We start from the raw sequence: 52,054 nt of genomic DNA on the forward strand, positions 1-52,054 counted from the left end.
AGAAAAGGAGACAGATAGAGGTACAAGGAGACACATAAGAAAAGGAGACAGATAGAGGTAAAAGGAGACACATAAGAAAAGGAGACAGATAGAGGTACAAGGAGACACATAAGAAAAGGAGACAGATAGAGGTACAAGGAGACACATAAGAAAAGGAGACAGATAAAGGTAAAAGGAGACACATAAGAAAAGGAGACAGATAGAGGTACAAGGAGACACATAAGAAAAGGAGACATATAAGAAAAGGGGACAGATAGAGGTAAAAAGAGACACATAAGAAAAGGAGACACATAAGAAAAGGAGACAGATAGAGGTACAAGGAGACACATAAGAAAAGGAGACAGATAAAGGTAAAAGGAGACACATAAGAAAAGGAGACAGATAGAGGTACAAGGAGACACATAAGAAAAGGCGACACATAAAAAAAGGAGACAGATAGAGGTACAAGGAGACACATAAGAAAAGGAGACACATAGAAGGGGACACATAAAAGGAGACACATAATAAAAGGAGACACATAAGAAAAGGAGACAGATAGAGGGAAAAGGAGACAGATAGAGGAAAAAGGAGACAGATAAAAGAAGACACATAAGAAAAGGAGACACATAAAAGGAGACACATAAAAGGAGACACATAAGAAAAGGAGACAGAGGTAAAAGGAGACACATAAATAATAAAAGGAGACAGATGGATTATAAACGGAGACAAGAGGGAAAAGGAGACAGGCAAGGCATTAACAGGAGACAAACAGACAGGAGACAGACAAAAGGAGACAGGAAATAAAAGGGGACACATAATTAATAAAAAGGAGACAGTAAAAATAAAAAGGAGACAGTAAATAAATAAAAAGGAGACAGTAAATAAATAAAAAGGAGACAGTAAATAAATAAAAGGGAGACACAGTAAATAAATAAAAAGGAGACAGTAAATAAATAGAAAAAAGACAGTAAATAAATAAAAAAAAAGACAGTAAATAAATAAAAAGGAGACACAGTAAATAAGAGGAGAGAGGGGAGAGGAAGGAGTACCTTAGTATAAGCTCCTTCTGTCTCCTCAATAGTTTTATCATACTCTTGTCTTGCATGTATCTTCCTTGTTAGACTCTCTATACACAAATACATATACAATTCTTGCTGCTGCTGCTGCTGCTGCTGTTGCTGCTGCTGCTGTTGTTGCTGCTGCTGCTGCTAATGTTGCTGTTTCTGCTTATTGGGCTTTTCCTAGTGTCTCTTTTCTCGGATGTGCTGTTCCTGCTTGCTGTTGCTGCTTTTGCTGCTCGTGCTGCTCATGCTGCTCGTGCTGCTGCTGCTGCTGTTGCTGCTGCTGCTGCTGTGTGTGTCATTTACCTTTAAGTCTCTGCAGTCTTTCTTGTAGAAGTGCGATTTCTCTTTGTATTTTTTCTTTATCTCTTTCTTCCTGCAGGTGTACAGACAGCACAAGAAGGAAGGCACTAAGCCCTTGCTGCTGCTGCGCATCAGGATTAATTAGGGTTTAGGGTTTGGGGTTTAGGGTTCAGTGTTTAACGGCTTAGGGTTTGAGGATTAGGGTTTAGGCTTCGGGGCTTAAGATTTAGGATACAGGATATATTAGGGTTTAGGGTTTGCGGATCAGGGTTTAGGGTTTGCGGATTAGGGTTTAGGGTTTAGGGTTTAGGGTTTGCCTCTTCTATTTGTCTATTAACTTCGTCTCTTTTTCTTTTTAGGTCTTCTATACACTGCACAAGTTCGCTGTTGTAGTTTTGCAGGTTAGTGTTAGCGACAGCCATTGCATAAGAAATAAATAAATAAATATAAATTAAATAAATAAATAAATAAATAAATATAAACTAAATTAAATTTATTTATTTTATTTTATATTCTTTCATGACTTAAACAAAAAGGGGAAAAAAAAAGAGAAGAAAAAAGATTCCTGCTGCTGCACTGGTCGCTCTAAACCGCTGGTCTTGCTGCTGCTGGTCTTGCTGCTGCTGCTGCTGTTGCTGCTGCTGCTGCTGCTGAGGCAGCTAGGGACCCTTTTTAAAACAAAAAAAAACAATTTAATTAAAATGAGGAAATTTCTTATTTAATTAGCTGCCTGTACACCGCAGCAGCAAGGGGGGCCGCCGACACACTACTGGCAAGGAGAGGGTGGGGTTGTTGTTGTACTTCTTTCTTAGGCGATTAAAATATAAAAAATAAATAAAAAAAGAATTAAAATATAAAAATAAATTGTTTTTATTTTAAATATTCATAATTGTCATATACGGAAGGAACGCAGCAAAAAGGAACGAAGGAACGAACGGACAGAAGCAGCAGCAGCAGCAGTAAGTAGCAGCAGTAGTGGTAGCGGCAGCAGCGGCGGCTGCGGCAGCAACAGCAGCAACAGCAGCAGCAGCAATTCCTGCACATCCTTTTATTGCTTTGAAGAAATCACAATCTGCTGCGAAGACACGTCATTCACCTCAAACCCTAAACCCTAAACCCTGAACTCAAAACCCTAAACACTAATTCTTATAAACCCTCACATAGACCGCTGCCTAATCCTTAAGTAATACAGTCTAGGGTTTAGAGGGCTTAGAGGGTTTAGAGGGTTTAGGGTTTAGCGAAGGCTTAGTGCTTTATTACATCCAAGTCGAAACCTTTGCCAAGCCCTAGACCCCCTAAACCCTCAACCCTCATGGCAATACAAGAGAGAGAGCGGCTTAGGGTTTAGGGTTTAGAGTACTTGTAGTAACATAAAACCCTAAACCTCCGAAACCCTCAAGGAGGCCCCTTAGCAGCAACCTTCAGACACCACAGGTACATTTGGCCTCCTTAAACCCTAAACCCTAAACCCTCAAAGCCTGAGTCTAGATCTGATAAAGTCCAGCTGCTGCTGCTGCCAGCAGCTGCTGCTGCTGCACTTGCTCAAACCCTAAACCCTAAACCCTCAAGGCCTAAGTTTTGCTCTTATAGAGTCAAGGAGGTGCTGCAGCTGCTTCTTAACAGAAGGGCAATGGGAGATTAACTTCTGACAGCCTGCAAGGGCAGGCAGCAGCTGCTGCTGCTGCAGCTGCAGCAGCGCCTGCCGCAGCAGCAGCTGCAGCTGTCTAGGGTGCTGATTTAGGGCCTGCAACACACAAACACACAGCATTCCAGTACTTCTGCTGCTGTTCTTGCTGCTGCTGCTGCTGCAGTAAGAAGTCCCCTTGCTGCTGCAACTGAATCTGCTGCTTGTTTGGCAGCTCAAACCCTTGCAGGTGTTGGGAGGTTACAAACCAGCTAAACCCTAAACCCTCGTGTTTAGGGTTACCTAAACCCTCGGGGTTTATAGTATCTCTATAAACCCTCCTTTTTATAGTTGATTGTTTATTTATTGTGTTCTTTTGTAGTCCTGCTCTATTTGCACGAGTTTCGGGTTTACGGTTTAGTGTTTAGGGTTTAGGGTTTAGGGTTTAGGGTTTAGGGTTTCTCGTTAAACAAACATCTTTATAATGAGATGCTGCTTTGTCATATTGTTTTTGTTTCTCTGCGACCTTTGCGAGGATTTCCGATGTTTTATAATTGGGGCCAATTGCTGCTGCTGCTGCTGTTGCTGCTGCTGCTGCTGCCTCTTGCTGCCGATCCCCTAGCAGCAGCTCGGCAAGCAGCAGCTGAACTCTAGCTGTTGCCTCAGCGAGCTGCACGGGGTCTAACTCTGGGCGGGGTGCTGCTGCTGCTGTTGCTGCTGCTGCAGCTGCTGCTGCTGCTGCCTGCTCTGCCTGTGCTGCTGCTGCTGCTGCCTGCTGCAACAAGGAGCGGGCTTTTGCAGGTTGTCCGAGGACGACATAGGCTTCTGCGGCAACAAAGAGCGCATGCACATGGGGTAACAGCAGCGGCGGCTGCAGCGGCAGGGGCTCCTGTTGCTGTTGCTGCTGCTGAAACCCCTGCAGCAGCTGCTTCATTTGCTGCAGCGCAGCTTCTGCTGCAGCTCTTTTCCCCGACAGCACTGCTATCTCCTGTCTGTACGCCTGAAGCAAATAATTGTTTGCTGTGTCTGCTGCTGCTCCTTGTGTCTTCTCCCATCGAGACAGAAGCGCCTCAGCAGCTTCCAATACAGAAGCATTGCTGCTGCTGCTGCTGCTGCTGTTGCTGCTGCTACTGTTGCTGCTGCTGTTGCTGCTGCTGCTATTGCTTCTCTCTGGTGGTGCGTACTCTCCTGGGGCGGAGGATGCCGCTGCTGGCAGCAACAAAATCTGCTGCAGTTTCTCAATCCCCAGTTGCTCCCAGGGCTGGGGTAACAGCTGCGGTGCAGCAGCAGAAGCTGCAGCTGTTGCTGCTGCTTCGATTCCTGCTGCTGCTGCTGCACAGGATAAAACAGTTGTCAGACGCTTGCGTGTTGAACTCTGCTGCAGCCATTCTGATTCAGCAGCACCAAAGGGGCGCAGCAGCAACTCCAACTGCTGCTGCAGAGACAACTGCTGCAGCAGCGGCAGCTCTTGAGCAGCAACAAACCGCTGCAGCGCAATCTCTGGCCTACAGCACCATCTGCAGCACCAGTTAAACAGAAGCAGCAGCAAGGGGACCTAGGCTGCTGCTGCTGCTGCTGACTGAAGGCGTAAATCAGAGACTGAGAGTTTAGGGTGTAGGGTTTAGGGTTTGTTGCAGACGCGCACTTATGGACGAGAGCTTCGCAGTAGGCAAGCGTCCGGATCCTGGTGGTGTCAGGTTCCTGCTGCTGTTGCTGTTGTTGGTGGTGCTGCTGCTGCTGCAGCAGGGAGCAGACCTCGTCGTAACCCTCCTGCAGGCCCCGCCGCCGCAGCAGCAGCAGCGCTGCTTCTAAAGCAGCAAAAGACACCTTCTGCTGCCTAATGAGTTGCAGCGCATGCGGCAGCAGCTCTTCAAGAGACTGCGGTCCCCGCTGCAGCGCAGCAGCAACCAGGTGTACCTGCAGCTCGCACACTGCAGCAGCAGCATTAGCAGCGCATACCCACGACAAACCTTCACAGCAGCAGCGCTTCCACATTTACCCCAACCTGCAGCAGCAACAGCAACAGCAACAGCCAGAAGCAGAAACAGCAACGGCCAGCACCAGCAACCAGCAGCAGCAACCAGCAGCTCCAGCCAACAAGCAGCAGTCTGCTGCATCCGGAAGTCATCTGCAACAGCGACAGCAGCAGCACGTAACGTGCTGCAGCAGCATGACAGCAGCAGCAGCAGCAGCAGGGCGTACATGTGGGGTTGTTGCTATCTAGTTCGCGGAGACATTTAAGAGATTCTTCTGCTGTGTGCATGCAGCCTAGCTGCAGAGACACCCGGCAACGCAGCGCATGCAACTCGGTGTCTGCGCTGCTGTGCTGGATTGCTCTGCTGCAGACATCTAAAGCAGCAGCAGCATCTCTCTTTAGCTGCCACAGCAACGCAGCTAGCTGCTTAGATGCCTCGCATAACAGCTGCTTCTTCTCGCTCATTACTACCCTCTTGCTGCTGCTGCCGCTGTTGCTGCTGCTGTTGCTGCTGTTGCTGCTGTTGTTGCTGCTGCTGTTACTGCTGTTGCTGCTGCTGCTGCTGGGCGTGAGGGAGAGGCGTGGGGTCCTGGTGGGGTCAGATAGCATCGACAGCAGCTTCTGCTGCACCCGCCGCAGCAACACCAAGGCCCTACATGCAGCCGCACATTCACACCTGCTCTATTGCTGCTGCTGCTGCTGTTGATGATGATGATGCAGCAGCAGCAGCACCAAACGCACCCAGAATCACCACCGCGACCGTCATCAGCACCAGCAGCAACACTACTATCAAAAGCATCAGTATCAGTAGCAGAAAAAGCAACATTAAAAGCAGCAGCACGAGCAGCAGCATACCTGTCGATATAGTCTCTCGCTCTTGCAGCAGTGTCTTCAGCAGCATTCGTCTGTGGCTGTGCTGCTGCTGCTGCTGTTGCTAAGCAAGAGGCTCTAACACAAAGAATTCTTATCTTTAGCAGCAGCTCATTAGGGTCACCTTCAAGGAATAGAGGACTGTCAGTGTATGCTGCTGCTGCGATTGCTGCACCTGGCCGCCCCATCTGCTGCAGCAGCTGCAGCAGCTGCAGCAGCAGCTGCCAATCCTCAGGTGCTCTTGCCAGCTCCATCGACGCTCTATCAACAGCCTTCTGATATTCCTGTGTTGCACGCAAACTCTCAACTACCAGAGCAGCAGCAACAACAACAGCAGCACCAACAACAGCAACCACAGCCGATTGTTCGCATTTCTTCTCTTACAGCTCCACCGACTCTTGGTTCTGCTGCCGCTGCTGTTTCTGCTGCTGCTCTTTCTACAAGTACATCTGTTGCTGTTGGTCGTGTCCCCATAAGGATTAAACCCTACGCCCTAAGCTGTGATACTTCGGCTGTTAGCCCTGCTGCTGCTGCTGTTACGTCTGCTCTCCCCTCTATTTATCGTCCAGCCCTTCGTCTAAAGCAGCAGCAGCAGCAGCAGCAGGACTACCAGCAGCAGCAGGAGGCTGTCGTCTTTTGCTGCCGCTTCTCTGTGTCTCACTGAGTTGATGGAGGAGGCGCCGGTCTTGGGGACAAAGTTCGTTTGCTTGGCAAAATGCTGTTACTGCATCTCTTGGTCGGTGCAGCGTCAGCAGCAGCTCCCCTGCTGCTGCTGCAGTGCTGCTGCTGAGATGTCGCTGCTGTAGCGAGCGGCGCAGGCAGCGAACAGCAGCAGCAGAGTCCTGCAGATGCTGCCGGTACACCTCAGCAGATGACACCAACGCTGCTGCACTGCAGCAAGACCCCGGAGGGACACGCCGCAGCAGCTGCAGCGCAGCATGCGGCTCTTTTGTTTCTGCTGCATGCGCGGCAGCAGCAAGGATTATTTTGCCTTGAACCCACTCCTCGAAGCCCTTGCTCCCCTTGCTGCTGCTGCCGCTGCAGCTGCCGCTGCTGCTGCTGCTGTAGAGGCCGCTGATGGAGATGCATGCACCGCATTCGAATGCTTCAGCTGCAGCTAGCAGTAACTCTTTTGCTTTATCTGTTTGCTGCTGCCGACTGAGCAGCAGCACCAGCAGCAGGAGCAACTCGAGGCGGTCTGCTGCTGTACACTGCAGCGGCAGTGGAGAGACACCCCGCAGCCTCCTAGCCCACCGCAGATTCCTTGCAGCAATCTCCCCGCACATGCACTTGTTGCCGTTGCTGGTGTTGCTGCTGTTGCTGTTGCCGTTGCTGTTGTTGCTGCTGCTAGCACGAGACAATGCCCGGCACCAGCTGTCAGCCGTTGCTGGCTCAAGTGTCTGTACAGCTTCTTCTATGCAGTTTAGCTGCACCTGCAGCGAAGCTGCATGCAGCAGCAGCAGCAGCACAACAGGAAGGCAGCAGCAATCTCTTTGAGATTAGAAGGCCCTCCCCAGCAGCAGCTACTGCTGCTACTGCTGCTCTTCCCCGCTTGCCCAGTGTTCCGACAGCTCACCCTGCAACAGTATGCATGCGGAGGTCTGCTGCAGATGGGGCTGCTGCTGAAAGGCCAGCAGCAAATAGTCAAGGCCTTGCTGAGGCTTCTCCGCCAAGCAACAGCAGCGCGCATGCAGCAGCAGCAGCAGAGCAGCAGCTGTCTCCCCCTGGTGCTGCTTCTCTAACGAGCTCAGCAGGTCTGAGCAGCGCTGCAGGTCCCCAGAAAGCAGCAGCGCCCTCACCAGAAGCAGCTGAAAACAGCATCAACGGCAGTAGCAAATCCAGCAGCAACAACAAATGCAACACCAGCAGCAGCCAATACAACAGCAGCACCAAGAGTAGCAGGAGCACCCACGTTGTTCCTTCCACATGTAGAGCCCCTTGAGCTGCGCTAGGGCCCATATAACCCGTGTGTTGCTGTGCTGAGGTTGCATGCATGCAGCCGCAGCAGCACCTCACCTGAGCATGAAGGTGAGTAGGTATGTGCTGCAGCAGCGTCGTTGCGATCTCAACAACCTGGTTCAGCAACTCCCGCAGCAGCTTCTGCTCTGCGGCTGTTGCGGCAGCTATGGGTGCAGTGGCCCTCCAAAACCCTAGTGGCTCAATGGGGCTGCATTCAGACGCATGCACAGGAAGTGTCTCCTTGGTGCCTTCTTCGCGATTATGTATTTGCTGTTGCATACATACGCTGCTGTTGGCTGCCTCTCCGCAACAGAACAACAGGGGTAGAAGCAGCAGCTGCTGCGGCACAGCAGCAGCAGCAGCCTACTTGTCTATGTTTGGGGCTTGGTTGCATGCAGCAAGAGACACTGCATGCAGCAGCCGCGAGCACACAATTGTCCATCGAGGGGCATCTAAAGCCCCATATAACTTAAAACCGCATGCACGCTGCAGCTGCCATCTCCATGTTGCTGCAGCAGCACGCAATCCATCAGCCAGCTCGGCAAGGCTGCTGCTGCTGCTGGTGTTGCTGTCGTCGTTGTTTTTGTTGCCGTTGTTGCCGTTGATGATGTTGTTGCCGCTTGTGTTATTTGTGTTGCTGCCGTTGCTTTTCCCGTCGTTGCTGCTGCTGCTGCTGCTGCTGCTGCAGTCTGCTGCTGAGTTGCTGCAGTTGCCTCCTAACTCCCACCGCAGCAAAATTTGAGTTGCAGTGGGTCTGCAGTTTGCCGCCTGCAGCAATAACAGCAACAAAAAGATGCATGCAGCAGCAAAGCGAGCATCGTTCTGCTGCAGAAGCCTCCCAAGTTATGTTGCGCGACAGCAAGACTGGCTGTGTATGCAGCAGCAGGAGCAGTGAGACAGCAGGCCTAACATTGACGCCTTGAGCCAGTCTTAGTTGCTGCGCTGCTTCGGCGGTTTTTCCCTGGAGGAGGCAGCTCAGTGCTGCTCCTTCAAAAGCCGCTTGCTGCTGCTGCGGTGTGGCTGCTGCTGCTGTTGCTGCTGCAAAGTCGCGCTCCGCCTCTACAAGCCTGCCGCATAACAGCAGCTGCTGCGCTGTCTCTCGAGTGTATTCGAGCAGCAGCGGCGCAGCAGCAGCCTCATTGGAGGCCTGCAGCTGCGCCCTCCCCTGCTGCAGCAGAGACAGTGTCGCCTCCAGAACATCTCCTAGTCTGCTACCGGTGCTGCTGCTGTCACTGCTGCAGTCATTGTATAGACAGCCCCAGCAGCAGCAAAGGGCTCGAGACACGTCCAAACAAAACGAAAAGCCAGGTGGCTCCTGCACCAGCCAGAAGCACAGATGCATGCGGCGCTAAAAGGACTCCAGAGCAGCAACAGAAGCAACCACAGCAGTAACAGCAGCACTGGCAGCAACATTAACAGCAACATTCGCAGTAGTAGTAGTAGTAGTAGTAGTAGTAGTAGTAGTAGTAGTAGTAGTAGTAGTAGTAGTAGTAGTACTAGTACTAGTACTAGTAATAGTAATAGTAATAGTAATAGTAATAGTAATAGTAATAGTAATAGTAATAGTAATAGTAATAGTAATAGTGGTAGTAGAGTTTAGTTGTTTAGACGGCAAAAGAAGGAAAAGAACAACAGCAAAAGGGAGACAGGAGACAGCAGTGTCTCCTTTTACATACTTCTGTCTTAAGAGAAGCAGACAATGCGCAAAGTATCTCCTTGGGGCTGCTGCAGCTAGCTGCTGGTGAGTGTGTGTTGCTGCAGAGCTGCAGAAGCAACAGCAGCAGCGCAGCAGGCTGCTGCAACTCGCCGTTGCCGCTGGAAGATGGGGGTGCAGCTGCGGCACATGTTGCTGCTGCTGCTGCTGCTTCATCCCAACGAGATACCGACAGCAGCAGCAGCGCACGGTGAAAAGCAGCAGCAGCAAACCACGGTTCTCGAGACTGCAGCGACCCCACCAGCCCCAAAGCCTGCAGGAGAAGCAGCAGCAGCAGTAGCAGCAGCAGCAGCAGTAGCAGCAGTAGCAGCAGCAGTAGCAGCAGTAGCAGCAGCAGCAGCAACCTCCATAGGTTGTATAGGCAGATGAGCAGCTGAAGGGGCGGCAACTAAATAGGGGAAGGCATTTGCTGTTGCTGCTGCAAGCGGCAGGAAAAGTGTTGCATGTCATCATCGTACACTTTTGCATATTTGGCTAATTAATTAAATAAATAATTAAATAATTAATTAACTAGTTAATTAATTAACTAAATAATTAACTGATTAAATAATTAATTGATTAATCAGTTAATAATACTTGCCTGTTCCCACTGACTCTTTCTGCGGTGTACCTCTGCAACACCAAGAAGCGACAAGGGAGAGGGGGTACCTCTCTTCCCTAACAGACTCAGCTGATGCGCCCTCTGGAAGTAGCGTTCTGCTGCTGCAAGCTCCTGCTGCTGCTGCTCCTGCTGCTGCTGTTGCTGCTGTTGATTGTGCGACGGCGGCAGTTGCTGCTGCTGCTGTTCTTGCTGTCTGTGTAGTGCTGCATGCACTTCTAAGTGCAGCCACCCCGCTATGCAGCAGCTTTCTTCTGTCTCCGTCTTCATAGCCTGCATAATGCATGCATAAAAAACAGCAGAAGAAGCAGCAGATGCAGCAGCAGCAGCAGTAGCGGTAGCATATACGAGGAGAACTGACCTGCAAGGCAGCAAAAGCCCCCACAAAGTCACCGAGGTACGAGAGAGCTGAGGCTACGAGCAGCAGGCTGCTGTCGTTCTCCTGTCCCTTTGCTGCTGCTGCAGCAGCAGCAGCAGCATTGGTCTTCAGTGAGGCAGCAGGGGACACCAAAGAGTCGACCCTGAGAAGATTAACATTTTCCTCTCCTTTTATTTTATTCTTTGCATACAAAGACATGCATGCCAAGGGAAAAAAAAACGGCAGCAGCAGAAGCAGCGAGTTTATCTGGCAGCAGCAGAAGCAGCAGCAGCAGCACCAGTTGAAGTGTGAAGCAGCAAAATGCTACTTCTGTTTACAGGATTCTTTAGAGGAAAGGGTAGGAACGCACTTGTATTGATTGTCTCCTTTCTGCAGCAGCAAAATAGCCTGCTGCACTTGCTGCAGACACCACAATGAAACTGTCCCCTCTTTTATTTCTCCCCCATTACTTGCTGCCTGCTGTCTCTCCAAGCTGCGCAGCAGCAGCAGCGCTTGCTGCGGCCTGTGGTCAAGGGCTGTAGCTACAGCACGCCACAAAACAAACACATTCCCGCTGCCGCTGCTACTCCTGCTGCCGCTGTCCTTGCTGCTGTCGGCGTAGAAGCAGCCCCTGTTGCAGACCCCCAACGCGGAACTCAGCAGACGCTGCTGCAGCGCGTAGTGCAGCATGCACTGCAAACGGTCGCATACCTCCGAGTCCATCGCAGCAGCAGCAACAGCAGCAAGTTTATCTGGCAGCAGCAGCAGCAACAGCAGCAGCAGCAGCACCAGTGGAGTCGCGAAGTGGGAAAATGCTACTTATGCTCCAGTAAGCAGCGCAGAAAATCCCTGAGGTGGTACACAGCAGCTGAGGGAGAAGCAGCAACAGCGGCACCAGCAGTAGCAGTAGCTGTTGCTGCTGCTGCTGCACATGGTGGTTTAGGGGAGCTGCTGTTTGCTTCTACCGCTGGGCAGCAGTAAGGGATGTGTCTCGTGTCTCCTTGAAGAAGAGAAAAAGTATAATGATGGGGAATAAGACAAGCAGAGGAATTAAAAAAAATAAAAGTATCTTCTTTCCTTGCTGTCTCTTGTGGAGACAAAGTTAAGAAAGGAGGGGACAAAAGGAGACAGCTACAGAGACACAGCAGCAAAGAGACAGCAACGCCCACAGTGAGAGGAAGGCAGTTCGTAAGCAAAATCCCTCGTATGACACTGCATCTGCTGCTGTTTTTGTTATTGATGCTGCTGCTGCTGCTGCTGTTGCTGCTGCCTCTGCTGCTGCTGCTGCTGCTGCTGCTTTACTACAAGGCTCCTTGAGGCTTTCTGTGCTGCTGACGGCAGCAGATATCTTTTTACTTTCTTTTAGAGCAAAAATAAAAACTAATGTTTTTATTATTTTATTAAAATATAAAACGGAGTTCGTGATAAATAAGATGTCAATTTCAGGTGTATATGCAGCTTCTGCTGTCTCGTGAGGTGACCTTGTGTTGCTGCTACGAGCAACAGCAGCAGCAGTAACGGCAGCACAGCAGCAACAGCAGTATGAAGAGCAGCAACAGCAGCAGCAGCAAATAACTGTATTGAGTCGTTGTGTTAAATGAGTTTGTATTCATTACTTGTGTTTCCTGTTGCTGCTAAGTGACTTGTTTTGCTGCTGCACGGTTGGTAGGGGACTGCAGCAAGGAGACAGCAGCAGCAGGAGACAGCAGCCCCGAGTGTCTCCCCCTCTATGAAGTTATATGTAGAGTTAAAGTAAGTTTTTAAAGGAGTTATTGGCTCGTTGTAATAGCACAACAATGAGAGGAGACAGCAGCAACAGAGACAGGGACAAACAAGCTGCTGCTGCTCCCCCTCTACGCACTACAACTAGTTGCTGTTGCTGTTGCCGCAAGCAGCAGCACACAGCAGCCCCACGAGGAGACACCGCAAGCTGTTTATACATTTATCTATGTTGTTTGACTTGTTATTTATTTTATTTTGTTTGTTATTTATTATTTAACTGTCTTGTAAGGGGGAAAGGAGACGAAAAGGGACGAACAGCAGTAACAAACTGTATCCTTTTATATTGACTAGCTGTTTACATTTTCTCACCATTTTATTTGTTTTCTTCGTTTTGTTCGTTTTGCTTCTTTTCTTTGTTCTATTTATATTCATTTGTTTTCTTGGGGCAGCAGGGAGGGCAGCATCACCTCCTGCAGCAGCAGCAGCAGCAGCACGGACAGCTAGCGGTTGCTCCACACCCCCCATGATGCTGCGACTCATCCCCCCGCTGCTGCTGCTCTGCTGCTGCTGTCTTTGGATTCTCGTCCTCCCACCAACAGCAGCAGAGGACGCAACAACAGCAGCAGCTGCTGAAACTGCTGCTGTTGCTGCTGCTGCTGCAGCAGAAGGAGGAAGTCGGCGGGGGGAGGGTCACCCGGACGATCCTGGGGAACGCCCGCAGGAGCGTCTCTCGCTCACTCCCTCCCCAGATCTACCCTACGGGCCAAAGCGCCTGGGTTGGCAGCAAGCTGCTGCTGCTTTTGCCGATGCACAAGCTGCTGCTGCTGCTGCTGCCGTCCCCGTGCAGCATACAACAGACACGCAAGAAGATGTAAAGGTGCAGAAAGCAGCAGCTGCCGCTCCCTTGGGGGACGACAACCCTGAAGAGGGCAAACGACTTGCTGCTGCTGTCGATGGTGATGTTGCTGCTGCTGCTGATGAGGATAGGCCTTTGCAGGCTCTACCTATAGACAAATTGGTTTTCTTTTTTGAGGAGTTACCTAGTGTAGTGCATGCAGGGGAGCCGTTGCATGCGCTGCTGCATGTAACAGGAAAAGATGGGGCTTTGCTGCCTTCCTTCGATGGTTTGCTGCACTTTAGTTTCTTTTCTATTACACATAAAAAAGGAGACACCCCACAAATAAAAGGAGACACTGTAGCTTTTCAAGAAGCAGACAGATCTTTCCTCACGGGAAGCTCTGTCGTCAGGGCACGCAAAGGTAAGCCCCACACAATGCGCATACAGGCGTGCATGCATGCATGCATGCATGCATACATAAATACCTGCGCAAAGAGACACGTTGAGCCATGCACGTCAATGCATGCATGAAGCTGCATGCATGCAAGTGTAGATACATTGAGGGCTACATGCAAGGACGCTTTGACTGCTAACAGTGAGCAGCAGAGAGAGAATGGTAAAGACACAAAAATAGAATTAAAATTAGAAGAAAGCAGCAAACTGCAGGTCTTGGAGACAGACAACTCCTGCACCTGCAGCCAATCAACAACAGCCATGCATGCCTTTTTTAGCTCATAACAATCGCAGCTGTCGCTGCTGCTGCTGGAACTTTGCTACATGTCGCCCCCTCTCTCTCACTTGGTTTTGTGGTTCTCTAGTGCTCAAAAAAGCAGAAGAGGATGCTGTGCCACGACATCTGCTGCTGCTGCTGCTGCTGCTAGTCTGCTTAACAAGTTTGCTGAGGAGCGGCTGCTGCTGCGTACCTGCTGCAGGCGTTGCTTCTGTGGAGGAATGGCGCTTTTTAAAGACGGGGGTTTACCAGATAAAAGCTGCATGCGATGGTTGCCTCTCGGCAATATCTCGAGAGGTGCATGTGACCAGTGGTCCATTGTTCGCGCTGCAGCTGGTGCAGCAGCCTGCTGAAAGCGCTACTGCAGGAATGCCACTGAATCCCGCTCCAGTGCTACAGGCAGTCGATGCATTTAATAACAAAATATTAGACATACGAGGGGAAGTCATTGTGCAGCTGCTGCCAGGCAAATCAAGCCCCCAAACGCATGCAGGTGTGGTTGTATGAGCCTCACTACAGCAGCAAAGACACAATAAACAAACATTTGAAATCTACGTAGACATCCTAGATGAACATGGGCACAAGAAGGAGATTAAAATGCAAAAGGACGAGTTACGTATGTTCTTACAGGGCAAGGGGACATTGCAAGAGTAATGGGGGTTATACAGAGACCCTTTAAAGAAGGAAGTGTCTCCTTTCCAAGGCTATCAGTGGGGACAGCAGGGGAGGGATACCGTCTCCGTTTCTCTCTGTTGTCTCCTTCAGTTGGCCGTCCTCTTGAGGCCCTTAGTCAGCCCTTTAACGTGCTTGCAGCAGCTCCTGCTGCGCTGCACTTCCTGCTGCAGCCCCCCCCAGAAATCGCAGCAGGCAACCGGTTTCAGGTGTCTGTACAGCTCGTTGATGCACACGGCAACGCCGTGCCTGACACCCATACAATCCACCTTAGCGCTAGAAAGGAGACAGAAGGAGAGACAGAAGGAGAGGATGCAGCAGCAGCAAGCGTTGATTTCCTCGCATCAGCAGCAGCAACTGCAGCAAAAACGCAAAGAGACACTGGCATAGCCGTCTTTAGCGAACTCGCCTTTCCCCCCTCCAAAGATCTGATGTACCTCAAGGTGCTGCAGCTCTCTAGCGCTGGCTAGCGCTGCTGATGTAGTTGCTGCTGTGTCGGCTGCAGGAGGAGCTGCTGCTTCTAGGGCTGCTCTTTGCATGCAGGGCCTAAGACCAGTGATTATCTCTCTGTTTCCTCGTCATTGAGGTGTCTGTGTCTGCAGGCTGCATGCACGAGCTGCGAAGGGACAGTGAAGGGCCACTCTCTAAGCACCCGCGTCCGTGTCTCCTCATTAATAACAATCGGCGCTTGTGACTTGCTGCTGGAGGGCAGCAGCGACGGCAGCGATTCCTGCACTGTCTCCGTGTCCCTTGAGGCCCTGCTATCTAGCAGGGGACCCAGGGCTCCCATTACCATTCATGTGTCTCATATGGAACCTATCTCCCTGTCAGGTGCTGCTGCTGTCGATAGCTTGCCTCTCCCTCTTAGTGTTGAACCCACAGTGATAACCTTCAACCCCAAGGAAACAGGTGTCTCCCGATCCCTGCAGATCAAAGTACGACACAGCACAGAGCAGAGCAAGACGCAAAGCCCCAAATGCATGCATGCATGCATGCGCACTGAGCTCCAAGGGGCCTGGGGAAAGAGCGACAGCTACAGAACACAGGCCTACTGTCTCCATACCACGTAGACTGAGGGTCCACTGAGATTCCAACGAAAATATAAGACGAATCGTCTCGTCATGTTTGTCTTGTTGCTTGCTGCTACCTGCTACTGCTTGTGCTGCTGCTGCTGCTGTCTGTTTAGGCGTTGGACGACCCGCACGTGCGGTACAGCACCGACGTCTCCGATCCAGGCTCGGGTTTGCTACTGCAGCACTACCGCGTGCACTTGCGTGTGGAATCAGAAGACCCCATGTGGGGCCCCGAGGCAGTCGAGTGGCTGGATGAGCCGTTTATTGATGTTAGAGTTCTCGATGACGATAAAATTTCCCTCCGCTTCTCCCAACTTCCCCAACAACCACTGCTACTCAGACGGGGCGACTCGGTGGGCGCAAAACCCCGGGGTACCCCGTGAATCTGTCTATCCATGCTTGCATGCGCATGCATGCACGCACATCTTTTCATGCATACATGCATGCAAATGCATGCATGTATGCATGCACGCAAGGATGCATGCAAGGATATATGCAAGCATGGGGAATAACTGCATGTGTGCGCTGGGCCCACTGCAGTTATCTTATGAAGTGGCGCTGGGATTCAGCCCCTTGGGTGGCCCCATTAACGTGGCAATGGAAGCCCCTGTAGGTGTTGTGATAGAGCCGCCGCTCCTTACCTTTAACGAAGAGAACTGGGAAAAAGCTCAGCGTCTTCAACTCCGCGTTACTTCTTTGTTTCCGGCAGCCCCCATGGTCAGCTCCCTTCGCAAGTGTTCTGCTGATGCATGCACACCCCTTGGAAGCTGCAGAACGGAGCACGCAACAAGCAGCAGCTGCTGCTGCAGCACAAGCAATGCAGTAGCACCCGCAATTTCATAATACACAGGGAACGGTAGAAAGTCTGGCGCGCCTCCCTGCAGGTTGCTGCAAAGACCATGGCCTCGGGCCACGCTGCAAGCAAAGTTGCTGTCTCCCATCATTTTCAAGGAAAATTAGGGGACCTTCAGATCCAAGAAAAAGAAGAACTTTTCTTCTGGGTTGCCGAAGAAGGGGCAGGAAAGGTAAGTCAACTGGGCCAGCATGGGTTTTAACTACAAGGGTTATCCATATATAGATTATGGATTAGGGTAGCGTTTACGGCTTACGGATTAGGGTTTACGTCCTACGAACTAGGGATTGGGATGTACGGATTAGGGTTTGCGATTTACCGATAAGGGTTTGCGGTTCACAATGTGGGCCTTCCGATTTAAGGTTTAGGGTTAGGAGTTCGAGTGAAACAAACACTTCGAGTGCCATAGGGTCTTAGGGTCTACTTTTAAGGGTTTACGGTATGGATTTGTTGTAAATAGCGTATTGCTTCGTGCGTGCGGTTGAGGGTTTATGGTTTACGCCTGTGTGTATATGTTCAGGTTGTGTGGACGGAGGTGCCTGGAGCCGTCTTAGCGGGGGCTTCCGTAGGGTTGTCCTTCCGTCTGTCTCTGCAGCCCCTCGAAGTTGTAATAATTACTTTAAACTGCGGGCCGCTGCTGCAGCATCTTGGCAGCACCAGCTTAATCTTGACTCCGCTGCAGTGGCAACGAGGGGCCACGTTTCGCATGAAGGCCACGGATGATGGCGGTGAGACCAAAGCTGCTGCTGGTGCTGCTGCTGCTGTGGGATCTGCTATGGCTGCTGTTGTGGGTTCTGTACTGCGGCCGTTGTGATTTCAGCTGCTATTGTGCTATTGTAGGTCTGTTGCATTTGCTGCTGGTAGTGGTTCTGCTGCGGTTGTTGGTTCTACTGGTGCTTTTGCTTCTGCTGCCCGGGATATGGGTTCTGCTGCTGTTGTGGTTTTGGTGCTCTTCTTCTGACGGGATGTATTTACGTCAGAGTCCTTACTGATGCTGCACTTTTTTTGACGAGTTCTGCGGTTCTGCGTGCTGCTCAGATATGACGCAGCCAAGCGGTCTAGAGTCGTGTTTGGTGTCTATGGAATCGGGAGACCGCCGCTTTGTCTCGTCTTCAGAGGAAACAGGGGAATCTTCTGTACAGCTTCTTGTGTACAAGCAGCACTGCGCTGATGGCACCTACAGGGCCCACTGCCCCTGCCTCCCCGGACAGCATTGCAGCACAGCTCGCTTCTCTCACTGTCCAGCAGGCACCTACAGGCAAGTGTCTCCTGTGTCTCTGCACAGTGACTACCTCACATACGTGCACCCTTTATCTCCTCTCCACCCCCAGCAAACCATTCCGAAGTGCTCGGCTAAACCCTAAAGCCCAAAACCAAATGCCAGACACTCTGCACTCTGCGGCAGCCTTCTGAGTGCTCTGCACTCCTTTTGAAATGAAGTCGCATCTAATACAACTACAGTTAGGTTTTCATCTCATTCCCTTAAAGTACTCAGGATCCTTCGTCCCAGCATCAACTGTTAATTAACACCCCAGGACCCCAGTTATTTGCACGCAATTAATCACAATATATGAGGGCCGCCACCAGCCCAACATCTACGAATAGCAACAGCAAGAAACACAGCCGGTCAACACCTCGAGCACCAGCACATTCGACTCTGTCAGAGACGCTCTGCTGCTGGGCGGTGGTTCCTGCAGGCTGCCAGGAACCTCCGGCTGCTTGCAGTGTATAGAAAATCACTTCTGTCCTGAAGGAGCTACTCGCCCGGAACCGTGCCCTGAAGGAGCCACAGCCAATGCGGGGGCGGCAACTTGTCGACTGTGCACCAATGGCAAGCCATCTCCTCTTGCTGCTTACTCCTTTGTGTTCAAGTGTTCTGTTTAGGGTTTAGGCTTCAGAGCTTAGACGTTGAGGCTAGAAGAGTATAATATCTATATATAGTTATTTATATTTTGGAGGAATATGATTTTTGGCGCTGGTGCGTGCAGGCAGCGAATGCGTGACGATGCGCGAGGCTGTTGCATGCCCACCGGGGCGCTACAGCCGCGAGGGGGTATGCGTCGAGTGTCCTGAGGGTCACTTCTGTCCTCTGAAGGGGGTCGAGGAGCCCCAACCCTGTCTCCCCGGGACCTACAGCTTCCCGGGATCTGCAACGTGCACGCAGTGTCCCGCAGGCAGCTTCTGCCCCACAGCCAAGTTCGCTGACATGAAGGTGCGTCTGTGTAAGGGAGATCCGCGCAGTGCACTCGGCTGGCCCTTAAACCCCTGCGAACACACAATAACCCTTAACTTTGCACCGGAAACGCCCGATGTCCGCTAACACCGCAGGCCTGCCCTTCTGGGACGTACAGTGAAGCTGGATCAACTGCATGCAGCCCATGTCCAGCGGGATTTAAATGCTTTTCTTTTCCTGGGACAACCCCGCTTGTTCCTTGCAACCCCGGCGAATATTCTATGGAGGTCTGTACGATCACGCGAAATGCACACATGAAGCAAACGCCCCCTCACGTATATGCACACATGACTAGCTCACCATATACATAAGTATGTATATGTAACGTATCTTTTACGTATGTTTGGCATACACTTGCACCTTCGTAGTATGTTTCATGCACTCAGTCGAGGGCTGTACGTGATACAGTGCGTGCATATATGTATATATGTATGCATGCGGAATTTATATATATTTACTAGATCATCTGTAGAATATGATATTCAGAGAGGTAAGGCTTGCAGCTACCAGCAACGCTTTGATCTGATAAGTTTCTAAACAAGAAACGGGGCCACCAGCCACAGCTTGGCTTATCTTTGTGGACTATGGTTTTAGTTTAGGGTTTAGATTTGTATTTCCTTTTTTTGGCGCAGGGAATGCCTTCTTGCCTACCTTGTCCTAAGAACCACGCCTGCCCAACACCCCTTGAAAAGGTCCCCTGTGAACGGCCGACGCAGTTCGCCCCCATGGGGCAGCAATTGTGCAAGCCTTGCCCCAGAGGTACGTTAGCTGGCTTACTGACTAGCTAGCTGCCCAGCTAGCTAACCACAGTTGCTGTACTATGCGTTTTTGAATAGTCTTGAACCCTGCGTTTTGGATTGTCTTCATCTCAAAAAGCTAGATAGGTTTAGGGTGAGAAGGATGAATACGCTTTAGATTTCGGCTCTAGTGGGGCATTCTTTGGTAGCTCAGCTCTCCCTCTTGTTACGAATTCTACAGGTTAGGATCAACTGGCTCTAGGCCGTTGAAATACCGCTCGAAGCTGTTTCCCCCAATAGATGTATCTAATTGAGCAGATTCAGCAGATAATTTTGTTGCGTTTCTATCGACAATATGCTTCTGGATAGCTGAGTTGTGCATTCGCTGTCGCTCTTTTGTGCCTTTTACGCTTCTCAATCCTTGTTTCTCCATCTGTTGAGAGCCGCCTCCTTGTACTCTGTCTCTGGCTTAATGCACTGCTACGAGGGAAATACACCAAAATTTAACCTGTAATTTTGTGCCTCGGGGGTGTTGGATGCTTGCTTTTTCAGAATTTCACTGTAAAGAAGAAGACCCCAAGGCATGCAAGCCCGGCTATACTTCTCTGGAAGGCGCAGGAGTCTGCTCAAAAGCGGAGCCGCTGGCCGAGAGCTTGTTGGACTTGCAGATTCGCGAAAAGTGCGCTGTCTTCGGATACTCCAGCTTCGACTGCTTGAGCCTGTTTTGTTTAGGGTTTACGTCTTCGAGCTACGCATTTAGGGTCTAGCGTACAGAGTTCTGCAACGTTCAATGGGGTTTTATGTTCTTTTGGTTAGCAACTTTCGCGTGTCGCGTCTCTCCGCTAGCAGGAACTGTATCTTTGTGACGGCACGTTTCGCATGTGCATTTGGTCCTGCATTTCTAGATGTGCTTCTGATTATGTGCATGGTTATGCTCGCTGTCACAAACCGCGTAGCGTTTAGAGTCGATGGTCGGGGGGATGTGGTTCCTTCTTGTGCAGCATCGGTCCGCGTGCAGACCCGATGTGCCCCGAAGGAACCTACAACCAAGGAACTGGCTGCTCTGGATATGGCCCCTTAGGGTACTGTGCAAAAGGCAGATGCTTCCAGTGCGACAAAGGGACCCTCTGTCCTCCTGGGGCGTCAGCCCCAATACCGCTACCGGAGGGTGAGCAATCACAGAATGCTTAGGTTCACTGCATATTACTTATCGCCAACGCATATTGAACATATATAATATGTATTCTCCATATACATATGTATGGTACATGGGCGCGTTTATATAGTTATAAGGGCGTAGGGTCTTCACCACCCATGCCGCCGCCATTCCACTAGCAAGTTCAGCGACGTGTGAGCAGAGTTCGACCCTTCTTAAACCATAAACACCCAGTGGTTGACAGCGGTTGCCATGGCCCTCCATGTTCTGTTCTAGGTTACTTCAGCGTCTCGGCAAATATAATGTCTCTTCATCAAGCCTATGAGTGCCCCCCAGGCACATACTGCCCAGAGGGGTCGACTACTGTACAGATCTGCCCAACTGAAGATATATGCATGGGGCGGGGGACACCTAAGCAAAGATGTCCCCTCGGAACCATAAGAGGCAGCCCAGCGGATCAAGGCAAGTCCGGTGGCTTGAACTGCTTTTGGTTGCCTCGATTGCCTTGCTTCGGAAGCTAAGCTTTTGAGAGGGATCCGTTCCTCAGAAGCCGTGCAACCCCCACTGCATTACACTTTTGAAGTCATTATTAACGAAGCGCCAAGGAAAATGCGTGCGCTTTCTGTGCAGCTGCATACGATATGTCCGCTTGCATTACCTGCCCCATGGGTTACTACTGTCCCAATTCATCACAGGCAATACCTTGTCCCTTGGGAACCTTCAGCAAGACAGATGCAGCCATCTCGGTTGATTCGTGCATCATCTTCCCTCCAGGCTTCATGCCGGTACAAACAGCTGAGACCCTAGTGCTACGAAGAAGGTTCGCTACGATTTCATGTTTACGTTCACATTGGCCCCGGTGTTGATATATGTCTCTGCAGCTGTTCTCACCAACTTGCCCACCAGTTCTGGTGAATGTACTAGCAATAGCGTAGATGAAAAGTGGTTGATCGGAAGGCGTTGCGCTGCTGCTACGATTGCGGTTGCCCTCTTTGTGCTTCTTAGAAACACTTCACACAAGCCCTACACCTGGAAAGGAAAGGAGCTGTCGTGCCCCCCCGGCCACATCAGTCGGTTTCAGACCGGCACTTCCACACTACATTGCGAGATATGCCATCCACGCATAGTGAGTTGCGCCTGAGCTGCATTGCATGTTCCGCCTACAACAGCTAGCCTTCAGCACTTTGAAGTTCTTATCAGCATCTAACCAGCTGGCTCTTGCACGCACCTAGAGCACTTGCTGCCAGGCTTAGTTTCGGCCGAAATGTTCCGGCTACGAATCACCGGGAAAGTAATCATATTATTAATATATATCCGTTGCATACTATCATGCAATGCATTTTCTGCATACTATTATGTTTGTGGGGATGCTGAGGGTTCCTCAAATAGACACACATCTGCCAATGTGCAACAAAACATCTGCACCTGCGATTCTCGCAGTCATTATCCACCTGTTGCATTCACAGTGTGCTGCAATTCGGCCGACCACTACAGGAGCTGCGCTAATGAAAGCAGCACAGTTCTGAATTTTGCCGGCACCCTGTGTCCCGGGAACCACTCAGTAGAACTGCTGTGCCGTTGCTTTCCCATTCAGAGTTGTGATAGCGAGACAAACCAATACAAGAAGTGCCCTGCAGGATACTACTGTCCCACCGGTGGGGTTTGCTCAAACAAATGCCGGAGGAATGCTAACAGTGTTAATTAAAGCTAGTATCGCTGTAGCCTGCGTGTTTCACGTTGGCTATGTTGAATTAACTATGAAATGCGTTCCCCAGGTACAATAGTAGGCAAGGAAAGGCCCTGTCCACCTGGGACTTACTCCAATGTTCCAGCGCTGGCGGATGCTGGCGAGTGCATTTCTTGCCTGCCGGGCTACTACTGTCCGCAAGCCTCAAAAGAACAGATACCATGCCCCAGGGGGTCGTACTGTCCCAAGCGGACAGAGTCCCCTGACCACCACCCGTGTCCAGGAGGCACCTACAACGCCAACACCTCGGCTATCGTAAGCAGATGCTGCTTAAGGGGGCGATGTCTTGTAGAAGTGTCCGACGTTGTATATATCCACCCCGCTTTGCACTGTTCAAATGCCTGCAGGACGTTATGCAATGCCTGCCCTGTCCAGCAGGGAAATATTGCCCCCAAGGTTCCTCTGCGCCTCAAGACTGCCCTGCGGGTGACTCCACTCTGAAGAGGCAATTCTGAAGAAGCACACAGTAATGAATGTGCAGTGGCGTTTAGAGGCGAAGAGTGCACAACCGCATTTCTTTGCTTCCTTTCACTCTCCCGCACGGTCCTTTTGAGCCTTGTGCACGTAGGCACTTACAGCGATGGCTACGGCACCAAGTATCCCGGTCCAGGAGACCATCCCTCAATGTGCAAGAGGTGCCCGTCGGGTTACAGCTGCTCCGGCGGGGTGCGAACACCCTGTGGGCCGGGGTATACATCTAAGGAAGGAGACGCAATATGTATCAAGTGTCCCAAGGCAAGCCGTACAACAGTTTAGCAAGCCAATAGTTAATGAATTATTGTTGGAATTAAGACGAATATTCTTCTGAATCCACCGTGATAACAGACCCTAAGGGCACTACCCTACTGCCCCCTTGTGTCTTAGGGCTCATACTGTCCACTAGATGTCACGACATACGATATGCTGTCGAATTATCGATGCAGCGCCGGAATGCTGTGCGACCAAGAAGGGTGGGGTAAGTGGAAACTCCGGCAGTCTCGCCCCAGAGGGTCTTATCCCTTTGTCTGTCACTGATATGGCATTTCCGAGTAGTTCTATTTTGCTGCAGCTGACCTGTCAAAGAGTACGAAGTGTCCCCAAGGCCACTACTGTCCGCACGGAACGGCAAAAGCAATCCCCTGTCCAGGCGGGACGTACAATCCTTTGGTGGGACGTACGGGAGTATCGGACTGCATGATATCCAAGGCGGGGACTTACGCCGAACCAGGCTCGGTATCTGCCAATGGCACTGGCCCCTGCAAAGAGGTTAGTTGCAGGAGAAAGATGAGTTACCCTGGTACATACGTGCGCTTCCGTCTCTGCACAGATCCTTTTTGTGTGGGAACCGTATAAATTCACAGGGTTATTTCTGTCCACCGGGGTCATCCAAGCCTGATCAGGTCGCCTGCCCGGCTCAGTAAGGAGCGATTTTTCTGCCGTACACGATACTAGCATGGCGCTGATGTCTAACTCCGGTTGATGATAGACTGGTATAGCACAAGTGACTTTACATAGGGGCTGCACAAATTAGAGCTTATGAGCAGTTACTTCTTGGGAGTGTTTTTGGGACTCCCCCTGTGTATTTTACGAGCAGAACATACAATCCGAACCCCGGGGGAAGATCGGCGAACGACTGCATACCGTGTCCCGCTGGAAAGTACTGTGGCACTGCGGTGGTTCAACCAAAAGAATGCCCAGCAGGGAACTATTGCCCCGTGGGGTCTTCTGAGCCGAGAGTCTGCCCAAAAGGGACTGTCCGGTGAGAAAGCGTCCCCTGCGCATTAGCGGCTTTGGAGGAAACCAAGGAGGTTGTTCAGAAAAGCCCTCAACATTCGAACGTGTATGCAGGGATTCGCCGGGAGCCCAATCCGAACAAGACTGCAAGCCTTGCCCTGCAGGGCACTACTGTGAAACGCCCGGGCTTTCCGCACCGACAGGGCCATGCGCTGCTGGCACACTCTGTCTGGAAAGAGCCACCAACCCTGCTCCTCGAGACGGCCTGACAGGTGAGTGTAGAGAAGAAAAAAGCCACTTGGCTGCAAAACACCTATGAGATTCCCCAATACACGAATGGGAATTTTCCTAGTTCGCGCATATGTCACCAAACTTCTGGTAATTTTGAGCAGAGCTTCGCATGCCACATGCCTTGTTTTAATCTCTAATCGCGTGGAGGGTTCCTGGTACAGCAAAACATGCCCAGCCTACATATGAGTCACTTGCACCTCAAACTGCATATCGAAGCATTGCATCAGATCTTAACAGCACGGCATTGGTATAAAGGGAGAACGCTGTCGCAGTGATGGCAACTGAAAGCTTTTAAGCGCTGGTTGCATCCATTGCTCAACCCAAACCTGCCTGAGCGGCCGCACCCACAACGCTCTCTTGAGACTGCAGATCTTGCATTGGCATCTCGAGAGAGAGAGGGAGCATGACACATCACCATGTTCAGAGGATAGCAAGCTGCAGCGTGAACCCCCGTAAAATTGCTCGCAACTCCCAGCGCTTCGCCACCCTGGGGTTGCTAATGATAGGCTACGAATGAACCTTCATTCAGTCGGAAAATATAAATGCCTGGGTTTCCCTCAGCAAATTCTTGTAGTTGGCAATTTGAGTGGCAAGCTCTTAGAAATCCATTTCTCCACGCTCTCTCTTATCCAGTGTACGAGGAAATTTCCACGGCGAGGGGACCGTGCGGGTCACAATTTTCATTACAATAAATGAGGTGCTTTGCCTGACAATGATTTTTACGATGATTGTGTACTTCGATTCTGGGGCCACGTGTTCTGGAGTGTCAACCAGCACCCTGGCTGCATGCACCTTCACATGTGCTCATGTTGCTCTGCTTCCCTTTCAGGTGTCGTCTGCCCCTCGTTCGGCTACTGCGGAGAAGGAGCGACGCAACTTCAAGCATGCGTAGATGGCCAGTTCAATCCGTACGAAGGTGGTACATCAGCCACTGACTGCAGGAAATGTTTTCCCGGTTCTTACTGCACTGTTGTCGACGGGCATCCTGTTGTGGGGCCATGCAAGGCTGGGTACTTCTGTCAAGAAGGCTCGAGCAACCCCCAAGGTACAATCGCCCCACTTGGAACGTATGCCCCTGAGGGGAGCGCCATCGCGCTTCATTGCAAGCCTGGAACGCATGCTGATCAGCAAGGAATGACAGCTTGCCGCCCCTGCCCAGCTGGATATTATTGTGACGAAGCGGTGCGCTGAGCCCGTAGATGCCGAGGTGCTACAACGTTCTTTGCCTCCATTTACAAGCATTAAAATCTCTAAAAGCTAGAGATATTACACGGCCATATACGGGTTGAGGAGCCTTGCTGTGTGATTAGGGCATGGGCACGCTAACGCAGAACCAAAAGGATTGTAGAGTGGGTACGTACTGTGAAGAGGGCTCAATAATGCACAAGAATTGCCCTACGGGTACTTACAACCCCAAGACAAAGGCGACGAGCATCGATGACTGCCTGCCGTGCCCCGCGGGAAAATATTGCCAAACGGAAGGGCTGGAAAACCCCACAGGAGATTGCGCTGCCGGCTACTACTGTGCTGCGAGAAGTACAAGCATCGCACCCCTTGTAGGAGGTTCCCCTGTCTTCTGTGCTACTAACAAGAGTCGATAGTAGTTATGGCAGCAACGGCAGCTTGACAGCTCATTGTCATGGATGCCTTAGCTCGTTCTCCCTCCAACACCAAAATACATGTTCTCGTACTCTCCATTTTTGTGCAGGAAACTGATTCCTTCGGGAATGGGCCATGTCCATCTGGTTCATATTGCCCTGAGGGAACACCAAACCCTGTTCATTGCCCTGCCGGCACATATCAGCCGTCAACGCGTGCCTCCAACCAGAATGATTGCATCCAATGCAAAGCAGGCTGGTAGGTTTGCTCGTCGCATCAAGCATTCACCGCTGCAATTCGAAATCAAGTATTGAGTGGATAACGTTTCACAGTGGCTGCTCAAGCATACGCCAACTCATTTCCGTTCCCCATCCACGTCACAAATCTCCTGGCTGAGCAACATGATTATCCCTTTCTGCAGGTACTGTGAGAACGAAGGCCTTGCTCAGCCAAATGCCCAGTGTTCACCGGGGTATTTCTGCGAGGAAGGTAAGGTGCATGCGGGATACGTTTCAGGTTGTTGGGATCTAACGTCTGTGCACTTCATGCGCTCTTCACAGCCAAGGGATACTCAGGCGCAGCATACCAGGATCAAATGCCAGTGTGGCCATCCTTGTGTGCTGTGTGCAAGGATCGAGTCAAGCGGAACCACCGGCAAACAAATGTCGTGTAGGGCATATGTGTCCAATGGGTTCAAGCTTTGAAATCCCGTGCCGCCCCGTGAGTATAAAAGACTGCCCTTGTTGCGCTTAGTTTAGGAGATCCACTTACAGAGGCTACGAATAGAAATAGCTGTTCCAGCATGCTGGTGTCTCTCTGAATCAAAGGGAACCTACCAAGATATGCCAGGCAGCACGTTCTGCAACCCATGTGCTGGGGGGTACTACTGCCCCATGGGTGCTGAAGTGAGTTTCGACAAAAAATATATTTGTCCAAAGGGATCTTTCTGCCCTAGAGGATCAAATCATGCCAAGGAATACCTGTGTCCTCCAGGTGGGCAGAAGTTCGACGGGAGCTAACATGCTGGTCGCGGTAAGTACACCATACAAGTAAGCTACAAGCTGTTTCTTCGCGCTTTTACGCTTGTACGTTTAGGCTTCTACAATCCAAAGGAGGGAATTGCGTCAGTACTGAGCTGCTTGCCCTGTCCTCCTGGTAAATACTGCGGCAGTGCAGGCCTCGCTGAACCATCTGGAAAGTGCGCAGCGGGCTTCTACTGCTCCAGTGGAGCACGTTATGCTAACGAAGTGCTTAGCGGTAAGCCTAAATAGGTGCCACCTCCCGTGTTAATTCAGGGAGATTTACATCACGATATGCACACTTGACTTAGACGAGGTGACCAACCTGCAAGCATGATGTGGTGCAGCATGTGTGTACGAGTCGGGAGTTTTGGGCAAGGGAACGGGAACCTGCAGTTCAAGCAACGATCCCCTTTCTACAAAGAAGGAAGCAGAAGATCTGTGTCAGAGAATAGAAGGATGTGTTGGGATTGAGGAGAAGGAGTCTTCTTTCTACATCAGGTCCGTGCTCTTTTCCTACCCTACAGAGCTGCCACTATTGATTGCTCAGCGCCTACGGAGCTCTCACGCTAGAAGCTTTGAAGTACTCGTGGTAGGCGGCTATGCCTAGCCTGCGGTACACAACATTGTCTACTAGCAAGCATTCTATATGTATTTGCAGGTGCGGGAATGTGGAAGCTCCAGATGAAGGTATTGAAAGCATATTCTATCCAAAACTCTGTGTCGAGGCAGGTCTCTGTCCAGTCGGACACATCTGCCCCGCAGGAACTGGTACTCCGCAAAAATGTCCCGTTGGAAAATACTGCGCCTCCATGGGGCTTTCAGTTCACTCAGGAGAATGCCAAGCAGGGTTCTTCTGCGATGAAGGTTAGGGGAGCTCTCCAATTGGCAATTTGGTTACTTTGAGGATCCCTCAGCGAGAGATTGTTTGGCATGTCCTCCACTGTGGCGTTCCGTCAAGCCTAGGTAAGGGCCGTATGGGCTTGATGCCGCGCATGCAGGTTCACAGGAGCCCTCCAACTCGGCGAATGCATGCCCCCCGGGGCATTATTGTCCAGCAGGTACCAACTCAAAAGTCCAGTGCCCCGCGGGAACATACCTCCCTGCATCGTAAGCTGCTTGGCCTAACTAAACACAGCGCTAAGTGTTATCTTGCCGTCAAATATTCATCCTCCCACTGATTGGAGCCTAACGCACCACACCCCTTGCCTGTTTCAAAAGTAAATGACCCTGCGAACGGTCGTGTGGAAATAAAATCATACCAAATCTGCTTAGGTGTAGTGCACCGTGTGCCCAGGGGTGCATGGGAAGAGCCACAGTGTCAAAAGTGTCCTCCTGGCCAATTCTGCTCCCTGCCTGGGCTTTCAGCTCCTTCAGGGTACTGTAGCGCCGGTGAGAAGTGCAAACAGCTTGTCAACAGCAACGAAAGGCCCAAGCGTCTGATATCGCGAGGTGTTCGCTCTCTCAAGCAATCATCCAATAGTCAATCACAACTTCGACTGTTGTGTTTGGTGCGCTGGCAGGCTTCTTCTGCGGCGAAGGGAGTTCAACTCCCGTCGATCATGGCAAAGTTTGTACTGCAGGGCACTACTGCCCCGAGGGATCTGCAGAGCCTATTCCTTGCAGCGGAGGCACATACCAGCCGCAGAGCGGTGCAACATCGTGCATCACATGTCCACAAGGTGCGCCGGCGGCCGCTGCAGCAGTTCAGCGTTTCTTACGAATACAAGCTCAGCGTTGTACCTGTCAGTGTGTTTGCCATTGTTTGAAACAGGTTCGTACTGCACAGTTGGCTCAATAGACCCTAAACCCTGTCCAATCGGGTTCTATTGTCCCCCTGGCACTCAACATCAGTATCAGTACCCTTGTCCACAAGGGACCTTTGGTAAAATCGAGGGTGCAACGTCCATAGAGGACTGCCAGCTTTGCGAAGGAGGCCAAATGTGCAACACCCCAGGAACAGGAACATCAGGAAGCAACGCTATGGCGAACTGCCCTGCAGGTCAGCAATGTGCTGCTGAGATTCATAGCTGTCTCGAAACAGTCGAGAAAACGTTCAGCATAGTTGTGACATACCCCTTCCCTTGGCGCTGTATCCTATGGAGCAGATAACGTTCTCCTGGATACCGTTGTCGGTTTGGCCGATTCATTTTTGACGGAATTGACTCGCCTTTGGTCCATTGTTCCTGTTCTCTCCTGTAGGATTCTACTGCCCTGAAGGCGCAGGCGCTGCCATCCCCACGACTTGCAGCTATGGCGAGTACTGTCCTGAGAAATCCACAGCACCCACGCCTTGCCCAACAGGCTTTTACTGTGCAAGCGAGGCTCTTGAGTGGCCGACTGGCAGGTGTCGTGGAGGCTACGTCTGCAAGAGCAGGGCAGCAACACATAGTCCCGAGAATGCAACTTCTGGGACCATCTGCATCGAGAATTCTGAAGGATATCCGTGCCCACCTGGATATTACTGCCAAAGTGGTATGCAACAGCCTAGTTGGATGCTTGAGCTCTTCAAGCAGGCCTGCTTCTCTCCGCCAAAACTGAGTTGATGCACTTCAGTGCAAGCAAAGCTTCTGCCGGCTTCGTACTGATGCAAGACGTTTCATCTATTCAACAGTGAGACCTTGCCTTCTACATTGCGCGTCAGGCCCCCTAGTTGACACATTTGCGGGGTCTGGCAGTGGAGGGGCCAGTGGTGATGGACGTCCAGCAAAAGAGGCAACTTTCAACAGTCTAAAGGCAATTGCAGTGAACCGCTTAAGAGGCGAAGTGGTTATAGCAGACGATGATGTGGGGCGCATCAGCTCAGTCAATCTAAGCACAGGTAATCATCATCTGACCATCACCCTTACCCTCGAATGAGCTTGCGATTGGCCATGAAAGCCAGCGAGGACCGGCAGTGCGCAAGACTTCACCTATAACGGCATGGCGTAAGAAGCTCTGCTACGTCATATTTTACAGGCATCCTTACCGATATAGTAACACTATCAAACAAAGCGGAAGGACTAGCAGTATCTAATGATGGGAGTATACTTTATATATCCCTTTCGGGTGCGTCTATCCACATGCGCCAGGGCGGTTTTAATGTTACAGCCTTAGGACAGCCTTTTGTCTACAGAAGCAGCACAATCACTGTACGCCGCATTATCCGTGGTGGGCAGTATATGTGCATGTGGGTACCCATTTGTCGACTCATTTACCAAACGTTATGTGCAACAGATGCTGGGAAGGTTGTTGCATTAAAGTTGAGCGACAAGAGTCAGACTGATGTCGCCACTGGCTTGTCCAAACCGTCGGGAATGTGTCTCTCGCTCGACGGCGAGACCCTTTACGTTGCAGAAGCAGATGGCGGCAAAATAACTGCTATTGACCTGGGTACAAAGAGCAAAAATACTGCGGTAGGAGACGGCGCTCCAGGTATGTCCTTCGCTCGCACCCGGAGAGACTAAATTAGCAAGCAGAGTATATGGGTGTGGGCGAGTTGCGTTTTACTGTATTTTGTTGACATCAACACGCCATGCATTCCAGAGCTTTATTAGGTGCTCCCAAACGAACACAAACGCCCTATCAATGTTCTTTATGGGTGGTAGTTTACACAACTACCTAATTGTGTCGCGTTTCGATGCTCCTTGGGCCCTCACTAGTGGCTGCTTCCGCAGTTAACCAAAATCAACTCGATGCTATTTAGGTTCTATGTAAGAACTGGTTCATGTCTGCAGCAAATATACTGCTGAACAAACCACGAGCTGTCGCACTTTCCCCAGATGGAGATATTTACATCGCAGACAGCAACGGGAAATCCAGAGTGCGTTTGATCGGACCTCCTTGAGCCAGATACTGGGTAACCTGCGTACGCCTTAGGCAGGGAAAAGTGTAAATGACTGTCTTTGCCCAGCTGTTTGCATTTTGTAGATCATCTGGGCCCAAGGATCTAACGTGGACCAAGTGCAAATTCTCCCACCACTCTTACGAACCATAAAAGACTTGGAACTAGACTATGAGCTCGGGGAGGTCACTTCTTTGGCCTACGGGAAGCTAGCTAATGTAGGAAAATATCCCTGCGACAAGCAATTCTCCCTTCCCCGAAACATCTGCGTGTCCCTCTGCTTGAGCGCAACTCAAAGCTGTTGCGCCTCTGTTAATTTCTGAGTGTGCAGCCAACATTGTTTCTAACCGACTCCACGAAGCATGTGTAAGCGCTGACAATCGAGCACGTCTCGGTTTCCACTAGCCTTAGAGCATGACTTCTACTGTTCGTTCAAGAATGGCATTGTATGTACAGGTAGTCTTCTGCCTTGTGCGTGGGAAGAGCAGAAAACAGTTTCTGGGGCGGGGTATGCCGATATTTGCGGGGCTTCTTTAGGGTTTGGAGGCTGGACCTGCAAACAAAGCGTTTAGAACAAATATTGGGAACAGGAAGTCGAGGCTTCAGTGGCGACGGACGAATTATTCCAGCCCCTGAGTCGGAAATCGATACTCCTACAGGAGTTGCAATCCCTGATCAGGTACTAACTTTTCCCTGATAGAGGAGGTCGTTGCACTAACGGTTAGATGCCCACTAAATAGGTCCCAAAAGGCGAGGGACCAAGACACAGTTAGCTAGTTCTGTAGACTACCACGGACAGAAAACATTGCGGCAAGGCCGTCGTCGCCACTCTCATTTTCTGTCTGTACCTCAGTTTGGAGGCTCAGCTACCGCATTGTACGTCTTGGATAGTGGGAACAAACGGGTTAGAAAAGTATCTTTATCTCCGGCCGACAGGGGTGAAAGCTCCACGGAGGTTCCCTGTCCGGATGGCACGTTTTCAAACAGCGAGGGGGGATCCACAGTGGAAGATTGCATTCAGTGTCCAGCAGGTTAGCCTGCAAGCACTTATTTATTTGTGAAATATGCCCAACAGCTCGTTGCTCCTTGGCTATTCTAGCATTCATAGTGTGCAAACACGCCCCTCACCGATGCACGGAATCATAGAAGAGCTTTACATAATCAGCTAGTGAGTCGTACTCAAATGCGCCTGCGGTTTGCTTCCTTTAGGGTTTGCTTGTCAGGGACAAGGACAACCTGAGGTAACTGGGCGGTGCTCTGACGGGTATTATTGCCCCGAAGGGAGTACAAAGACCAATGCGGTGGCATGCCCACCGGGTCACTTTTGCAAGGCACTTGAAAGTAAGAACGTGCTGCATGTGAAGCCTGCGTAGCAGCATCATCATCATCAGCAGCAGCAGCAGTGGATTGATTCTGACAGCTTTTGTCACAGGGCTCAGGCGCAGCATCTGGCAGGTGACTACTCTTGGCGCGAGAAGCGGCAGGAAAACAATGTAAATGGCTACGCATGTTCAGGTGTATTTACCAATGTTGCTCTCGATGGAGTTGTGGAACTCACAATTCCGGGAGATTTCGTTGGAAGTGGCACTCCTGAGAAAGTAACAAATGGTGAAACTGGCTTAGGCACTGGCTGGGTTTCAAAAAGCACATCCACTGGTGGCCACGGTTTGACAGTTGATTTTGGCGACCTATTCTTTATCAACGAAGTTACCCTAATTTCCGGAACTGTAAGAGGGGAGAATGTAAGCGAAATCTGTCCCGCCCCCCGGTTTCACAGAAAGTACCTTTTGTTTCTTCAAACCTCCCTGTGTTGTGCAGCCAATACCATTTTTGGGTACGGCGTTCATTGCGGATGTCTTCGGGTGCAAACCTTTTAATTTGTATTTGCTCAAGCCTCTTGTTCTTTCCCTGCAGGTCCTCTCTTCATTTTCAGTACATTTCTTCCACTCTGCATCGTCTACATACGTTGAGCTATTTTCTGTGTCATCCAACAAGGAATCTACGTACTCTTTGAGTTTCGGAGAGGTGGCTACCAGGAAGCTCATGCTCTCAACTACGGATTCCCAAGTCTACCTTTCAGAACTTCAGGTTTCGGGGACTAGTTCACCTGGTGAGGAGTCTGCCTTCTCGGAGATGAGATGCATAGCCTTGCCATGTTGGGGCAGTTAATGCAGGAAGACGCCGCCTCTCGACAATTTGTGGGTGTGATGCGTGCAACGTGCCTGCCGCTCATTGTTGTGTAGGCCCCGCCGCTCCTACGCCTTGTCCTAAAGGCTGGTATCAGGACTTGAAGGGTCAGGTGGCATGCAAGATATGTCCCGATGGATATTTCTGCATGGACAGCGCAGCTACACCAACAAAGTGTCATGAGGGTTATTACTGCCCCAAAGGGTCATACAATGGATACGAAAACCCATGCCCCGTTGGCACGTATAATAATACAAAAGGTGCCAAAGCCGTGTCAGAATGCTTACCTTGCCCTACTGGGAAATTTTGTGGCTCGCGTGGCCTCACACAACCAACTGGAGAATGCTTGGCAGTGAGACTTCCTCCAGCCGTAGTCCGCCTGAACCGGGAAAGGCACTGGAAAAACAATATGCTAAGTTTTTGGCTTATACTGGCTGGCGATGCTACTTATTATCCTGCAACTGCGCAGGGGTTTTACTGCAAAGGCGGGGCGTGGTCACCTGCTCCTCACCCTGAGGAGAAAAATCCAGACGGAATTTCCGGTTCAGCAGGTGGCCTCTGCCCCATTGGCTACTACTGCACAGAAGGGACACAATCTCCACAAGCTTGCGGAGAGTAAGAAAGCACCTGGTAGCACTTTCATGCGAGCAGTGTGAGGCATTAAAGCAAAAGGAAGCCATTGTACCGTCCCTAATGCCACCCAGAGGATGCACTGCCGAGTCACTTGAATTTGCCAATGGGTCGCAGGGGAACAAGTTCATCAATTGATGGAGGCAAGGCCTCTACTGATTGTCTACCGTGTCAGCCTGGAAAATACTGTTCAACCTCGATGGGTACTGGTCCCTGTGCGGAGGGTTACTACTGTACGGGAGGCAGCACTACCCCTACTCCAACAGGTGGTACTGGAGGAGACATTTGCCCAGCCGGTAGCTTTTGCCCTGAAGGATCATACGTAGCTCAGGTACGAAAGTTACACGACTCTGAGGAGCTCCATTGGCAGTTTACCTCCAGTTCCTGGCACCTAGTAGCATGCTACTCAGCTTGTGTCTCTGGTGTTCAACCCAGCGCTGCCCTCCGGGTACATACAGTGAGAAAGGGAAGGGAAAGTGCACTCCTTGTACGGTCGGTTGGAAATGCCCAACGTCTGGGCTGGCAGCTCCAAAAGATCCTTGCCCAGCAGGTCATGCATGTGTCGAAGGGACTATATTCCCTGTGCCATGTCCACTGGGCACGTTTGCCGCCAGCCAAGGTAGCTCCTCATGTGAGCTTTGTTCTGGTAAGTACAAAAGTGGGACAGGCCACCGAATTATGTTCGAAGCTGGAATTACACTTAATCAGGGAAAGCTCAGGTGCGCATAATTCAAGTAGGAACAACTTGCTGTCCCTTGCTTCAGGTGGTTTCGTTTGTGACGAGCCTGCGCTATCTCGTCCATCGGCAATATGCCCTAGTGGCTTTGTCTGCTCCAGGGGAGCTCGCACTGACTTACTGCCCCTACAGGTGTTTGGAGAGGGCACGGATGACTACGGGCTGTGTCCCCTTGGCCACTTTTGCCCCCCTGGATCCGCTACACCGACACCTTGTACACGCGGGAGTTTTCAAGTACGTGCTTTTCCCCAATGCTCTGATTGTCTCTCCTCTAATCTGAGAATAGTAAAACAGCATGGTAACAGAGTCCAAAATAAGCAATTTGATGTTTCGCCTTAGGATGCAGTTGGAGCAGTAAACTGCAAGGCATGTACTCCAGGATATGCCTGCACGGAAGAAGGCCTCATAACACCAAGTACACCCTGCGACGCCGGGTACTATTGCTTAAAAGGAGCCGAAACATCTCGCCCAACGGATGGACTATCAGGTGGAAGGTGCCCGGCTGGCTGGCATTGCCCGTCTGGCAGCATTAAGCCCCGGGCATGCTCTCCTGGACAGTATACCTCGGAGCCTGGACAGGCGAAATGCAAGCCATGCCCTGCTGGGTTCGAATGTCATTTGTTGAGCTCCACTCCAACGCCCTGTCCTGAAGGGTTGGTGAGGTCAATGAAGAAACTTTTAACAACCTCAGATGCATAGCATATTAAACGACTTTGTGCAACTCTAAATCAACAAGCGCCCTTCTTAGGAACCCATGGACATATTTTTGTCGGTTTTATGTGTATATGCCAGGGGAACTGTAAGCGGTAGCCGTAAATGGGACGACGTTGTTGTTACACAGGACAAACTGCTGAATGCTCATTTTCTCTGGCGCATACTGTGTTTCGCACGTAGGTTTGCCCCGAAGCAACGATGAAGGGGAGCCATTGCCCTTACGGTGCATATAAAACGCTAAGTGACTCTACTGACCTGGCAGTTGCCTGCGCTCCCTGTCCACGAGGGAAGTACTGCCGTGCTGGTGTCATTGCTGGCAACTGTAGCGCTGGGTAAGCTGACCTAATCGTACTTGACTGCTTGCTTCTCGTTGTGAATGTGATGTATCAGATGGATATATGCTGTTCGGCGGCCTTCTCTGTTGAGCCCATTTCAGGTTTCTGTGCGGCCTGGGTAACTCCGTGCCTAACCCCGACTACTCAAAGTTTTCCCGGGAACCCTACATCCCTACTAAAGTACAAGCGGCAGGCGATGGGATTGTGTTAACTGAAGCGAATTGGGAAAATGCTCTAAGCAAGGCATACGGAGGCATTCCTTGCCCGTCGGGGTACTACTGCTCAGAGGGAGCCGAGGAGCCAAGTAGCTGCAATAGGGGTTCATTTAGGCTAACAAAGGGAGGCCGCTGGCCATCGGACTGCTCGCTATGCCCTGCAGGGTGAGGAACAGCATTACGTCTCATCCAGCCGTGAAACTCTAGTGATTTCTGCACCCATTAGTTGAAGCGTTGCATGCCAATTGATTGCATAGTGGCATGCAACAACAAGTTTCTTCCACCCATGTAAGTGCAATGAGTGAGTCTTTTACCTTCCATTTCCGGCTTTAGCGTAGTAGTGGATTGCAGCTGAGCAGTACAACCTTTCTTGCGCATGACTTGCAGTTACTATTGTCTTCCAACGGATGCACTTCCTGCACTATGTCCCAAGGGCCACTATTGCCGCCGTGGTTCCCAATCCCCGGCAGCATGTCCACAGGGATATTACAACCCCAAACAAGGGCAGTCGAGTTCGGCGAGTTGCTTGTTATGTCCTGCTGGTGCGACAGCTCTGATACAGTGCCTCCTTTAGGAGAACAAAGGAGATGCTCAACATTTCGCATCACCTGTCACATGAATCATATGATGCTGCAAAAGTGTGCAAAGCGTGTCCTAACTCCTCAGGAATGGTGTGCCCGGAAGAGGGAACGGGCGAGCTGTCAGATGAAAACACATGTCCACGAGGGCATTTCTGCTTGCAAGGATCATACAAAGCTATGCCGTGTTCCCCTGGATATCACAACCCTCAAAAGGGCTCGCTCAACTCGTCTGCTTGCCAGCCTTGCCCCGGTGGGTGCCATAGAGTATTGCAAGCGTGGTGGCAAGTTCGGGGTGTATGCATAGGTTGGGTGTGCAACTTAACCGTGCGCATCTCCGTCACGCTCCTCAGGTGGAGTCTACTGCGGAGACCCAGGAACTCCAGACCTATCGGTTCCTTGTCCTGGAGGGCACTACTGTAGTGTCCAAAGTCCGGCAGCGATGCCGTGCCTCCCTGGCACTTACTGCCCACCTGGGTCGACAGAGCCAATCACGTGCCCTGGTGGATCATTCTGCCCTATGATGTCAGCTGAGCCTGAAGCCTGCCCTCAAGGTTTCTTTTGCCCTGAAGGAGCAAAAGCTGCATTTGCTTGCCCCGCTGGGACTATGATGAATCCTTATGACATGTTGCGAAGTTCCGAGCGAACTGCTTGTGTACCGTGTGCGGAGGTGAGTTACGCGTACACCGCGATGCATCCACCGTACAGAGCAATCGTCGCTCAGTCTTAACTTAAGAATTCGATAGGCATGTTTCAGACATCCTTATCGAATCCTTATTGATTTCCCCATGTGCTTTGGTTGTGGCACAGGGCACATACACAGACTCTGATGGGAGCCCAGAATGCATTCCTTGCCACCCTGGTTACGTCTGTCAAAAGGGCTGTAGTAGCAAGTACGCCAAAATGCACTCTTCTCAATCACAGTGACTAAATTCCCAGCGCCTTTCGCCGCTGTGTTGAGCCTTTTGTGCACCTAAGGTATCCGCAAAGCATGAGTGGAGATGGAGGAGTCCCCTGCATGCCCGGTCACTATTGCCCTGAAGGTTCTTCTACCATGCTGCCTTGCCCAGTTGGTACATATAATCCAAATTCCGCAAAGGGAAGCCCTGATGACTGTCTAGAGTGCCCGGTAAATTCATCTGCACCGATATGCAGCATGTGGGACTTGCTTGAACGACTATGGTCTCGTGTGACGGGTGTGTTCTGCATGGCGAATCGGGCCTTATTCTTGTGTTCCCAAGAGTGCCCTTCTGTTGACAGCACGCCTATGCATTGCGAATTGATTAGGTTGGTTCGTTCACAAACGCTATGGGCCAAAGGAGCTGTATAGCTTGTGGGGGTAGTTCCTTTACTGAAGTTGGCACCTTCGAATGCAAGTGTATGGGAGCAAACAGGGTTTACCAGCCAAGTTCAGGGGCCTGCATTTGCAAGACAGGTTACGAGCATGTTGTTTCAGGTATCTTTCCTTCAACAGCTGTTTTTTTTTCCGTTGTATCATCTGCAGATTTGTGAACCGGGCGCTATACTTTCTCCCAATATCCAAGAAGCTATGTTTATCTTTCCCTCTCCTAATGGTCGGTTGAGCTGTTTAGTTGCGTTACTTCAGGCAATGATCTATCGGATGAAGACAGCGCCGAGCCGTGCTCTCCAAGGGTAACTGTAATGATTAGGAGTGTTGAAATCCATGGACAGATGGATTCCGATATTCGATATTTTCCCTAGAATGAATATGAATGAATATGCGTGGTTCGCTTTCTTCGTTGGACTCCCATTGTGCTCGCTCAGGAGTATCCCGTTTGCAGCGGAACCAGAGTGTACACACACACTGGTAGCTGCCAAGAGACGAGCCAAGTCTGTGAGGACTACTGTGGGCACAAGGGTGGCAAGTACACATCCGAGACCACCCTCTGCGAATGCGCTGGTCTGCCTGATATTGATGAAGTCTGTGATGAGGCCTGCAGAAGACAGCAGAAGGGCATTTTAATTGAAAACGGAAATCTGGTGGTGACAAATCAGGCGGACAGTATCGATTTAGCATTTGCTTTAGCCGATCTCAGCGGACGCTCTAATGTTTTGTTCGGCAACCTGGCCTGTTCAACAAGCAGCTGTCCAGCCGTACTGTACTCTGTTGCTGAAGGTTAGAGGACTCCACTGAGGCTACCTTAAAGCCCTGGTAACAGACAGTCTTTCATCCGATGCTCATTGGTGGGGATGAGTCACTGGGGGCGAGGCCTTGCTGCTGGCGATGTGCAATGTGAGCAGATGGCAGCACACATGGTTATTTCGGTGTTCCTGATAGCCTGGTGGACCTAATTAGCGAACAACTCAACTCAGCAGTGGACAGCAGACGAGCCGCAACTTCGAGCCCGCCAAGAGAGCCGCAACCTATGATGGTTCGGGCGGGCCCTCATGTACCTTCTGTCGAGAGCCCCTTACTATGTATTCTCATTGGGACGTCCGTTTTGTGGACGTTGGAACCAGGAACGGAGCCCGTGTATCCCGTTCACGTGCACGATTCTCTGTATAACACAGATACGGGATTTGATGCCGGACAATTTAAGTATGTCTGCTCACCAACCGGGCAAAACTTACTTTTTTTCTAACATCCGGGAAATACAGTGCATGGTATTGTCAAAATGCAAAAAGTGTAACTAATAATCTTGCGCTTTTTGCCACAGAAACCTGAAGACTGAAATGGAATCTGGGGCGCCGCTATTGCTTTTTGGTCACACATTTACAAACCCGGGGATCGTAGTCTTTGCAACAAACCGGAACTTAAACCGCATTGTCTTCGTAAAAGTCGTGAACGACAAGGCGGAATGCGGATCTATGGAACCCGCCTTGCCACACCCAGCAACCAAGAAATTTACCGCAGCGCTTTCCATGGAGTTCCCGGAGATTGTCCGCTATGGAGCGCCTGACTGGTCAACGCTGTTAATAACATTCGGAATAATATTGCTTGTTGCACTTTGCTTGTTGCTGTTGCAATTTCCATTGCGCACGCACTATTGGACATTTGCACCGCCTCTTCAAGCCGAGAATGGCATTGATGCAAACGATGAAGCGTAGGTTCTTTCAGTCACACCTTTCGCCGCCAAGCTGTGCCCCTTTGCTCCGGTGGTGTTGTGTCACGGTAAGAAACTAGAAACACTAATTTTGGACTGGGCTTACCTTCTGCATGTCTTTCTGCTGGCATATACGCAAACCTTACGGTGAATTCATTTGTTCAGGCAGCCAAGTCACCCTAACAAATTCCAGCCATCTGTACTTTGCTGTAGAGGAGCAGCGGCTGAGTCGGAGGCCGCAACGACATTCACTGACTTGGATCCTCGTGTTTTCCAGGCGGTGTATTGCAAGCTTCTTGAAACAATGAATATGCTGAGAGAGCAACTTGAGAACATGGGTTTGCAGCAGGACCAGCTTATCGAACTCGGACTCGACATGGCGGGGCCTTTACGTACATCGTTGTTCCCTATTCTAGCCGAGGCCTCCGAGAAAAAGGTAGCACCATGTAGTGATCTGATGTCATAGGCTGCATGTGGGACGTCGTCTCTTAAGGAGCTTCTCGTTCACTGTTTGCAATATATTATTCGTTCTCGTGTGCCCTGGTTTGGGAGCGCAGCCGAACATTGCGAGCCATGCTAAGAATGATCTTGCTAGTTATGTGTTTGCATTGATTTAAAAGTCAGAACACACGAGCGCCACGACGCCGGCTGCGTGGGGTGGTGGACATTCTCCAACCGTTTAATTCGGAGAGGAATGCAGCACCCGGGAGCTATTTGTAGTGACTTCGCAGGCATGGGTTGAAGTAGAAGATGCAGAATTAGGCGAAAAGCTGCTTGATATGAAAAGCATGATGCACCTTCGAAAAGGAGCATTTGAAGAAGCTGTTCGGAAAGCTTCTGAAGCCATGGCAGATGTCGATGTGAGGCGGATTGCCCCAATAGCAGTAGCAAGAAACACTTGCAATGCTCCAACTATACGCTCCTTGGAAATTTAGATCTACACATTTCCAGAGGAATATACCTGGGATATTCACTGCGGCCATATACACTTGGTTGTGGGCGCTTTTGCTAGAGCCAGACACTTCAGCAATCAAATGTTTCCAAGCTATACGCAAGCCTGGACTCTCAAACTATTGAGGCGACCATCCGTCAAGCGTCTGCAGGTTTCATCCAGATTGCAGGCCTTAACCCAGAATCATTTGCTGCCGCTCTTGGTGTAGAGGAAACAATTGCTACAACACAAGCACTAAGGCGCCTACAGGCAGTGGAAGCAGCCACCCAGACGATGAAAGAGCTAACGACGAAACTCGATGGGCAAGATCTAAAAGAAGCCGAAGAATTGTTTGCGACCTGCGTCTCTCGCATAAAGGAGAAACTTGAAGTAAATAGATGGTGACACGCTTTGCTTCCCTTCACATCCCACTGTTTTCTGAACAAGTGAAGCATCGGTGGCACATGTTACCGTAGACAGGAAGCGTCGCCTCAGATTGAACACTCATTTCCTTGTAGCTTGTGATGTTTGTGCAGGCGGGCGACTCCTGGTCTGTTAGCGACGATGTTCTCAAGACACAGGCAAGGGCGTTCACCTTACAGGCACTTGCACATTCGGTTCTGAATGCAAAAGGATTTCCTCATGTTTCACCTTTGCGACCAGGCAACATTGATTTCCGAGCGCATAGAGATTTGGGAAATGAGGCGCTCGATTGACGAGGCCATTGGAAGACTCATAGACCAAAGAAACTCAGCATTCACCCAGCAGGTCAGCGTTTCCCCTTGTTAACGGCATTTCGCCGAGAAACCTATTCTCCTAATTCTATAATTCGCTTGCCAGTATAATGTGTTTCTCCCTTTTACCTTAGCAGCATGCATTATGCACTATACTTTATTTCTCACCTTAAATACCTTAGCACTTGTCAAGTTTACCCGACAACTCGTCGGTGTCTTGTAACGCCTCTTTGCGCGTCTCACAGCAACGCTCCAGGGATGATTCCCTACTGTGTAACTTAGCGGGATTCAGCAGGGCCGTCGCAGCCCTTCAGGAAGACATTTACAGCGAGTTTTGCAGTGCACGAAAAAGATTCGAAAAAGCGCTGTCTACAAAGAGGCTAACCGCGCTTCCTACAATCCAGAAACAGTTCATGGAGGCCGCTGAAAGCGTCTACAAGGTTGGGCCTCACTAACGAGCAACATCCATTTACAGAAGTTGGCGCATGCCCTTTTCTCATCAAACTTATTTCGTTTGTTCGACATCCATTGCTTGCTGCCCAGCTACAATATACTTAGTTATCAAGGAAATGTTGTCCACTGTGCTTTCTGACTGCGTCACCTGGAATTTCTGCATGCAGGAGTTTGTACAGCATCAAACAGAAGCAAAAGCAGGGCATAAGGTATCTATGGATTCCAAGACCACCGAATTGAGCACGTCCATCAAGGAGATGCTGTCACAGACGAGAAAGGCACTGGAAGAAACAAAGCGCGTGGGCCTTCCTAATCCAGACATTCACCCGCAGCTGATTGAGGCACTGCACGAACTGTGTCTTATTCGTCACGACTAAATCTGTTTGCGTTTATGAGGCCCCAGGATATTGTCAATGCTGAGCAGCTCAACTGGTCCAGGCGCGAAGCCATGGAAATCGAAATGCTGAAAGCATATCATTCTGCGCTTTCCCAAACTAGACAGGGCCAACTAGCCTACCAGTGAGCAATCTGCTTTCTTTGCCAAGGCACTCTCGTAGTCTTTTAGGTCCAGCCAGTGCAGTGAAAAGGGGTTGATGGGCAATTTGCCACCCCTGTAAGTCAACATATTTCACAAGGTGCGTCACCCAATATTGCATACCGCAACGTTCCTGCCGCAGTGTACTTCTATTTTCCCTGCGTTTGCTTCCAAAGGCAAGAGCTAGAGAGAACACTGATCGCTGAGAGAGCGAAAAATGAGTGTCTGATTCGTCTCTGCGTTGCGGACGAATCAGCTGAATATATAGCAGAAGAATGCAGGGTTGCTACAGAACAAGTAAGTCTCGCTTCGCAAATTTTATGTGGAACTGCGGGGCGTATTTTCACTAAGTACGTCGGAATGTAGCATATGATTTGAAATTAAGTGTGGCTTCTTTCTCCTCTCAGCAACTGGACGCTATATCATTCGAACAGCGGAGTGCACTTGCAGATTTGAAAGTTGCCATGGACAGCGAGTTCTCTCGTTCTCTTCGCCTCGCCAGAGATCGCTTGCGTATTTCAAGATCCCTTGCTCTCGAAGAGCAAAAGATAGCAACGCTGCGGCATGATTTGAAATTTCGTACTGTAGCAGACGAGCTCACCTGCCTGTTGAATGCTCAAACTAAGCTGGAAGAAAACCGAAATCAAGTTAGTGCCTACTGGTGGCTATCAACAGCAAAGGCGGAGTTAGGTTTGCCATATTTTCAGTATTGCTTTCACGTTTGTGCTGTGCTGTGCGTGGTGCCAATCTACAGAGCATTAAGCAGTTTCACCAGCGCTTGATGCTTGAGCTGGAGGACTACATAAGAAAGTTGAAGGTAGGCGCTCGTCAGGTTTGCGCGATGTTCGTGCAGGTGAACTTGGGATAATCGAACAAGAATATGGGTCCTTGCTTGCCGCTCATTCAAAGCCTTAGTTTTTTGCACTATGCTTGTCCTGATAGGTTATCCTCGAAATACCAGATTCTTTTACCGTAGCTGTTGAGCTGCAGCAATGCCTCGATGCACTTAACAGAAATATTCGGGCTGCCAGTCAAAGTCTTGCTCGCTCCTTAAATTTGGTTCATGACAATGCGTCAAACGTCATGCTTCAAGAGCTGAGAAATGTTCGAACTGCTCTCCTACGGGCTGAAGAACTGAAGGAGGAGGAAATCGGGAGGCGCATCGAAGTCCTGGAAGAGCAGAAGCGGCAGTGGGTAATAACTCAGTCCGCCGATTTCTGTGTAGCTACGCATGTTGTGTCAAGAGGAGCATTCAACAGGAACATCTTACATTCCATGCTACACAAGTTAGAAAGTAGGCATGCGAAACCTTGCAAATCAAGTAGACAGTATAGATGTGAGCATGCACGGTTTCTGCCGTTTCTTCTGCTGTGCAGAAATATTGAAGAAGACGAAGAACGAAGGGCTAACTTTAACAGCACAGTTCCAGTGGAGGATCTCGAAGTAGAAACTGAGATTTCTGCGGCACAAGACAAGTTGGCAGTTGAAAGAATCAGGTTGAAGTTCATTGAAGACGAGCGAGATGCCCTGATAACCCAAATATCAGAAGTAACGATATGCGCGAAACTCAAATATGAACATCAAGGAACATAAGTGGACAATAATCGCTGCGTGATACATGCTCTCATACATACTTCGTCATAACATCTTGGTAGTACATACAAACTCTATGCCCACTACGCGCAAAGCAAGTGCGGTGCACTGCAGGCCAAGGCAGAAGCACTGTGTAAAGGAAGCGAAACGGAACTCCCGGAGGTCATCGACTCACTTAAAGTACGTGGTAGCGCGTAGTTTTTCCGCTTTCCGTAAAGCCTGTCTCTTATGAAAGCAAATTTGCGCTCTTGTTGGTCCCCTTTTATGCAGAAGAAATCCCTGGCGCGTGTTGAGGAGATGAACGAAAAAGTACTTCAGCTAAGTGAGTGCCAAGAGGCCGATAATTTGAAGTCCCAAGAGAAGCGGAAGGACCTTATAATGCAGAGGATCTGTCTTGCACGCGAAGCGCGCAAAAAGAGCACATTGTGGTTCGAACGGCAGGTGAGAATCTCGGAAACTAGGTGCCCACCACAGCTCACGCAAGGATTGTTCCAGGATTCAGCATTATTGCTGTGTAACCAACGTCTACTTGGAGTATGTTTGCCTGCGTGTGCGAATACTTCACTTTATTCGGCATGTATACAGTGCAGAACGGCCCGAGACGTGTCAAGACGGCAACATTTGGATATGCACCGGCTCCTATCGCAAATCACTGACAAGCTGTTTTCGAGCTTAATTGGAGCAATGCGAAACATCAAGCCAACGTCTTCCTTGGCAGGTGAAATCCCTGCCGTTACACATTCTATGACGCAAGAAGGTGCTTATGCTAGCGTGTTAATTACAATTTCTCCGATGATGGCTCCACCATCGGTATCCCTAAGCGAGCGGCGAGACCTTCTGAAGGCAAGTTTCATCCAGTGGGATGAAACAATCCAAGCAGCCAACCAGGACCGTGCTACGTACCTAAAAGATTCCTTACAGCAAACTCAATCACGGAGACAGAGATTAGATTCAGTAAGCATTCCAACCTGTCCCACGATGGCGGAATATCTAACTGCCACACCATGTAAATTTGCTCCACAGCCATCGCGGCTGTTGAGCGAGAGATGCTTTCAGGCTGGAGAACAAGTCCGCATCAATATCATAAGGGCACGGGAAGCTGAATGGAGTACCGTTCTACTGGACAGAGAAGCAGCAGATAATTCGTTTACCCTATCAACTATGGGGCAGTCTGGGTGAGCTGGAAACATTTTGGTAATTCAAGATGAAAGTTCTTCTGATGGGACACTTCTAGCAGTGCTTCAACTTGATATTTTCTTCACCCGTACCGTAACCGTCAGTGTACTGGAGTGAACATCGTAGAGTAAATTCTAGGGGCTGCTGTGGTACCTTCCAACATGGGTCAGGTTGTGGGCAAGAAGTTATTGTACTTCTGTACAAGACAGCATAAGGAAGCAGACTGAAGAACTTGAAGATAAGCAGGCTGCAGAGCTCGCTGCATTTGAAAACAAACTGAAGGTCATTTTTGCTTCTAACAAGCATTTGATGGCGAAACCAGCTGCAGCTCAACCCCCTGTAGCTAGTCGTAGTGCATCAGCAAGCGTCTCGTAATGCGGTTGTTACGTCTGTTTGCAGCTATCTTTAAGTGAAAAGCATCAGGAAATACAGAGTCTCAGGAACAAATTGGATACGCTACAGCAGCGGATTTGCAGCATGGTACGAGTGCAGGACAGCGATTTGTTGCTGTAGCATATCCAGCATTCTTCTAAGTGCCTCTAGAAATAGAAGATTCCTTCCCCCGTTCCAAGCTGCAAACAAGCATAGAAGGTTGAACAGTCGCTGGCTAAGGCTTCACATGCAGCATGGCAAGTCACTCAAGTCCAGTCTATGTTGAGTGCAGTGGTTTCCTGTGTACTTTCAGGGCGACCAGGAAGCGGAACAAGGTATTAAAGTGCTTACAAACTTAGTGATGCATATGTAGCATTTTTTGATAGTCCCAAGACGAGCGGAACCTCATTTAGGATCGCGCAAGCACATGTGATATCTATCTCAGAAACTGTGGATGCTGTTCGCCGAGAAGCTGAAGCTACTCAGAAAGAAATAACAACACTAGAGGTTGGCCAAATTGTTCCTCAGCATAAGCTTTGTAAAAGTAGAACCCACGTGGAAGGCCTCACGGCCACCTGTACCTGCTATAGAACTACCCAACAGTGGTGTATAACAGCAGCGCTTGCTCCACATCATATTGTGTCTTTCCCTTCCACCGTAACTGTGGACAGGCGTTTGCAGTTCCCACACAGTATTTCATGTAGATGTGTGCAGTGACAGCCTGATCCGCAATGTAGCATGCGTGCAACAGCACAAGAGGCTTTTCTCGTGTTGTGAATAGTTCTACTGATGAGTGTGTTGGTTTCTGTTTTTCTGAAACCCAGGCTGCCGCCGACCTCGAGGCCAAGGCTGCCGATGTCGAAAAGCGAGAATTCGTCGAGGCGCAGAAACAAGAACTATTTGAGCACGAGCTCAAGCAGCAGAAAGAGTTTATGGAGGCTCAATGGAAGGTGAGGCTCTAATAGCGTGCTGAAATGGTTCGACCGGCATTCCCACCAAGGACAGCGGTTAAGGGCTAGATGAAGCAAGCATTCAGCCCATGAATATGAATGCTGTGCACTGCAGCTGTCCAGGATTGCGAAATTTGAAGAATTGCGTAGCATGCAACTAGACCAATCAAGCAATGCTGTGGCCCAGAAGGAGGTCAGGGCATACTTTTTCAACATACAGTTGCACGTAAAGCCTTGCAGTTACAGTTAAGAGTATGTTGGGGGTAAACGGCAAGTGGTTAGTAGTGAAATGCGAAAATACAAAAACGAAGACCAAACGCGAAGGCATTCGACTAGAACAATAGACAGGTTGTGTATAAGAAATATTCCTCGTAGTTTATTGGTAGTCTTGACAACTGGAGCCCGCGTTATTTTAGGCCACATGCCTTGGGGATTCTCTTTAGAGGCTTTAAACACTAAAAGCTCAATCTGCAGGGGAATGTGCATGACACTGCGTTCTCTGCAGCTGCTAGCAGGCTGTCATGAAGCTGAGCTACGAGATCTGAAGGCGCTACACAGCCGCCAAAGGATTCTTATCCTTAATCAGTATTTTCACAGAAAACAACGAGAGGCGAAAGCAAAATTCAGGTAGGCAGTGCTATGGGATGTTGGCTTCTTTCGCGGCATGTTCGCGGACTGGACCTGGCCGAGCGCAAATAAATCCGTTCTTTTTGCAGCACTCTCAGCAGTTCACCAGCCGTGGACACACAACCTCAGGGGAATGAGACCGACGAACCTTCTGCTGCAGAAGAGAAGGCAACGTCGCAAGAAGTAAATGTGAGATAATTGGTCAGACCCCTCAAGCGAAGTGTTCTGAACACAAATATCGCATGCCATTTGCGAAAGCATGCACTCTCAATGCAACTGCGTTCGGTTCCGCTCAGGATTATGTCAAGAAAGCTATGGCAGAAAAGATAGCACAGGTAAAACACCCACCACCGCGACCCCCTCCCAGCAGCCTTTTCACGTGTGCATACGAACAGACTGCGGCACTTCACCGATGACAACGCAATGCCCTTAGCGTATCAGGTGTGTACGTCAAAGTTTACGCCGTACGCTTGTACTCGGCAGGTGTCGGCACAGGAAGAGGAGGAAATAAAGGCACTGAAGGAGAGGCATTACACAGAACTTGCAGAGGTCCGTTACTAGCAGCGGTATCAAAGCTTCAGAGGCACACCATATCCCTACACACAGGAAATGTTCAGCATCAGCGAGATACTTTACTGTGTATACCGAAACAGGTTGTTAAGAGCAACGAGGATGCTGCGAAAGCGCCAACGACACCCGTGAAGGTACGGTGCACTACAGCGAGCTCTAGCGGCCCTCTCACTTAGTCGGGAGTCTCCCCCAGCCCATACAACCCTACTTGGTAGACGCATTGTAGGCAAAATCCGGAGTAAATTGACAATAAGACATGCATGTGCGCTGAACATGGAACGGATCAGACGGTCCAAGTGGCATGGGCTGATGAGCAACCCTCTACTGAGGAAGCTACTTCCCATGGAGTACCGCAATCTTCTGATCAACCAAGGAAAACACTCGAACATACCCCTAACAAGGCTGTTGCCGAGTGGCAAAAGCGTATGAGGGCTGGAAGCTGTGCAAGCATCTTGGTTACCAAGGAGGATGGAGCAAACCTCGGCAAACATCTAGAACAGTTCATCAATACCGTAATTCGGGTTCAAAGAGAAGAAAGGGAACGCCAAACCCAAATTATGGAGGAAAAACTGGCCAAACGCAACGAACTACGCGTGGCCAGAGGGAAGCACAAGAGGAGGAGCACTGCAATAAAAAGAAACAAATCTTCTGTAAAATATAGTTGAACACTACGTTGGGTCCAGTGTATTCAGTCCTCATATATGTATTTGACGAAAGACCAAAGTACGCATGACACGCAGTAGCCTGCGTTGGCCGAAGTGGTGCACGTGGTACTCTGTACGAATGTTGTCAGGGGCCTCGGAAGAGCGTTATGGACTTTAAACTTGAACGGCTGCAGACGGCGCGACAAAAGGAAAAGCAAATGAAGTACGTTTCAGCTGAACGTAGCTTGTCAAGCACCTCGATGTGATTATCAAAACAATTCCTCAACCGTCACGATGCGTTCCATACTGGTTTTTTCAGAGAGCAATGGAAGGCCAAAAGGGGTGCCCTTGAGGGGTGGCATCCAATATTTTGGTGTATTGTGGAAGAGGAAGCCAAACAAGGGTCATACGAAGCGTATGAAGCCTCTGCTAATGTAGTTGGTAAGCCCCAGGTCACTCGCTGCAAGCCATAACGCGATTCTGCCTGCTTGTAACACTGGCAGTACGCATATATAACGTTGGTGCGTGCGTGCAGCGCGTGGCCCAACGTTGTGTAACATCGAGCGCGTGATAAACTCACTCGAAGAGGGCTCTTTCCTCAGAAATATGATTGCAAATCTAGAAATTCTGGTTAAGGAATTTAACGTCTTGGGCGTGCCGGCGGATTCTCTTGCAAGCGAGAGCGAAGGCAGTGAATCGGACTCCAGCTCTTCTTCCAGTAGTAGCCATCAAACAGATGAGCCGCGACAACGGACGAAGGCGTCACCAGCCTCCTCATCGACATCTCATAGTAGCGATTCTAGTGAAAGTTCTGACGAGAGCAGTGACAAGAGCAGTAGCGAAGGCGGTAGCAGTGAAGACAGCAGTAGTGAAGACGACAGTAGCGGAGGGACCAGTAGCAGCAAGAGCAGTAACACCGGCGGAGAGGCCAGGCAGGATACGCAACCGGCTAGTTCAACTTCGGGTGTGCGAAGTGGTCCAGATCAGGCTGCGCCAGTTCAAAGGATCTTAAGTTCTTCCTCAGGTGACAGCATGGACTCGAAGGACGCCCAAAGTCCTCAACCGGCGATGGATAAAAGCAGTAGTGCGAGCAGTGAGGAGTCAGGAAGCAGCAGCAGCGACGGCAGCGAGGATGCTGGTAGCGGGACTAGCACCAGTAGGAGCAGCGCCATTATGAGCGGGACTAGCAGCCGGAGCGGAAGTATGTCCAACGACGGGACTAGTGATGACAGCAGCGCGGAAGCGGGAAGCGAATCCAGCAGCAGCAGCAGCAGCAGCAGTGGGAGCAACAGCTCTAGCCATCAGAATAGCAACAGCAGCCAAAGCAGAAATACCAGTGAGGATTCAGGCAACAGTTCCAGCAGTCAGCAGTCAAGTACATCTGGTGCTGAATCAACCAGCGATTAGAGGGTCTGCCACCTTGCATCCCGTATATGCCCCAGTCTGCTCATTTGTGCCACTTGCTGCCACTCGCTCTATCCCGTGCCCATTCTGTGCAAGCTCCAATAATAATATCGTGGGGCAGAAAACAGCATTAAAGAAGCACCTGTAGTCAAGCTTGAACAGAGGCACTGGATGAAGGCCCTCTCGCGAAAGTGTATCATCTCCTTCGACAAATCAGCGACCAACACTAAGTTATTGGTTGGGGTTTTTTCTCTGCTATGAACAACATAGGGCCCTAATAATGATTATGCTGTTGCAGGGGGAGGGAGATAAGTGTTTTGCTTCGCTTGTCTCTGTGTTTGCATCATCGGTAGAAACCAAACTATAATACTAACTGTTGCTGGCTTTAGTGAAGCTTGCAGTGCCCCTTGGATAAGGCCAGCGGCAAGCCTATAATACTAACGGTTGCTGGCTTTAGTGAAGCTTGCAGTGCCCCTTGGATAAGGCCAGCGGCAAGCCTCATATTGAGTTTAGCGCAGGCCGTGCAGTGCAGCCAGTGTGCACCTACGCTTGTGTCGCTATACGTCTTTGCTTATTAAGTTTATTTCCTTAGCTGTAGCTGGCATTTTTTCGTAGTGAAGACATATAGCGGCACAAACTTACGAAGCAAACTTTAGCCACATAGGTGGACTTCAAAAGCTCACCACTCAGGAACTCCTCAGCCTGCCATCAAGAAAGCTGGTACATAACTAGTGCTTGCCCTTATCTGAGATGTGTTTGCAAGCTACACAACAGCCTCAATACTTCGGCTCAGGATTGCTTTGGTCTGCGACCTCCCCCGCCAGTCTCCAGGATCCCTGAGGGCAGCTGCCCAAGCCGTGGAACAGCGGGGAAGGAGGTGGAGGATAGTTTGTCTGAAGTTATGACGTCCGTCTGAAGTTGGTGCAGAACGCTTACCTTGCGGTAGCAGAGGAACAGTACACAAGCAAAGGTTATAAACTACTGTCTATACCACCTGTACATCAAGAGGGGTTGTTTGCGCTGGTAAGGTGGGCTTCCTGGCATCTGACATCAGGATGCGGTTCATGCGTGGCTGATTCCTCTTGAACAGATCCATGTGCCTGAGCCGCTGCGCTTGGGCGCCTAGATAATGAAGAGGGAGGTCAGCTGCATTAACGCTACCCTCACGACAGTGTGGTTGTTCCACTGCAGCTTACAGTAGTCCTCAAATAAGACCACCGATAGGCACTGCACATGGAAGCGCAGCATGGTTCACAAGGTGCCCACGCGAACGACGAACTTCAACCCCACGACGACATTGCAGCCCGTTGCGCAAATATGTGTAGTAGTACCAAAGGTGCTTCAAAGTACATCTAAATACAAGCTCTTCCAAAGTACTTGTCGACTCTCAGCCCTTTATTTTTTCTACATAATGGAGACTTGAGTATTTGCGCTCTGGTAGGGAGGCGACGAAGCGTTGGAGCCGCTTCCAGTTGCATCACGGCCAGTGTTTGGTGCATAAACAATGAAACTGTAGTTGCTATTGAAATATTGGTTAACAGAAGAAGTGGCACGACAATAATCCCTGCATCTATGGATAGGCAATGGTTTTCCAGCTGGGCATCGGAGAAGGAACTAAGCAGTGGCACAGCCAATCTCTCCGGCACACCGAATGGGGGGAAAACACGCCTTCTACTACCGAAGCATCCCTGCGGATGCTGATGTGGTGTCAGCCCCACAAAACAAGGGACGAAAAAGCAAAAACGCCGACCGCCGGGGACGTTGGCATGCATACATGCGAGATGACGGACCGAGCGACCTATGTGTGTCGCGGAAACGGTTGGGCTTCCATGCAACGTTAGGGGCGGTGAGGTGACAAGGGGAGGCGACAGCAGAACGCGCAAATCCTCCTCCAGTTAGCTATGTGCTTATCGTACTTGGCAACGACTGCTAGCGGTTCATTACATGCAGGTTGCGCAGCGGACCTGGCATACGAAGCTATCGTGATAGATTCTCTTCCAGTCCTGCCTCTGAGGGAGCACTACGGGTGTTATTAACTCACATATGGGTTTGATACCCATGCTACAGGACTTTTGCCTGACATTACCAAACTAGTGTGATACAGGGGAGGGCTCCAATACGCGTTCCAGATGATACCAGTGGGATGTAAATTACGGGAAGCGATGAGCGAGCGCACTGAACAGACGTTCCCACGGTATTTGCAGCATTTGTGCTAAGGATAGTGGGAACAGCATTTCCTCTGCGTTCCCAGCGGCTCCTTTGCACTGCGTAGGAGCCGCTTGTATCCCTTCTCTTTGGAATAAATGCATACACTCCGTTTTGAAGATCTTCCGCAGATGCCCATTTTGAGGGATTCTATCCAGCTCAGACCCACCAAACAACAGAAGTGGGCACAACCCAAGGAAATGTTTTCATATATGTGTTAGTTGCAGTGACTTGCCAGCTAGCGAGGTACGTGCTAGCTGCTTATTAAACCACAGCGAATTCATCGCCGATGCTGGCCCACTTTTGGCCCCAAGCTGCGCATGTTTACGAGATCCCTATATTATATGGTATAAAAGGTAAAGTGAATAACTAACCAGATTGCTTCTACAAAATGGCAGTACAATATAGTGTACGACTCTAATTGCGGTAAAACAATCGTACTACTAGAAGTATACACTTTGATTTGATTATCGAGGTTATATTGTAAACTACCTCTCCAGAATGTAAAGAAAAGTAGAATTGCGCCAATCAATACATGTGTAAAGTGTAATCCTGTGATCCATAGTAGGTAAGTACCTAAAACTCCATCATTAATATATATTGCTAGGCCTAAGTACTCACAAATTTGAACACTAGTAAAACATATCGCTATGAGTACTAAAGCTAGGAAACCTTTCTGAATATTTAGAACGATAGCTTTCTCAGAGGTTAAAACACCGTAACCTAGGACAACACTAGCGCTGGAAAGTAGAA

The 52,054-nt window shown here is 50.1% G+C and overlaps 7 protein-coding genes across 7 annotated transcripts; 6 read left to right on the forward strand and 1 right to left on the reverse strand.

Moving 5' to 3' along the window:
- Nucleotides 1-2,827: 2,827 nt before the first annotated feature.
- On the reverse strand, nt 2,828-11,164 carry EMWEY_00018140 (hypothetical protein, conserved; the record flags this gene model as incomplete). Its single annotated transcript, XM_013480025.1, has 15 exons — nt 2,828-2,880; nt 2,994-3,087; nt 3,443-4,472; nt 4,613-4,898; nt 5,170-5,594; nt 5,684-5,876; nt 6,474-7,256; nt 7,389-7,620; nt 7,829-7,979; nt 8,139-8,539; nt 8,682-9,086; nt 9,448-9,738; nt 10,096-10,356; nt 10,445-10,604; nt 10,812-11,164. The coding sequence occupies 15 exons, from the start codon at nt 11,162-11,164 to the stop codon at nt 2,828-2,830; spliced, it is 5,118 nt and encodes a 1,705-aa protein (XP_013335479.1).
- Nucleotides 11,165-12,689: 1,525 nt separating this feature from the next.
- EMWEY_00018150 (hypothetical protein) lies at nt 12,690-20,380 on the forward strand (the record flags this gene model as incomplete). Its single annotated transcript, XM_013480026.1, has 14 exons — nt 12,690-13,422; nt 13,934-14,224; nt 14,497-14,846; nt 15,006-15,338; nt 15,590-15,829; nt 16,017-16,193; nt 16,361-16,501; nt 16,850-17,057; nt 17,368-17,613; nt 18,318-18,541; nt 19,195-19,321; nt 19,478-19,540; nt 19,852-19,978; nt 20,116-20,380. The coding sequence occupies 14 exons, from the start codon at nt 12,690-12,692 to the stop codon at nt 20,378-20,380; spliced, it is 3,525 nt and encodes a 1,174-aa protein (XP_013335480.1).
- Nucleotides 20,381-25,933: 5,553 nt separating this feature from the next.
- On the forward strand, nt 25,934-28,593 carry EMWEY_00018160 (hypothetical protein; the record flags this gene model as incomplete). Its single annotated transcript, XM_013480027.1, has 5 exons — nt 25,934-26,063; nt 26,437-26,529; nt 26,901-27,062; nt 27,486-27,691; nt 28,348-28,593. 5 exons carry the CDS (start codon nt 25,934-25,936, stop codon nt 28,591-28,593), a joined length of 837 nt encoding a protein of 278 aa, XP_013335481.1.
- A 3,022-nt stretch (nt 28,594-31,615) lies between these two features.
- Nucleotides 31,616-33,453, forward strand: EMWEY_00018170 (hypothetical protein, conserved; the record flags this gene model as incomplete). The annotated part of the gene is made up of 6 exons (XM_013480028.1): nt 31,616-31,678; nt 31,871-31,988; nt 32,163-32,389; nt 32,562-32,757; nt 32,891-33,186; nt 33,304-33,453. The coding sequence occupies 6 exons, from the start codon at nt 31,616-31,618 to the stop codon at nt 33,451-33,453; spliced, it is 1,050 nt and encodes a 349-aa protein (XP_013335482.1).
- A 3,196-nt stretch (nt 33,454-36,649) lies between these two features.
- Nucleotides 36,650-39,573, forward strand: EMWEY_00018180 (hypothetical protein; the record flags this gene model as incomplete). Its single annotated transcript, XM_013480029.1, has 9 exons — nt 36,650-36,712; nt 36,853-36,935; nt 37,021-37,171; nt 37,330-37,498; nt 37,649-37,695; nt 37,828-38,179; nt 38,305-38,602; nt 38,721-39,107; nt 39,273-39,573. The coding sequence occupies 9 exons, from the start codon at nt 36,650-36,652 to the stop codon at nt 39,571-39,573; spliced, it is 1,851 nt and encodes a 616-aa protein (XP_013335483.1).
- Nucleotides 39,574-39,898: 325 nt separating this feature from the next.
- EMWEY_00018190 (hypothetical protein) lies at nt 39,899-40,754 on the forward strand (the record flags this gene model as incomplete). Its single annotated transcript, XM_013480030.1, has 3 exons — nt 39,899-39,967; nt 40,120-40,428; nt 40,575-40,754. 3 exons carry the CDS (start codon nt 39,899-39,901, stop codon nt 40,752-40,754), a joined length of 558 nt encoding a protein of 185 aa, XP_013335484.1.
- A 587-nt stretch (nt 40,755-41,341) lies between these two features.
- On the forward strand, nt 41,342-49,099 carry EMWEY_00018200 (Early endosome antigen 1, related; the record flags this gene model as incomplete). Its single annotated transcript, XM_013480031.1, has 21 exons — nt 41,342-41,580; nt 41,937-42,057; nt 42,168-42,407; nt 42,515-42,577; nt 42,703-42,950; nt 43,137-43,308; nt 43,468-43,533; nt 43,624-43,794; nt 44,410-44,528; nt 44,700-44,811; nt 44,929-45,009; nt 45,215-45,236; nt 45,347-45,408; nt 45,726-45,851; nt 45,967-46,044; nt 46,775-46,813; nt 46,962-47,027; nt 47,132-47,182; nt 47,842-47,915; nt 48,012-48,133; nt 48,228-49,099. The coding sequence occupies 21 exons, from the start codon at nt 41,342-41,344 to the stop codon at nt 49,097-49,099; spliced, it is 3,144 nt and encodes a 1,047-aa protein (XP_013335485.1).
- Nucleotides 49,100-52,054: the final 2,955 nt, after the last annotated feature.

This window comes from Eimeria maxima, genomic scaffold (genome assembly GCF_000499605.1).
Source record: "Eimeria maxima Weybridge genomic scaffold, Emw_scaff153, whole genome shotgun sequence".
Taxonomy (NCBI): domain Eukaryota; phylum Apicomplexa; class Conoidasida; order Eucoccidiorida; family Eimeriidae; genus Eimeria; species Eimeria maxima.